Here is a 72089-nt window from a genome sequence, read left to right as displayed (position 1 = left end):
ATGTTCTTCAAGTAGTCCAGGTTGCGCCGGTACTTGAAGCGCGGCAGGTTCGCGCTGTAGCCCCAGTAGTCGGTCTTCAGGGGCAGCGGACCCAGGTAGTCGTCCTTGAAGATCACGCCTGTGGAGTAGCTCTCGTGGGGCGCTGCATCGGCTCCATGACCACTGTGGTATCCAAAGTGGCCTTCAAAGCACAAGAAAAAGCAAAGTTAGCGATCAATAATTAGTTTAAGGGGCGGAGCTTTCGAGTGGGAGGAGCTTATAGCGATTATAGACTACAATTTACTCTCGAATAGACGGGAACTGAGATCAATCCTCCGTGAATGAGCCTGTAGTGTGTCAATGTCAGATCAGCGATAAGTCGTGGTTGATCTACACTTTTATACACTTAAAATGTGGATCAGCCATATTCGTGGCTGAACTGGCTCTGTACACACTGAGGGGTTATTCTTCTTTGTCGACACTAGCGACACTGTGCGGTGTGTTCAGCTATCAGTTGATTTGCATACTTTAAAAGCGTGAAATTTTACGTTAAAATTGTGAAAATGGATGATTCGCAGAAGAATTTAATGATGTTAATAATCGAGGAAATCTTTCGCAAGAGATTCGCCATTTTGTCTTTCTTGAGTCGTGCAATATTTCGGCGCCGCACGAGCGCGCTACCGTCGGGAACCCCATAAATATCGAGTGAACCTTCGATATATCGAGGGATTATTCGCGTTTTATGGTAAGCGAACTGTCAGTCGTACACACTCGCGCTCTCGCTTATCCTCCCGTGGATAATCGGCTAGTCTGTAATCGCTCTTAGGGGAAGTTTCCACTCACCGGCATAGCCTCCGAGAGCGTGATCGTTGATGTGAACGTTGAAGTGCGTTGTCTTCGGCTCGTGATGGGTGAAGAAGTCTCCGTAGATGGGCTTCAGCTTCTGCGGGGGGTGGCCATAGAGGGCGGAAATGGATGCATCTGCGTTCACCTTGATTGTCGACGGGCTGTTGAGGTGAATGTGCTTCGTGACGCTGGGCTGGGCGATGGGATGGAGCACGGTGGAGGTGGCTGTGAGTGGCCAGCTTGGCTGGTGCTTCACGGGCAGATGCTCAAGATGGACGTGCTTGATTTGAGGTGTCTTGAAGAAGAACGGCTTGGCCTTGTAGTGGGCCACAGGTACAACTGCATGGCTGATGTATTTCGTGTGGTGGATGTGCTTGTTGATTGGCACAGGCACGGCGTAGGGATAGGGCACTTCCTTCTCCACATGCACGGGAATGTGCACGGGCACTTGGACAGGTACTTGAACAGGTACTTGGTAGGGTATGTGAACGGGAACATGCACGAGTTTCTCAACTGGATACGGTCGATCGATGATCTTCTCCACTTCAACAGGCACTGGACGATCGATAATCTTCTCAATGACCTTCTCCACAGCCACTGGCACTTGAACTTCCTTCTCCACGACCTTCTCCACCTCCACAGGTCGATCGATGATCTTCTCAACGACTTTCTCAACTGGATAGGGCACGTGAATGGGCTTCTCGACGATCTTCTCCACTGGATAGGGTCTGTCTATGTACTTCTTCACCTCGACCGGGTAGGGAACCTTGATTTGCTTCTCCACGATCTTCTCAACGGGAACAGGACGGTCAATGAACTTCTTCACCTCCACAGGATATGGCACAGGACGATCAATCAACTTCTCCACCACCTTCTCCACCGTCACTGGCTTCTCTACGATCTTCTCCACCGGCACGTGAATGTGTTTCTCCACCGGATACGGCCGATCGACAAACTGAGTGATGTGAACGGGCTTCTCCACAATCCGATCGACAGGATAGGGCACAGGCACCTTCTTCTCCACCACTCTGTCCACAGGATACGGCCGATCGATGATCTTCTGCACTTCCACTGGATACGGCACAGGTTTCTCGATCACCTTCGGCACCTCAACCTTCTTCTCCACCGTCACGTGCACGGGAACCGGCGTGGGAACCACGCGATTCACTACCACTGGGACAGGCTTCTCCACGATGACCTTCTGCTTGATGATCCGATCCACGGGCTTCTCAATAATGATCGGCGGCGGTGGCGGAGCGTCGCAATTCCCACTGCGACACTTTGTTCTCAGCCCGAAGATTGGTCGATCGGGATGCTTCTTCTCCGTGATCACGATGTTCTTCACATTGACGCTCTTCTGCACTTCCACAATGGTCTTCTGCGTGGTTCTCTCAGTGGATTTCTTGATGTCCTCAGCATCGTCGCAGTCTTCGTCGGAGTTTGAGAGTCTCAGGCCAGCTTGAATGGGCGCGAGGACATTATTTGACACTCTGTTGGTGGTGAGGAAGTGTCTGGTGGTGTCCACGGCGGGAGTGGTGCTTGTGGTGAAGGTGGTCTCCTTGAGGAATTGTCCATTGTTGTGATCATCGATTATCTGCACATTTATACTCTTGGGCGTGGCTTCCACGTCGAGCTGAGGAAGATATTCTCTCGTGGGGATGATTCTGACCTCTTTGGGCTCCTGATCGGGGAACGCCTTGGATCCCACCGTGTTCTCCTCATCGTCATCCACCACAATGGGCTCCTCAAACACACCCTGATCGCCGCGCACCGTCTGAAAGTGCTTCTCACTTCCGTCAGCCTCCTCCGTGTCACGCGTGCTGTTGCCAGACGCCTCGGCGGCCCCGTTGATATTCAGCACATCCTGATTCGACACCAGATTCTGCGTGCTCTCCACCAGCTTCTGGATGCCCACCTCCTCCAGCTGCGCCCTCGCCTCGGCGTCCTGCGCCACCTGATAGCTCACGCCGGGGCTGATGTTGACAAAGTCCACATCCGCCGGCTGGGCGGTGACGTAATTGTGATAAGGCGCGGCAATTGGGAAGAGAATAGTCCGTGGTGTGCCGTGGGAAGGTGATGATTGCACCACTTGTTGATCCGACAGGCTGAATTGCTGCGGTGACACAATCCCAACAATTTCAAGATTGCCCGGATGCTGAATTGGCAATTGTGACGGTGGTTCCGTGGATAAATTTGCCGTGTGGAGGGCGAAATGTTGACTCATCACACTATTTGTCCCCTTCGTGGTGTATCTGTGGAGTGGTGAGAAAGAGAAATCGATCTATCAATTGGCCTGAAAGTATTTAATTGATCCTCCGGCTCAGGTGGAGGGTTAAAAACTTCCTGTGCACTAATTGACATTCAATATGTTCCATTCACTCGTATTTGAAATAGAAAAGTTCTTCTTCTGATTGAGAATGTCCAGAATTAGTCACAATTATTGCACAACAACTCCATAAAAAAAACGCAAAAAATTCACGTTAAATAGCCATTGAGTCGAGATATTGGCCTTTTTCCTCTTTTCCTTTAACATCTAAGCATCATCATCCCTTAAATGAGTGTGAAGACAGCAAAATGTATCTTCAGCAGCATAAAAGAGCGAAACTTGTCGATGGAAAACCCTGTTTTCCGGCAGATAGAGAAGAAATATCACTTTAGTATGTATGGGGGAAATTCATCCCCTACAGTGATCTACACAAAGGAAAAATAATTTGATATAAAAGTTTTTTTCGTTTCGGAGATATTTAATATAATGTGGTTTAAAAGAAACCGACGATTTTTCTACCTAGTGGTTCACAAAAGATCATTTTTGACCAACAAGAAGTGATCTAAAATACCCACAATGTTTTACAAAGTAGTAGGTAATTTCAATAGCCATTTAGTGAGCCTAATTTGAGGAAAATCCGTGAAAAATTGGGCGAGATATGAGCACATAAGTGTGGCAAAGTGGCGGAAAAAGGCTCCAAAAGGAACACTTGAGAATCTAGGGGAAATGTGAGGTATCGTTGAAAAGCTGATGACTCAAGGTATGAAGAAAAATCACATTTCAAAAAAAGGAGAGGAAAACTTGCGATTTTTGTTTCCTAGTTTAATGCAAATTAATAGTGAAGAGTCACTTTAAAACACAGTTTCATCAATTCAAGCTCTTATCTTGAGCATTAATTTTCACACTCTTTCAGACGAAATGGAGGATTTTCACTTTCAACTCTTTATCAAATACAATTCGCACAGCCACTTTGCATTGGAAATGTCTCACCTGACAATCGGATGGTATCCAAAGGCGTCGGCGACGTAATCCACTGTGGCCTGCGACTGGCCGTTGGGCAGGTGAACGAAGAAGTTCCCCTTGACATTGTCTCCCGTCCTGAGGACCTGGTGTCCGTGGATCTTCTCGCCGCCATCCGCGGCGGCCACGGAGTAGCTGTACGCCACCCTGGCGGCGTCCTGGGGGCGGACAGAGGGGAAGGGTGGGTCAGTGAAATTGGGAGGAAGTAATTTTATTAACTGGAAGCAATTAACCTCGTCTCTCCGGCTCTGTTTATCAATGTCTTCCCGCGGCGGTCTTATAGCTATGACTTGTGCAGCTAGACAAATTATCAGCAAGCTCTGAATTCCACGGACGAGTGGGCGGTGGGTGGCAAATTGAAATGGAAGCGAGGAATTAAAATTTAATTAGAAAACTTGGTCGTAATGACACTGTATTGTGTTCCTCCGCGATGTTATTTATATGTTTCACTTACTTTTTTCACCATCATCTTTCCGGCTGATTTAGCGGGAAAAAGAATTGGGGAGAGATGCACTCGCTCCCTTTTTCCTTGGCAAACAGGAGAAGGACTCCTTTGGGGCGGAAGGGGGAGAATTAATGCGGAAAACACCCCAGATGGTTGCACTCAATTGTTCCAATCTTTCCACCTCAACGGTCACAATACAACTGATTCCATCAAGTTCATGGTCAACTTCACGATTTTCATCTCTTGAGTGCGTAGCGAATTCAGCAGCACAACCGCCAAGAAAACACTCTCCGGGTTCTCTTTCTCTCTCTCTTCGTCCGCGAGGCAATTTAATTTAATTTTATCTCGAATTAAACATTTACAATTTCTTCAATGGATAAAACTTTCATTTGAGCGCCGCTGATCGTTCCAGAGTCACTTTTTACGCCTTTCTTTTGACTTTTATGCATACAAGAGGCAAGAGAGCCAAAGTAAACACACAGCAACACAAGTGAACAAGGCAGGGACAAAAAAACCGACTCACAACACCTCAACAGCACAGTCACAATTGGTGAGAAACGGTGGCAAGAGGCGGAAAAGAGATGCAGATGTCTCAAATTCGCACAATTTGGCCACTCAAGCACGATCAGAGTAAATCCACACGAAATTCTGCACAATATTCGGAGCGAGGAAGTAATCCTGATGGGCGACAAGGAGATGGCGACTGAGAGTGTATGAAGTAATTGCTTATTGCTCCGCGTTGAGGCTGAATTCCAACTGATCCGGTTTCAAAGTGCTGCTCCATATTAAATAGTTCCCCCGCAAGAGCACAGCGCGCCAAAGACTGCGAAAGACTGCCATGGTGCCTCTGAAAGTGGTGTCTTTAGCGCGCCAAGACATCAGGTGGACTCGAGCCTTGATTGAGCGCTATTCTTCGCGCAAAGAAATTAAACTCTATTGTGATGCAGAAGATGGAAAAGTGCTGATGAATTCCATCATTCGCCCACAAAATCACAATCAAAATTTACTCTTCGGTACTTTTTGTTAACACTTGGAGGGCTTAGGAGATGAAAATTACACGAATTGCATGGAATATTACACAATTTCGAAAAATAGTGAGGTTATGTCGATATTTTTGCGGCGAAAACAAGTGAAAGATGTCCAGCTAACTTAAAAGGCAATCTGGACATTATTTTCATGCTCCAAAGTGCTTTTATGTCTAATCTTCTCTAGAAAACTCTTTAGAGAAGACTTGAGTTTGGTCCTTCGAACCGGATGACTTTGAGAATTAAAAACACAATTATTACAACGATGTTAAAATTTACAATTTCAGAGTGATTTTTACGTTTTCCGCCCCAAAAAAGCTGGCTTAATTCCCCACAAAGATACTTAAAGACTTTCATTGGCTTCGCAATGCATTCGATTTTGCTGAAATCGACTCTGAAATGGCTTAATTATGTAGGTTTTCTCAAACCTCTGAATATCCATTGAAGTTCAAATGCAATCAAAATTGCTAATTGAGTCTAATTAAGGCAAAGCTAATCCAGCATGTCTGTAATTAGAAGGCATCTCTCAATCCCTTATCCGTCAATCATTAGTGGGAAACACTTGCATTTTGGTAAGTGGCAATTTTCCCTGGCGAGAACACACACACACAAACACCGGCAAATGAGACATTTTAGTGAAATGTTCTCCGCAATAAGTGGCCAAGATTGATGGTCTCTCGCGCTTTGTGGCCGCGAGAAGGGCTTTCACTGCATACGAAAACACACTCGATTCATCTTCGTGATGTAGGATACAAACTTTGGAGGTGGTTCTCAAGGGGGAGATAATAGCGTCCAGAAGTGGTGTACAGATCAGCAGAAGAAGTGGAAGTGTTGAAAAACTCACTATCTTCCTTTCCTGCGTGCTTCTTTTACTGACTAATCATCCGGATTGTTTGGATTTCTTCTGAATTGTACGAAGAAACAATCATTTTCTAGGTTATGTAGCTTTATTTCTCGCATTCTAGCACATCAAATTTTTATGCTAAAGTCACCCAGATTGACAGTTTTTGGCAAAATTAAGCATTTTCATGCAATAAATATTGATTGTCTGAACCTTTGATGCCAAGAAACACTGAAAATTCTGTTGAAGTCGAACATAACTTCAAAAAAAGTCATTTTTTGACTTGGAAAATGCTTTTTTAGACCATTTTCTGTACGATTTTGACTCTGAATCAGCAAATTTTGAGTTTTTCGATGATTTTATTGTCTGAAAAGCATTCAATTTAAGTCTTTACGGATCTCTTAAACAATTTTTTTTGAGGTTATGTTGGGTAAAGACACTCTAAAGAGCGGTTTTAAGTGGATTTTTACTGAAATATCGCATGAAACCTTAAGATGTTTATTATGTTTTGCGAATTATCGTGGAAACAGTCTTGGTGTACAGATTAAGAGCACATATTCACCCCCTTTTGGATGGTTCTAGAGTTGTGCTTCCCGCAACAATTTGTAAGCTCAAGAGTCGATGGCAAATGGTGGGGCGCGCGCGTTTGGTGAGAGTGATTGAGAAAAAAAGCGCTCCCATATGAAAATGACTCAATTACTTTTACTCTCAATCACGTATCTTGAGAAATTAATTTGAGGCAATTAAGCGGCGCGCGGTTCCCTTTCGCGGCCGCGGAGGATGAAGAGGGAAAAATGCGATCTAATTGGTGAGACTGTGGCGGAATTTTGTGAATTAGATATGCACATAAGGAGACACAGCAGAAAAGTGTGTTACACTTTGTTGGCCTTTCTCTCTCACTCTCTCGACATTGGATGCGAATGAAATTCACCCATTATTGCTGGCACGCCAGCATTGACATCTTCAGGTGGGTCGCCAGCCCACGGTTGAGGATTTGTCGTTGATACGCACGTGTCGGCGACTCGATCTCTCAGCGTGACATGCACAAAACACGGCGCAATTGAAGCACAAGACGGCCTTGTCCGCGGTCGCGACGGCGCTTCTTCGGCATCGCCGGCAGTGCGTGGTCATCTGGAAAGGCTCACCGTGTTGATGCTGAGCGAAGAAATGCGCGCAATTCAGATAACGAATGATAGCCAAGCACATGAGTAAATTATTACCTGGCAAACACTCATTGAGATGCAACATTCTTCTGTAATTTATCACACGGCGATGGATGGGCAAGTAAGAAAAAAGAGGCGAAGAAGAATGTCTTCAAATGCAGCACACACTCTGCTGAACAATTAATTCAATTAAAAAGTGAAATGAGTCCTCTAGTGCCAAAGCACATTTCTACCTTTTGTCTCCACCACCGATTCTATGCGATGAAAAGGCCGGAGTGCAGAGGCAAAGGAACGAGAGAAAAAAAGCCCGCCCAGCACTCGAGTGCATTTTCCCCTTTTCACCTAATCGAGTCAATGTTCTACATTGCCAGCGACAGATGTAACGAGCTCGGCTGCAGCCCGATGAGTTACAATGGCACAGAGTGCTGCAATGATACATTCAATCAGCGAGAAGATTGAAAAGCGCTACATAGCGAGAGAGGTGTACATAGCACGCTGTCTGTCTCTTGTTTTACAAGGCGGCGAACAACATAATCAATGGATTCGCCGGAACTTCTGTCTTCGCTCCATTCACCGAGGAATCCATTATATTGAATTACTTCGGGTGGTAATTGGGAAAAAACACTTCTTATCACAATTAGAAGGAGACAAAAGTGAGTTTGAAATTAATCAGCTTGAAATGTAGGAGATTTTTAAGCATAGAAAATCACAAGAGATGATAAAATATGACTAAAATCCACTTCCTGACACTTCCAACACTTCTTAAACTCCTCTGATCATTACCTAAACAAGAACAACATTAAGAGATTTTAAGCAATTCTCTTTTAAGCTGAATATTGAAGATTTTAACTCAAAATTTGGTGAGAAGACCCAAAAAATTGATTTCATTCAAGAATGATTCCCATTTTTGTGGTTATATTTTTCTTTCCTACAATTTGAACACTTTTTTCATTAAGCCTGAAAACAAAATCGCGATATTTATTGCATAGAAATCCTTAAATATGTCAATAAATAAGATTATTTCCTTGCTTTAATTAGTCACATAACCTAGAAAATTACTTTGATGAACTCTTTCTTGATGCCAAATTGAAAGAAATGGAAGTTTTTGGGTTTCTAAACGTCTAGAAATATTGCAAATATGGAAACATTTGCATTTTCTCACTGGAAAATCATTTTGCACGGAGTTTCATATGTGAAAACACCAACGGAGCTTTTGAAAAAGATCACCCCAACAATTTGCCGAAGTGTCGCTGACTCTCGATGAAATTATAGAGAGTTGAGCGATGTAATTTATATTAACGACACTGCACAATGGACCAATCCATCAGCATCTCAGCTCGTAATAGCGCCAAGTGCAAAATTGCATCTCAGCGGATCGATATCGCCAGCAATTGTGAGATGAAAGTGAAAAAAATTCAAGACTCCGCAAAGCCACAATTTGATCCATTGTGGAGAGAATTTGGCAAGAAATTTTAATTATGTGCCACATTTGGACACTAAAAGCTGTCCTTGCGCGATTGCTGGCAACAAATAGACCACAAATCCGGCCTGACGAACGACCGCCGTCGAAGAAGGAGGAAGATTTGCGGCGGTTCGCGCCAATGATGGTGATTTGCCTGGGCTTGTCCTCGTTACTCAATCACAGGCCGAAACGTCGTTCCGGATGGCGCTGGAACAGCACTGCTAATCCCCAATGTGACTGATGATTCGCAGTGCATCTGGCCAAGGAGGGACTGATGGATGGCCGCGAGCCAGTTTACTTTCATTTAACTTCCATTTGCGAACAAGAATTGCGTCTGATTTCTCGATGTTGCGTCGCAACTGATTCGCCTGAACTTTCTGCTCTGCACTGATTTCATTTTCAAAACGTGTGTTAGGCCTTTTTTGCCTATTCCTACTTCTTGTATCACTATCTCACCTGCGCGTTTCACTGTCGACGCGCTGCCGAGATGTGTTGATAGATTGCAGTGTGAGCCAATTGGAGTGTTCGACAGCACTTTATCTCACTAAGTGCTGTGCAAAGATTGCTGTGACTTCTTTCCACCAGCCCTTCTTTAACCAAATTTTAGGGATTGATGATGATTTTCAACACTTCTTTGGGGTGTCAATAAAATTTCCACAGTCATTTTGTATGTAAAATCCACCCTTTGGTACGAATGGGCGGAGCTTGAGGCGGAGCATTCAGCTGGGCGGGAAGTGTGAACATTCTCCAAGGCTTTTTCACTTAGAATGTTTCGCTTTTTATTATTTAAATGTACATAAATGTGAATCTTTAGTATGTTTTGGTAGAAATATTTCGCAATGCACCACTAATTGTGTGCAGCTCAATTGCCACACAGTGTGCTGCGAAGCATGCAAAGAGAAGAGTGGTGGATAAAATTCAGCACGCGATTGTAGATAAACTTCCCCGTTTTCCATCATCGTCATGGCAAATATAATCAACAGAGATACTAAATGGACGACATTTTGCAATGAAGGAAAAATCAAGTGAACGTCATAGATTGATTTCCTCAAGTGTCCACACTTGAGGAGAAATGTCTCAATTGCCATATATGAAAGCAAATGGATGAAAAATGCGTATTTGATGAGGAAATGAATTAAGGCCTTATTTTTCCAACTCAATTGTCTTCGCAATGCTCGCGTCTCACCATCTTTCTATGGCCAGATTTGCTTCTTTTTTCCTCATTCCTCTGATCAACTTTCGTTTTTTCGCAAATATTCCTCGGCAAGATCGCACGAATGGTTTGTATTTGTTTGTTTTGAGAGAGAGAGAGAGAGAGAGAAATAAAATCTGCATTTTAATGGGAATCTGAAGAGTTTGTGGATGTAACAAAATTATGCACAGAGAATGACTAAATGCCGAAGGCAGTAAACTAATTTCAATGGCGAATGAGACACGAAACCTTCACTTTCTTTCTTATCTGCGCCGTGTCTAATTGGTGCTCTTGAAAAAAGCGCACTTTTTTCTTCGCAAATACCGATTATCTCATTTGCCCAGAGATTGAACTGCGCGATGAGAAGAGAGGTAAAAAGACGATGATTAAATTATTGAAATCAGAGGAAAAACATTCATCTGGGCGACTCACACACTTGTTAATTGATTAAGTATTAGGAGAATTGTGATTTTTGAGTCATTCTGGATGATGTTTGGCTATTTGTGAAATGAATTTCCTGGCTGGGATTCCGCAGGAAATTCAACTGTCAAAGTTGTCTGCACGAGATAAGAAGCAGATTGGTAAGAACATTGCTAGATTGCCAGATTTGTGACATTGAATGATTTTTCAACCACTGCGAATGCAATTCTTGAGCTCTTCCGCGACGCGGTCTGCTGCTGATAAGCACTGTGACTTTCAATCTCCTCTTGAGAGCCACCCAAGGAGCCAACCTGAAGATGGTGTGTGCGCCCGGAAAGTGACAAAGAGATGAGAAATAGCATGTTGGCAGGTGAGCAGAATGTCACTTCCTGGCGCTGCAGCGCAACAAAGCCACACACACACTCAAGACATGAGCGAAGAGGGCGAGAGATGTGATAGAAAAGGTGGTGGATTTGCTTTCTTTGGACCTCATTTCCGATCAATTGCTTCCTTCCGCTCGCTTTCCACCTTCTGTGCATGCCGATCAGATGCTGCACAGCTTCGGGCTGGTGGAATTAATTAAAATTTCATGAAGTGCCACCTTTTCGCTCGCCACCATCATGGAAAAATCGACTTTATACTTGGATGCATTCGTCACGTTTGACCAATTACTCGTTTTGTTTCATATTTTCCGCCTCGTTTGTGTCACACACCGAAACTCTCTCGCTCATGGCGCGCAAAACAGATAAATTGTACACCCATTTTCCTGATGATTTATGGCAGTTGCGATGAAAAATTCTGCGGGAAAACAACGTGCGTGCAGCGAATCCGCCACCGGACAATTGGCTGTTCTCGAGGAGATGTGCTTTTTAAAATTCCACATTAAATACATCGCATTTTTCTTAGATGAATTCCTTCTTTCACACATTCTTATCTCAAGACAATGAACACATGCGAATGTCTGTTGAAAATTAAGCCACTCAACTGGGAAATAGAACTTGACTGCGAGCGTGAAAAGGTGTGATGAGGAAAGAGAATGAAAGAAGAAAGACGTTGCTAGATTTGGACAGCATCAACACCTGATTGTCCAAGAGATGAATTCATAACAAGACGGAGATAAGATAGTCAGAAGTGGTGTACAACTCAGCAGAAGTGTTTATTTTACTGATTAATTACCTTAATTCTTTGGATTTCCTTCAATTTCTACGCAAAATCAATTTTAAACATCTTTTTCTAGGTTATGTAAGAAATCACGGACGGATTTAATGAATATTTTGCACTCTAGCAACATCATTTCTCATGCAAAAGTCACCAAGATTGATGGTCTTTGGCAGAATAAAGCATTTTCATGGCAAAAAAAACACTGCAAATTGTGTTGAGATCGAACATAACCTCAAAAATAGTCATTGGGACTTGCAAAAGTGTTTATTTAGATCACTTTCAGCACGATTTTGACTCTTAATCATCAATTTTAAGTTTAGTGACGATTTTATCATATAGAAAGCTTTTAATTTGAATATTTTAGGATCTCTTAGTTATATTTTTGAGGTTATGTTTGGTAAAAGCGCTCAAAAAATATTGATTTGAACTTGAAAAATGTTTATTTAGACCACTTTCATCACGATTTTGACTCTGAATAATCAATTTTGAGTTTAGTGACGATTTTATCATCTAAAAAGCTTTCAATTTGAGTCTTTTAAGATTTCTTAAACAAATTTTTTGAGGTTATGTTCGAAAAAGACGCTCAAAAAGGCGGTTTTAAGTGAATTCTTGCAGAAATATCACACGGAATCAGAAGATATTCATCACAATTTGGGGATTAATGTGGAAAAAGACTACTGAAAGTGGTGTACAGATTTAAGGCACTCAATCTCCCCTTTATAATTCAGTTTAGATACATATCAAGTAACCGAAATGCTCCAAATAATTCGTAAGATATTCTGAATTAGAACTGAATTTCGTGGATTTACTCATAGATTAATGAAATCTGACTTTTGAACAAGAAGTTTCATTTATTTCTTTGAATGTTAAGTGTTTGAGTTCCAGGATTTCTGGATATTTAAATCCACGCTCAAGCTTTTTGATTGCATAACATGAAATGCTGTGATGGAAGTGCATTAATTTCAGTGCACTGTTTTTATATTGATGTCAAATAATTAAAAAGTTTAATACACGAAAGTAATCAATTTGCGGATTTCATTTGAAAATGAAATTTCAAAGCACAGCCTGCGGAATTGCAACGTGAGTTACTTAATTAAAGGAATACGTCAAAGCCTCAAAGGTCATTGGCATGTGCGATATTTTCCTCATTTTCCTCATTAAATAAGCTGAATACACTATCATGTTCAGCACGAGGCTGAAAACACATCCTTTTGCGGGTCTTTTTTTGCAGAGTTACGCATAGAGAAAAGCGGAACTTCTCCTGGGAAATCATGCTCAATGCAATGAGTGGTTTTTCTCAACATGCAGCGCGCCTCATCCAAGTATTAATGTGAATAAAGCAGAGGGAAAATCACGGGAAAATGTATGCAATCACGGCGTATTTCTGGCGAAGCTTTCTGCACACTCGCGTGCTTGAATGCCTTCGAAAATGAATACAACAATAATTTTTCATTTACAACTGCCGTGCTTAAAGCTCCGGCGTTCGCATGAATATTAAATTCCTGGCATTGGGAGAGGAAAAATCTTAGCATTTCAACTTATACACTCACCATTCTCTTCATGGCTCCATTCAGAAGCTCCTTTTCTCTCGCTCGCTCTCTCTTGTTGTTTATTTTCTGTCTATAAATTTCGCTAAAATATCATCATCCAACCACCCTCTGGTTGTTTTTCACGATGCTCAGCACGCTTTTTCATCCGCGACAGCGTTTGGGGTAATCTTTTATCGTTTTCTTGCGCGCTCTTTCCTTTCGCCGCGGAAAGACATCGCGAGTATCCAAGCCAACGAGATGAAATTTGCGTGATAAAGAGACCCTCAGCATGTCTCATTTGTTTATATTTTTATTTTATATAATAAATTTACATTTTTTTTTGTTAAGGATATTACATTCAACATAAATCTCATTGATAAACTATATTTTTCCTCTTGTTCTCTTCTTTTCTTTTTGTTGTGTGTGTGTGTCATCTCTTATACAAGTTATAATCGTCTTTTTTTTGGTGGAATTTTTCCCTTCAATACATTTATTTTTTTTCTTCCTCATTTCTCATTTAATTAGTGGATGGTTTGATAAGATTCTTTAAGCTATACTCATCATATATATTTTTTTCCTTGGAAAAATTGAGTGACAATCTTCGGGGTGTGTCTTTTCCAAATATATATATATTTATATTTCATATACTCAATTAGCCAATTTTCGTCCTTAGACCTAAACATTCTCATAAGATTTACCAATTAAATCGTTTCTCCATGTGTTTTTCTTTTTCTTCTTTTCTCCTCGATTGAGAATGTTATCTTGTTCTCCATTTATTCCATTATTTGGTTACATTTAGCACCGTTTATTGTGTCGTCTTGTAAATTTGTCATAAATTTAATTTGGCCTTTTAATGTGATTTACCTACATGGGATATTGGAGTTGAGACAGAGACAGAGAGAGAGAGAGAGAGAGAGTTGAGAGGAAAGTTCAGGATGAAGTCTTCTCGGAGGTCCTTAATTTAGCCTAAAGCTCCAATATGTACAGAAGAATGCGGGTCACGACGAGTGCTAGGAAAGTTGTGAAATTAACAAGTGTCAGGATTTCCAGTTGCCTTTGCGCACATTTCGATTGGATCGAAGGACGAACTTCGTCTCTAAGTGTTTTCGATGGTTTTGCGTTGATAGAAAAACTTCTAAATAAATATCAAGGGAGAGATAATATGGTGAGAAGTGGTGTACAGATCAGTAGAAAAACTTAATAATTGGAAATGATTCAGTTTATGCAATATTTGGTTCATAACTTTGATTTTCTTTTGATTATTTTCCTCCCAGAAATTAATTTCTATCCAACTTCTGATTTTGTCATATTTTTCTAGGTTATGTGATTGATTCAAAACTAAGTGAAAATTTTTAAGTTGAAATTCCGGTGCTTGAACTGAAAGTGTGTCCAAGAATTGCATATTTTTACACAATGAAAATTAAGAAACGATGATAAAATCAAACATAACCTCAATTTTTTTTACCAAAAATCTGCAATTTTCAGTTAGAAAAATTCTAGTCAATATTTCTAAAGAATATTTGATCTAATTTTAAGGATTATGATCAAGAAAAATTCTCTGAAGTGACATTTTAGCTGAAGAAAATCATGAAATATTATATGAAAACGTTAGTTTTATAGTTTTCAGTTAGTAAATAGTTAGCAAATAGTAATTTTGTCAAAGAGTTCTGAGAAGTGTTAAGGATTCTTCATATGCAATTGTGAATCAATTCATTTCAATGCCATCATTTTGACATGTATTTTCTAGGTTATGTGACTTATTCGGGCGGAAATGAAGATTTAATTAGAAAATCTTGGACTGATAGTGAAATTATTTTTATTTCTTAGTAGAAATTGCAAAAAAGCTAAAGATTAAAGAACAGTGAAAAAAAAACATTAAACTTAGCCTTAAAATTTTACTTTATAATATCAAATTTGGTGCTAGAAAGATTCTAATTAAGAATATATTATTTAGAAGTGCAATTAAAAGCAGAAAATCATTAAAATTCTATGAAAATTGGCGAGAAATGTATGAAATTCAGAGGTTCAAAGTTGTCAGTTAGTTACTTGTTAGTCGTTGTGAAGTCGTTAGGAAGTTGTTTAGAGATTTCGGCCATATTATCTTCCCCTTGACTTATACAACCGATGCATTGCAGTGTAATGCGTGGCAACTGGATAGCGCGAATGTCAGGGTTGAAGAGAGATGTTTCGGAACATTTTCATCCGCAAAATTGTTGATTTCATTGGTAAGCAAGGGAAGATGTGCGATTCGCGGAAATCAATTTAACACTTCCAATATTCCTTCCCTGTGCTCGGATATTTGCTACAACAATGAGGTACAATATAGCAGAAATACAGCCTGACCTTAAAATGTCGCTCTCATTACAATTTCCATAGAACCTACTTTACTGTCTCTTCGTTCCCTTTAATTTTTCTTATCTTACAACGAATATTAATATTTACGTCTTTTTCACTTTGATAGATAAGTATTGAATGAAAATATAAGAAAAATTGGTTGTTATCGATCGTGTATTTTTCTTTTCTTCACTGTTTAAAAACAACTAGGCAACATTTTATCCCATTTTTTTTGACATAATCATCATCAATATACATTTACGAATACATGTTTTCTATTTCATAGTAAATTTTCTTAAACACTTTTTTCTTTCTTAATTCCTTACATTACGAGTTAATCCGTTTGATTTGTGGTTATGACGTTTGCTGCTTAATTACACAATGACTTTTGGTTGTTTTTTGATAGGCCAGTAAACAGAAGAGGAACCACACTTTTGTGACAATTCTTGTGACATCTTTTAAGATTAAGGTGAATATCGATTTACGGGACAATGAGAAATGTTAACGACTTCTTTCTTTTTCTAAAATCTCTCGGTTTTTTTTTGCCACCTATATTTATACACAAATTTCTATATATATATATATATAATATAATTCTCCACTTATTGTTTGGCATCTAAAGTCTTCCATTCTATACATAATTGTAATTTATTTTCACTGTCATTTACATATACAATTTCCTTATAAAAAACTGCTAAAAAATTATACGTCACATTTTAAATGTTACTTCTTCCTCTTTATGCCTTACTTTTTCTCTCTCTTAACTCTACTACAACGTTCAATTCTTCAATATACACATTGTTTCCACGGGTTTATTTTTCTGTGCTCTTATCATTTAGAAGAAAATTCGTAAGCATATTGAACACAAGAGGTTCTGTTGCAAATATTCTCTGGGAGTTGGCAACAAAGTGGGAAAATGTCGATGAAATCTCGAGTTCTGTGTGTGTGAAAACTTATATAGATTCGGCGACTGTGACGCAAAGTGAGGTGAATTTCGAGAAAACAAAAGAAAGGAAGAAAGTCTTTTCATAGAAAGTCAAGTCACTAAAATAAAGCTGAAATTCACCTTACAAAATTGTGCCAACCACAATTTTTCTCATATCTTTATGCATTCCAACCGACGTTGAGGGCGAAATGTGGAAAGAAGTATTTTGTTTGTGGAAATTCCTTATGCTTCAGAGGACAAATATAGTGTGTGAAAATTGAGCAAAGCATGGAATTCTTCATGGGTAAATTCTTCAAGGGCGAAAAACTCTCCCAAACATGTTAACAATTACTAATTCTTCACTTTGGAGTCACTGATATAGTTTCTGATAAGGGACAAATAATTGTGTCGATCACGGTTCGTGTAAATCAACGCTCTTAATTTAACTTAGGCGTCTTCAAGGGGCAGATATTTGCAATCGGAAGTGGTGTACAGCTTTTGAGGAAGTATTTGGAAATTAAATGTGGTAAATTATTTGGAATATTTCCATAATAGCTTCAATTTCAACAAATTCAGGCATTTTCTATGTAATTTTGTTGCTTTTCTAGGTTATGTGATTGATTTAAAACAGATTTTGTCGATTTAATAACTCTCAAAGTAATTAAATTTGAGGTTAAGCGAGGTTTGTTTCACTTTTTCCTTTTTCAAATTAAATTAAAAATGCCTCTAAAGACGTTCAGAAGTGTCTCTGAAGTGTTGAAGATTCTGTGCAGAGGAATTGTGGAAGTGTCAGGAAGTCTTGGTGTACAGTTTTCAGGCATATTATCTCCCCCTTGGGCGTGTCTTAATACTGGAAAATTGATAGTTGAAACCATCGTTTAAAGTATGTAAAAGTATCAAAAATGATGGAAGTAAATTGCAAATGTTTATGCAAGTGTCAATCATTAACCGCGAAAGACACTTATTTACCTCTCAATTTCCCACGTGTCGTGAGTGTGTCCTTAGTCGTCTTGTAGTAGATAAATAGTAGCGATAGTTAGTACATTATGGTAGATACAGGGATAGGTAGTAAGAGTATTAATGCATAATATATACGATTCCTTTTTTTTTTGCTTTCAAAGTAGACAGGGTAAATTTCCTATGTTTTTCCACTTCAGCGAATCTTTTTTTTTCTCTCTGTTTTCACTCTCGTTAAGCTCATGCCGTGGCATGAAATATACACAAAGTATCTTATATCTGTGCGAAGTGTGTGTGTGTGTCTAAGAAAACGGCGAGGGTTGGAATTTATATTGGCGCGGGAGTCTGTACAAGTTGCCAGGCGATGTAGGCCGGTAGCGCGAGGAGCACGGCGAACGGACGGGGGCAACAGTTGGCGGAACCAAAAACGGGAAAATGGATTTCTTCCGGCTCGCTGAGCTCCTCATCATCGCCGTCATCCACGGAGTTGGACATTGTTTTGTGCTTCAGCGTGAAATTCACGTTGAAAATCGCCTCCGCCACGCCACCTGGCGACGACACCACGAAGTAGAAGGTCCTGGGGACGCGCTCATGCATGTGCACGTACGTGAGCCTGGCCTCCTTGCAGAACGGCGTCGACACATCCTGCAATTGGGGGTGGCGAGAGATTTGGGGGGTTGTTGAGTTAGTGCCACTCACTTGAGCGCCAAAATCAATATCAATATAAGCAGGACGTCAGTGCATTTACACACGCCACATAATGTTTTCCGGCAATTCCATGCCAAACAAGCAACCGCATTTATCAATATGGGGATGATAAGGATGCTGTTGAGATGGGTAAACTTGCTAGGATAGCAGATAAGGAGCGTGTTAATTTGCTCAAACATTGGCTGAGGAGTTTTGAGGATAAACAAGACGAGGAGTGAAATACTCACGATAACGCCGTACGCAAGCACATCAATTCCGTATTGATTGCCTGGCGTGTAGACTCGGTCGCCGTGGAGCCATCTGGCGGCAAAAGCGGGTGGATTGGCACAGAATTCCACCGAAAGATGGAGCGGCGATCCGGGATAGGCCACAGGCGTTGCGTTCCGCGCCACTGCCGTTGGAGGACCTGCAAAGAGAGCGATTATTAGGGATTTCAATTAGAAATAGCGCCCCTGGCGGTGGTTACAGGAACGTCATAGTCATTCAGGAAAGTTGGAGCATTCCAAGTGAGAAATCCAAGTAACTCTATTGACTAGGAGTAAGTGTTGTTCCTGTGTTGAAAATGCCTTTCATTGGGTATTAAAACTCATGGCTTTTCATCAAAAGGAGATTGAAAATATGATGTAAACATTACAACTCTGCCCCACTGTGGGGCAGTGTTAGTATGCACTTTTATTTACCACAAATTACAGCGTGGAATTGTTGAATCGCAGGCAAATGTTCACTTCGGTGTCTTCTTTATACAATAAGACTGTTTAATCCCTTAAAAATCCTTGAAAAGCGAGTTTCCTGCCATGTTTCGCGTATTGCAACTCGAAATTTCTCTTCTAATCAGTGATTTTTATAGTTTTTCCTCCTTTTTTTTAACGTAGAAGTCGATAAACGTGCGATCAAACAATACAAGCGAAGCAAAAGTGAGATTATGTCAGACTGTCAAGTGGAAACTATGCCCCGTGGGCGATGTTTGTATATTTTCCACCACCCACTGAATAAGTCGTGTCCAGGAGGAAAAGCTCGTGCATATTTAGAATTTCTACTTAACCCTCAAAAGCCTGTAATAGTGAAAAAAATTACACTATCAATTCAGGAACAAAATTTTCGTTTTCGGCTTATTTGTGCAATTTTTCGTCAATTGTAGACTCTCAAACATATACTGTTATTCATGTGAAAATCCATGAGGATATTCCAAAAAAACAAAACTGCCCCATTTCCCCCTACAATCGTGAATTTTCTGGTACTTTGACTGCTACATTGGGAATTTTAATTGATGTTGTAAGGCATCCGTGATGCCAAGGATTAATTGCCATGACATTTCTGCAATAAATCAAAGTCCAGAGACTTTGTGCTGCAGACATCAATGTAACACACTCCCCTGGGTGATGGGAAAAAAAGGGACGACAGAGACCCTTAAAAAGTATTTTGTGCGGATTTTTGATGGGGTGGGCAATTTTGGGCGACAATCACTGTGTCACAAAACGTGTCACCAGTGCTAATAATCGTGCAGTCCTTTATGAAATTGCACAAGCGACAGTTGTTCTTTCATCAAACCCCCTTTTTAACCCACTTTAAATTGCTACAAAACACAAACACAGACACACACAGGCATAAATGCAATGAATGTACATATTTTTGTGAAAAACAGAACGCATTTAATTGTACATATTGAAGCATTGTTTATATTGATTGCACTCTGGAGTAAGAAAGTTTGCCAATATCAGTGGTAAACACAGTGCTGATAAATATTTCCCTTTTGGCGAAAGAATCCCCAATCCGAATGGCGATGGTGTCCTCACCCCCTTCTTTGCCAATAATATTTCCCAGACGGATTGAAAAGTTGCGAGAGATGAAGAAAGTTGTTTCGCCAGTGGAAAACTTTCGAATGCTGTTGAACAATATATTGGGAGAATTTAGAGAAAGGACAAACACTGGGCCATGAAATCGATATCGTCTCCTCACGCTGTCCTGCACAGTTTATTGTGATGTGTGTGATGCTTTCTGGAGAAAATTCACTTTGGCTCACCCATTTTCCCGCCCGTGATTGAATCCCCGCATGACATCATCCCTCTCGGTGGAGTCACTTGGGCGACATGCAATTGATATCGGTGCGCCTTCTCCCTGATGCAATTCTGTGGCTTTGGCGATTGTCAAATCACAAGCATCATATTTTGGGTGATGAAGAGAGAGACAATCCGATCGATGGTGAAGTTAACAATGGCGTCGTATACAGGATGATTACAAATAGGATAAAATAGAGGACAAAATCGGCCAATATAGTGCTCTTGATGATGTCCATCGTTATCGCTGCACCATATTTCATCCAGCACTATCGCCATTTATGCTGGGCAACATAGCACACTCTCTCTCTCTCGCTCTCTCTCTCTTCGTCCAGGAGATAAATCATTGAACGGCATCTGGCGCCGACGACACGTGTTGTTATCAGTTCTTTTGATATTTTTCATTGTTCACCGCGTCCCGACAAGGAGGGAGACTTCATTATTAATCGCTTGCCATCTGTAAAATCCATACGGTCACGTGTTACACTGGGAGATCCTAAGCTGATTACCATCTTCACTCCTGCGACCGAAATCTCTTCCTGGCGACGCCGCAAATTTCACACCGACAATTTGCTTATAGCAAAATCTCCCAGCAATTAATTACACAATGTAGCAAAATACATCTCAGTGACTATTTTATAAGATTATCGATCGTTTTAGGAGAATTTTGAATTTATTTTGTGACTTTATGGACATTTTGCCGAACAAAACCTAAAAATCAACACTAAAAAGCGGGTAAGAATTACTCAAAAGATTTAAAACTATACAAATTCTACATTTTCAACAGTCTAAATGAAAGATTTATACTCAAAAATTTGATGAAAAGATTCTTAAAATTGACATTATTTAAACTTGAACATTATTTTTTCAGGTTATGTTTGATTTTCGTTCAATTTGGACCATTTCTTATTAGCAAAAAATCAAGATTGTGATTTTTACTGGATGTTCTTGGAGGTTATCCACTTCTTAAGTATACTTTTTCTTAATCGTACACCACTTTTGACTATTATATTTCCATCTTTGTGCTGAAAAATCACTTTTTGAGCTCAATAGTCAGCAAATAATGACGAAAAACCATTAAAAATGTCCTGAAATGGATAGAAATTCACTTTCTTTTATCATCTACCGAATAAACTCGATTCACACAATGACAAACCCTCATAAAGTGCATCATGTCAACTCAATGCACACCTAATTGGTCCTATATTATGCCGTCCGTGCATAGATAAATCACTAGTAATCCGTAATCAATTGCTTTCCAGCGAGCGCAACATAACTGGAAACATGATAGCGCTGACAGATGAAAAGCGCGACTTTAGCCTGAAACCCAGCTTTGCGGTATCTTTTGAGCGATGCAATTATAGTGTCGCGATTCGCTGCACCCCTTTGATGAACTCCACTTGTTCGCGACACGCGACGCCATTGAATACCACAGCACAATATTGTAATCTATCAGATTATGCCCGTCGCAAACAAATATTGCACTATATATCGTGCGATATATCGCCATCATCGGCGTTTCATTAGGGGTTGCCGTCATTTTTGCCGCAACCCCCGCGGTCATACTGTAATTATGATAATCCACACGAATGCCAAGGGTGGACGCATTAAATGAGCATAATTTGTTGTAAATTGCAAAGTCATTTGACAACGAGCAATTTTATATACTGGAACAAAATCATTCCGCTGGGATTAGATTATATTAAAATGGGCCTAAAATGTAGGCGATTTCATGTAATTCTGATACAGTTTATGCTGGACATGATTAGTGAGTTGATTTAAGCGCCAAAAATCCATAATTAAGCAATCATTCAACACTATCAAAAGAGTGATTTGGAAATTGACCAAATTGTGGGAATAATTTTGATGTTGGAATTGATTTTATAATCCATTTCAAGCACTAACACAACGAGTTAAAGATCCTTTCAAAGGAGATTTATTTTCACATCTTTGTTCTTGCATTTCTTGGAAAATTCACAAGGATTTTTTCTCATCAAAAATTATGGAATAAAACCATAACACAAGCGAGCAATGATAAAGGAATAAATAATCAATGAAATACAAATTCATCGTCTGTTCTGAATTTGATGAAATGCTTGTTGATGATTCAAATCAAAGGTGAATTTATAATTCAAATTATGATTGGCTATTTGATTTTGCTCACTTTGTATTCAATTTTCCTGTGATTTCTCGTTTTATGTGCACGAATATCATGAATAATTGTGAGAAATGATTGCAAATTGTCAAGTCAGTGATCAATCGATGGTGTTTTGTATTGAATCTCGAGGGAAATTTGAAGCAATTTCTGGGAAATTCGTGAAAATGCTTGCATGACAGTGAGTGGTGAAGAATATAAAACGCGATGAAGGAGTAATTTGTGAAGAAAACCGAACTTTCTGCCCTTAATAATAATTCAAAAGTGGAAAATGCAGTAGAAATTGACAAGACAATTGACGTTTCACGATGGAAAATCGTGTAAATAATGCAAAACAGAGGAAAGTGTAAAGTTATCCACAATTTGTTCATCAATTCTGCCAGTCAATATGCCTCGAAGGGACACCAAATTGACCACAAATAAAATTTTATTGCTGATCCTGTGTTGACTGAATGCATCATATACAATGTATGTGATTTCAATAAATTCAGTAAGTAAAAAAAAAACCAATAATTGACACTCAAACTGCTCAATTATTTGCCTTCCGGGAATGAATTTCAATTAATGTTGTTTCATTTTCCCCCAATTAATGTGAGGCGGAATGGGAAAAGTTTGCAATCCATCACGGGTGAATTTCCATTCACTCCGCATCGGGATTTACTTATGCGCCGGCGAGAAGGATGGATTCGGACCACCTGAGCGACCATTCATGGATGCAGAATGGTGTTTACGGAACTCATGCTTGATTAATGCTTAACCTCGACAGCTTCACCGCCGAGCAAATGGATTTGCCACGTCGGGAATGGGAATTGTCGCTGTCCCCAGATGATGCTTTGATTTTACACGAAAGCCCGGAAGCTTAATACGTCCCTCAGGATTCATTATCACACGTCGCTCTCGAGTGGTCAGCGCTCGACCAGTTGAGCGCCGCGAAGCAGGATTGATTGAAGTGTCCTTTGATTTTTCGCACATCACAGAGCGTGATAAAAGCGTATTTTAGCTGGATGACAGAGCCAAGGGGGAGATATTATGGCTTCTAAGGGGCATTTTATGAGTTATTTTGCTTAGAAATCCTCAAAATTATCAAATTTGTGATTAATCTGGGAGTTTTTCACATTTTCTTCACAAAGTTGAGTATTAATCTTTGAAAAAAAAACTCTAAACTAATTCATAAATAGCTTAAAAGTCAATCATAACCTTAAAAATGTGATTTCAGTAAAAAAGAATGTGCTTTAAAGGTAAATTCTAGCTAATTATCTAGTTGAAACATTGCATTTACTATATTTACTCATTTCAGAGCTTGAAAGGATTGAATTGAGTTTTAAAAAATGCCTTTAAAAGCGTCCATAAGTGTATGTGAAGTGTTGAAGATTCTGCACAGACAATGAGAAAGCGTCAGCAAGCGATATATACATTATTCTACTCTCAGAAGTTAACAATAAATTGTTGCGATTTTGAATTATAAATAAGAAAAACTTAATTTAAGAATTATGATCAAGAAAAATACGCAAAAATGCAATTTTACCGGAAGAAAATCATAAAATATTGTATTAAAACGTGAGTTTTAAAGTTTTCGGTTAGATTTGAGTTAGTTTTTGGTTAGATTTTGGTCACATTCCAATTAACATTTAATTATAGCCTTGTTCTATATAATTCTTGCTGTCTTAAGTCCTGGGAAGTGTTTAGGATTCTCCATACAAATTGTGGAAGTGATGTTCACTGTTTAGCCGTATTATCTCCCCCTTGCTTCGCATTTCAAAATTAAAAATAAAAAAAAGTCATTCAGCTGGAATTTGTGAAAAAATACTGTTCTGTAATCAATTTGTCCCCTTTCTTGCTTCCCTTTGGCGTCACTTTTGCCCCTGCAATGCCTATCAGGGATGAAATTTACACTAAACATCGTGTATCGAGCCTCCCTCATTGAGTGCTGTATCTCCTGAATAATTATGTTTACCCTAGAATGGCTTAATGTTTGTCTTGCATGAAAATGTTTGCATAAATTGTTGTCGCCGGCTTCCTCACGGACCGGAAGAGCCACCCGCAGAGATGACATGGCAGACAAGAGTGTAGATTACAGGCTGTGTCGCTTTTGATTACCCTCGGGCTCTTCCGTGAGGTGATTTTTGAATTTTTGCCCTCTCCTCGTCGCGCGCAATTCCCATTCATCTCCACGTGGTTCTTTGATGTCGCGCTCCACCCTTGGGCGCAAGCCAGACACACACACACACAATTTTCCTCTATTAACCGCACGGGAAAATGCGCGATATGTACATGATATAATGTCGAGAGGGAGCGGTTAACCTGCACTCGATGCAAATGTTGTACTTCAAAGATTGCCATCAATGGAAGGGACCACGAAGCTCATCTCCTCTCAATTGAGGCGAATTGTACATTTAATGAAAAAAGGGCGCCTTTTCACATATGTTGCTAGCAATTTGCCAGGCTCGAAGGACAATTGTCCCCTCCATGGCGATGCGTTGTCTGAATACAAGTGAGTTAGTTGCCATCCCGAAGTCTGTGGACGAAGCCAGAGAAAACTCCAGCCCAGATATTGTTATGGTTACCAATTTGGGGGCCCAAATTTGCCACAACTTCTCTGGTCGCTCGTTGCCAGGAATGCCAGGGGATGTAATTGTCAAGAAAAATAATTAGACAACTTTCGATTTGTCCCCGAGACTTCAATCTCGTGGGATTTCTCAGATTTTTTCCACCCTTCTTGAGAAGTTTCTCTAAGAAGCTGGTGTTTATGAGTGAATTGACGGTCAGTTGAGATGATTTTCTACCTAGATTACAGATGCTTTTCATGGAATAGAAGAGAAAATTGGCGTGAAAAACAAGTCAAGATTAATAAAACTACGCCAAGTGTTTTTTTTTCTCCTCTTGAACAATCTCAAAGGATATTTAATTGAAATATATTGCGAATGATGCGCTGCAGTTTCTAAAGGCAAAGTGGCGTTTCAAAGCCAAATGCAAAGTTCTCTTCAGACTTTAATCCTCATCTCTGTGGCCACTGTGATCATATTTAAATCTCGGCTTTTGCTGTGAACTCTGTGTTATGTTTACTCGGACTTGTGCTTCGAGAGGGTAAAAGTTAAGCATAGAATAAGGCAAATATTATCCGACAGAGCGAGAAAACTCGATTTCTTGTAACTTAGCTTGATTTTCACTTGCTAGCGCCACTCAAATAAATAATTCTGGCAAATTTTGAGATATTTTTAGATGTTTAAGAAGTAGAAGTGTTTGAATTTATGCAATATTTGGCTCACAACTTTGATTTTCTATTGATTTTTTTACTCTCACAAAATTATTTGAGGTTATGTGATTGATTTAAAACTAAATAACATCTTAAACTAGAAATTATTGTGCCTAAATTGAAAGAATTTTGTACTTTTACTCGATGAAAATCGTAATTTTGGAAGTTGGAATAACAAAGAAATAATGCCAAAGTCAAACATAACCTCAATTTTCACAAAACAGTAGAGATTTCGAGTTTAAAAGCTTCTTTTCAATATCTTTAGAGGAATATTTTATCTTAATTTAAGGAATATGATCAAGAAAAATACGAAAAGTACAATTTTAACGTTCTTCGAAGAGTTCTGACAAGTGTTAAGGATTCTTCATGCAAACTGTGGAAGTGTCAGGAAGTGGTGTAAAGGATTCAATGCATAATATCTTCCCCTTGATTTGTCGAATACAAATGAGAGAATATTCCGCCAAGGGCTTAAACAAAACTGCTTCACTCCATGAGTTTAATGAAGCAAAAGAACAAAGACTTTTGGCAAATGCACTGCAATTGTGGTTTGTAATTAATCAGTAATGATGTCCTGGAGTTCAAGTCCTCCAACGGATTGTCATGAATGGCACACAAAAGCCCGAATTCGGGGCCACAAGTTGGGCCGGACTTGAAAGTTGCGCGCGTGGTGACAAAAGTGGTGAATCCCAGAGAAAGTGTTGTAAATGAAATTGCAATTTTCAGTTTTAAACTATCTCTGGGGAGTTGAGCACGAGGATAGAACATACCCCACGTTCCTAAGCACTTCCATAACGATGTGGAGATGACAACCCTCCACCCCTCCCCCATCCTCTGTCATCCCCAGTCATAACACATGTTATATTAGCAGGAGTTTTCGGCGCTTCGCTGCAGATGGAAAATGCGAATGCTCCGAGAAACCACCCCGAAAATATCCCAAAGGACTCCTGCTAAGTGATGATACCATGTCACATGAATAAACACCGAGTTGCTGGAAAGTCTGTCTTGCTGCCAGAGACTGAGCAGCGAAATTTCCTGCACAATTTTACTTCCTCCGCAAGTCTCCTGGAAGTCCTGTTCATTTTGTCCTCCGCACACACGCTTTTTGGGTACTTTGGCGCCCCAGAATTCAAATACACATCAGTGAAAGACATGACGAGAACTTGTGTGTGTGAGAATCACTTCGTTATCAGCATGCAAAAGAGATGGGCGTGCATTTAGAGGGTGAAGGACGAAATCTCCTTCAGCCAGGATTGAATACTTCTTTCTGGTGTGGCAAAGGAATGCCAGTAGCACAAGAGTTCATTTGCGAAAAGCGTTTGTGAATGCAGGAAAAACCGTGAATCTCATAAATTTGATTGTCGTCACTGGTAATCCTTCGCTGGGGAAGATTCATTTTAGTTCCTACGAAGGGATTAGTTTCGCTCATCAAGCGTGCACTTTTCTTCCTCGCTCAGGACAGCAAAATGCCCGCTCGCAGGGAAAGCCTTACAATATAATCCTGATGGGATTGTTGTGTGGGGCGAAAGGAAGGAGCGCGTCACATTTAAAATTCATTACATAGAGTAGTTTTTCCTGTTCGCTGAAGGATTTTTTTCTCCTACGTGCGCGTCCTCGGTTATAATATTCCCGCGCCATTGATTATCCTGCCTTTCAATGGCTCTTCAGACGACAGAAATCTCCCGCTCTTTCTTTCTTTCTCCTGTTGTATGTTAATTTATTAAATTGATGCATCTCGAAGAGTTCTGTGCCGGGACGGGGGGAGGGAAAAATGGGGAGCAGAGTGCGTTGGAAAAGCGAGCGGGGGTGATTAAATCACATTGAATTGAACTGCCACATGCCTGAAGGCGATAATTTATTAGTTAGATCAATCATTTTAACGAAAACATGTATTTGACACTCTGTGGAGTGATAAAATATGAGAAAAATCAATTATTTAGAGTACGAATTGCCCTGCGCCGTCGAGAGACTTTCTCTGGGCTTTCACACAGTCCTAGATGACGCCACAAGCGCTACAATCGCAAAATGTGAAAATTTCCAGCATTGTTTGAAATAAATGAAGCACAGCATTTTGTTTGGACTGAAGACAACACAAACAAGAGCATTTAAATATCAAAAGAAAATGTTGTTATTCTAATATGTTCGCCAACGGCTTTTTCCAATGTGCGCCTGAGGAAAATCCCACCGTTTCGGGCGAGGAAAAAAAATCGATTATCCCTTTCCACGAAATACGAACGCATAAAGAAGCTCATCCACATAATGAATTTCAATTGAGATTCACCAAAGAACTTCACAAGACGGCAAGAAAATTTACTGCATTCTTCATTTTGTGTTTTTCTTTCATCTCAAGGAAAACCATCGAGACCAATTGAATATTTGCATTCAATTTAATAACCTTTTCGTCTCTTCATCAGTCAAGATTGTGTGTTTCGATCCTATTTTGGGGGGGGGGTGAAGAAGCATGAGAAAGGAGCGCGAGAAAGGGATGAAGAATGGCGCAGATGAAATGCAAATTTGGGGATTCGAAAAACAATAAATTCAATTGGTAGAAATTGTATTAAAACACAAAAAACTATAAATTATGCATTAAATCTCAATAAAGATAAATCAAGTCCCGCAGGGCGGCAGCATATTGGACCAGAATAAGCAGTGAAATAGGAGAAAATATTAACGTATACATAAAATAGATTTTCTTGTGTGAGTGTGTGTGTCTCGTGGCGATAAAGGGAGAAAAAAGGAGGCGAGTGAGAAGGACTCAAGAGAAGAGAAATGGAGAGTGACTACAGAACATAAAGTTTAATTGAAGTGGTTTTTTTTCTGCCCGCTTCGTTGGGAAATATAAATAAATCTCAACAGTTTTCTCTGTCTGAAAGCTCGTCTTAAGTGAGCTGAAGGATGGAAGGCGAAAGCTTAAAGAGACTCAAGCTCCCAATGCAACGCATAAAATCTTCTCATGCTACGCCTCTTGAGCAACATTTCAATTAGAATGACAGCAAATAACAGGGTGAGTTTATTGCAATAACTGAGTGGATATGAAATGGGATTTTACTTAAAGGAAGCCAGCTTAGACTTGAGCGTAATAACTTGAGATTGCTATTATTGGCATAATTGCTGAAGGCGTTTGATAATGAAGTCTTTAATCACAGAGTATTTATGTGTTGTATTAAATGTGCGGACGAGCATCGAGTAAGAGAGTGTCACATGACAAGTGCACAAATTGCAGAGCACATCACATTATCAAATCAATTTCGGTGAAATCAGCAGCAGATATTCTGGGAATTGTCTTAAAATTACATCTTAATTATACACGTCCATTGTATTGATGAATTAATAATGTTGAATTCATCAATACGTCAAGCACATCGTTACTTGTATCTCTCATTTTATCTTTGTTGAAGACAGTGAATTGACATGGATTGATGAATTCCGAAACACACATTGCATTTCATGTGTCTGAAATGTCCGAAATCAAACTGAAATGATGCCTTTGGCAGTGGGAAAAAAAGTCTGCACATTGCGTGAATGCACTTGAAAGAATTTTCGAATGCATCGAAGCTCAATTGCTGTGCCATTTTCATTGTCCCAATTAACTCTTGGGCACATTCTGTGGCGTGTTCTTTTTGGGGTGAATTTTCCGCATTGGCGCCCACGTCAAATTGCATGAGCGTTGCATTGACTTTGCGAGCAATCAACCGACCCATTTGGATTTTTATTGAAATCCCAGGCCGACCAGGGACTGCTTCAGTTGCCGGCACACCTCTCGACCGCCTTCGCTGCACTTTAATTTACAGCACCGCCGATGGACGCGGATGGCCTGGCCTCGTGCAATTGGCGGCCGGGCGCCTGGTTGCATGGTCAGCATCGCAATTTATGATCGGGAATTCCGCCACATATAAATTAACCCAAAATTTATTACGTGGAAATGAATTTTCACCCGCATTCGCGCCGCTTTTTCTCTCTCTTTCTCACACACCCCTTATTCCTCTCTCCACTGCCATGCATGCACACATTAATGGCATGGGTGAATGGTAAAAATGGGCCGCTCGAGAAATGGAGACAAACAACAAATTCCTGGGCATTATACCAGCAATTAGATTGGATTTTTCACACACACCGAAAAGCGTTTGATCACTTTAGTCGACGAGAGCGTCTTTGGCAGCTAAGAGACCATCATTTGTCGTGCATTTGTACAAAGGAAGCGCAAAAACACGCACTTTAGCAGAGCTGAAGACAGCACAGATCTGATAATTACACGAGACGCATGACTGATATTTCGCAGTCATCTGCCCACCAAATTTTTGACCACGCCGCGACTCGAAAATGTACTAACAGTCACATTTTCCGGTCTGGTCATCTGGTGTCACTTGGGGAGTGTGTGTTCTTAAGCAAATGCAGAATCTGTCATCTGCTGAACAGTCTCACCAACTCTGCTGTGTTGAGGGACACTTTTGGGTGAGACAGCGAACAAAAGTGCGATTTGCGGGGACAGAAAATGGTGTTGGATGAGAGTAAAGAAGAGGAGAAAAAAAAGCTGGGCTTCTCTCCAGATCCTCGAATTAAACTCAAAGCATTGTCACAATTCCACATACCCAGTTTAGAGTGCTCCACACATTTCATTTCGGCATTCAAGTGTATTTAGGGTGGGTGTGCAGACTCGTCGTGATGATTTAACATAAATTGTGGAGGGTGTTACTTTCTTTTATGACAGACGAGGATTTACGGCTTCAATTTTTGTAAGAAATTGTTGTGAAAATGAAATTTCACCTCACTTCTTCTGTGCCACCTTTCTTGGGTCCTTGTTTTTCACGTGCCGCGCGATTTTCTTCACCTCCCTCAAAAGCATTGTGTGAATGTGTCTCTCTCCCGGAATGCTTCGAATGAATTTTTAATCCCACATGCAAAAAGTGGAGGGAAAACGAATTGTCGCACGAAAGTCAAGGGAAAGCTGAGTGTCTTAAGAATTTCAATTAACATCGCTGGTAAGAGACTTTCTCAGCACTCTTGCGCTTTTGGGGGTGGCGGAGTCCCCCCTCCCCTCCCCTCTCTAAGTGGGTGCAATTTTTCATGATGGCCCAGAGCAGCAGTTCTTCTTGGGGGAGTTTTCGCACTTGCAGAGAAAATTACCCCAGCAATCTCGAACAGAGTGCTGGCGCGAGATAGGATGCATTTTGGGGAAAATGCTCGTCAGTTGAGTTGACATGACAGTGAAGCGTCGCAGCCATAATTCATACAAGATAACCGGATATTCGCGATTTTAACTGTAATCTCTGCACTTCTTCACCAACACTCCCCAGGCCAAGGATGTGAAGCACAAGAGGGAAAATCTGTGCTTCACATCCTGTTATTACTTTCAATTTGCATGCAAAAGCTCTCACACTTCTTCAACATCGACATTTTCCGACAATTTCTCCACTTACTTCTTAAAGATTTTACCAACATTTTCATATTTTCAACACTTCAGACATTTCTGGACGTTTTTAATGACTTTTTTCATCGCTTTTTAAGACTCATTCAACTGTTTCACACACTTAATTCTGACTTATCACAATATAATCGATCTTCCAGATTGTAAGAACGTAAGAACTGATCTTAATGAACAAGAATTCTTTCCATGATAAATTTCTGTCGTAATTTCCTAATTTTGTCGTCGAGAAGTGCTTAGAAAAATTCTAACTTAATCCTTTTTCGTCCAATTTTAATCGTTTAAAATCGGGAAATTTGAAAATATCATCAATATTTCAATGTTTCTACTAGAAAATGAGGTTAAAATTGACAGTTTAAAGCACAAAGAACGGGAATATTTAAGCAAAGAGATTTTTTTTAAGGTTATTTATAAATTTATTTTGAACGTAAATGCACAATTTTGCTGGGAAAAAGAGAAATATTACCAGATTTAGCACAATTATGGTGATTTTGAGGATTACTTCAACACCCAGAATCTGTTGAATTCTTCCAATTCCTAAGACTTTCTCCATGATTTTCACTTGTCACAGCGTAAAGTATTAAATTGGAGAGTGTGCTTATTATGTTGGTGGCTAGAATCTAATAAATTCATCCCCTAATATGGCAGAACATGGCAACTCTCGTGTAATGTCTCAACTTAAGATGATATGACGGCTTCCATGGCATCGCAATATCCATTCTCAGATTGTGGTACAATGTTGAGAAAAGCTACAAACTCAGGTACTAAATAACAATGTATTACTCCTTTTTATCGCCACAATAAAACTGTCGAATGGTGTGTCATATAAATATGGCCCTGAGTTAACTGCTATAGTGCTCCTGTATCACTGGTGGTCATTACTTTCAGTTACGTGTGGCTGAATTTCCACACCCACAATGTTGCGGAGAGACAAACGGAGAAACATCCTGGGCTGATAACGGAGAAAAATGTACTTTTAGACTTCACAGACGATTAATTTTTCACTCCAACCAGAGGAAAACCTATGATGAAGGTGGTGCAATTCAACCTTTTCAACCCGTGGGGAAAAAGTTGAATGGAATGTTGGCTTGTTTGTACAAATCGTCCAATATTGAAACTTTAACCAAATCAGAAGCAATGAAGGCATATTCAGCTGGGTGAATTGATGAAGTTTGGCAAAAGGCAAATACTACACATGAGAAAACCACAAAATTCAGCATGATATTCATGCCTTGTGCAGATTATTCACAGCTCTCTTTGTTCAGACAACAAGACATGCGAAATTAAAGACGAAGTCACATGAGAATTGAGTTCTTGTTCTTGTCATTTCATTTCTTGGGATTATATGCGAAGTCCTGATGAGTTTGACTCACCGGAAATGAGTGGAGAAAATCACTTGGGGATTGTGGTAAAGTTGCCATAATAAGAAAATGCTTGACATGGGCGAAGAGTGTGCACAAGAGGAAAATGGTAAACCAATTAATTTTACGATTGTGGTGAGTATTAAATGAGATGTTTTATTATATGAAATTCATGTCACATTTGTAATTTAAGACACACACACACACACAAATCCCCCGGCAAATCTCTTTGCTTTTCCCCGCGCGCGCGCGCGCGCCCGAAAAAGGATTTGCAGCTAATAATTCTCAAGCTCATTGAACCATAAAAATCAAACAACTGACCCCGAAAGAGCGAAGCTGTAAAAACTCTGGGAATTTATTGCACTAGGAAGCGCTATTTTTATGACTTTATAGTATACAAAACAGGCGCGGGTGGCGCTCATTCGCAGCGGCTGCATGTAAATTTATTCCCTCGCGAGTTATTATCATTTGTTCTGTGCCGGAGGCGATCGCCATAAAATAGCCGATAAGCAGTTTATTTGTCTCTTTTTATATCTTTCCCATTTTCCAATAAAATAATTACACTCTCGCCTCTGCTTCATCCGCAATTTGTGGGGCGAGTGGAAAAGGGTTTGTCGAACTTTGCCCTCGAGAGGTGGAATGATTTCCACCCAGGAAGTTAATTTAGAAGTGGCCACACTTTAAAATCCCCCACAAAATCATTACACCGGTAATTGAAAATGCTTAACCGCAAACATTCAACTCTCAAATGTCACTTTAAATGCACTTTTGACATCGATTTTTAGTGAATTTCCACTTTCAAAAGCCCAAATTCCCATTAATTTCCCGGCGCATTTAATGCACACACACACACACACCACAGTTGGAAAAGGAGTCAGCAAACAGTGGGAAAACTTAAAATATGCTCAATATATGGGATAAGATAAATTTTGAAACATTTGACTTGCGGCTATTGAAGTTGTAATCTCCAATGTATTTACATTTCATCTGCAATACAGAATTATTGGGACTGTATTTGAGGCATAATGGAAATGCCGCGGGGCTTTTGTCGTTTAGCAGAATCATTTTCGACAAATGGCAATTGCTACTCATCCTCTTGATGCTTGTTAGGGGACCTTGAAGCAGATCTTTATTTAATATGTCCTCTTTTTTTGAGAGGGAAACTAGCATATCGCTCAGTGAATATTTAAGCATCAATGCTTGACTTTTGGCATTCGTCACAGCATTGAGAATAGTTTCTCGTCTCTAAATTAACTCAGAAAGTACAGAATTCACAAGAAAATTAAAGAATTCTTGATGTTGACGATCCCACTTCTGAAATGTAGGCATGTGAAATTAAATATCCGCCAGTGCAAATGCATGAAAACGAATATTTAGGTATTCTTGCTTGACTCTTTGGCATTCATGACAGCATTGAGTATAGTTTCTACTCAGAAAGTCCAGAATTCACGAGAAAATTAAAGAATTCTTGATGTTGGCGATCCCACTTCTGAAATGTAGGCATGTCAAATTAAATATCCACTATTGCAAATGCTTGAAAACGAGGGGAATTGTCTTCAAACTTCTCTCAATCTTCTCTATATGCAAAGAAATTGCGAATGTGACAGAGATTCTTTCCGGGGTGTCACAAAATCTTGAGCACACAGAGAGATTGTATTACAAAATGAGTGTAACTTGTAATTCACCCCATTCCGACAGACAAACAATTCAAATCGGGCTCCTTTGGAAAAGAAATAAAGAGCAAATAGATTCTAGTTAAACTTGCACATATATCGCTGTGGAGAGGAAAATGCTCTAAAGTCAAGAGACCGGAAAGCGTCTGTTTGCATTGTTGGCAATCTCGTTGGTCGGGAAAACACTTTGAAGTTGGGGAAAATGGCTGAGTCAGGCAACAGCCCATGATTGAATTAGCTTCTCAAACTAATGGTGTTTGGGACGATTTCTTTTTACCATGCGATATTCCAACATGGTGCAGTCTTATCTCATTTATTTATCTCTGTTTGGCAATGGAAAAAGTTGAGACGCGCGGAAAAGTGATGAGATGATCGTATCGGAATCGAATTAAATTTAATCTGGAAATTCCTTTATATCTCTTGCATGGCATTTGCAAAGGGGCGCCAAGATATGGCACACCCGCCCGCCCGCCCGCATCGCACATCGACCAAAGAATCAGCTAGAGAATGTGCCATTTCCCTTGAACTACATAGAATCTCCACACCATCTGTGTGTGTAAATTTTCTCACTCGCACCCGAAAGCGAGATGGCTTTAATGTGGAATTTTTATGCATGGCGAAATCTGATGGGGGTGGAGGGTGGCGGGCAGGGAGATTTAAGGGTGGCACCATAAAAAATTCCATTCGATTCGAAAGTGGGAACATATTGATGACCGGAAGGTAAACGTTTTATTTGGTTTCGCGTCATGGGAAATGGCATTTTCTCGAATAATCGGCTCCCATTTTATATTCGGCCTCAGCCATCTCTTTGGCTATGGCAGATCCGCAAGAGAGAGAGAAAAGGCAAGTGGAGAGCCAAACCCTCGACATATCGTTTCTTATTTCCCACCCCCGCCTCAGCTCACCCACAACTGTCGTATATTTCCCGACATTCGATATTAGGGGGTGGTTTTCTCATTTTCAGCTCTCACACTCTCCGTGAGGCTGCGGAGAATGTGGTGACAAACCCTCAATTCACGTTTTGGAAATGCTTTCTGGGGAAGTTTCGATTAAAATTCAAATATGGTGAATAAGAATGTATGCCACCCTCAGCCCAGGAGTTGAATGACCCACTTGGGAGTGCTCACGGGATTGCGTGAATGGGGTTGAGATTGATGATGTACGATTGCGAACTCACCCTTCACGGCAACAGCCACTGTGTGGAGCACTTCGAGCTTCTTCTTCGTCGACGGACTCTGGCCGATGCACTTGTACACGCCGGCATCTTGGTACACCACATCCTTGAGAATGGACTGACCTGTGGGCGTGGATAGGCCGGCACCTAGGCCCTTCAGTCGCGCAGTCACGGGGTCCAACTGAGACCAGCACCCAAGGGAACCTGCGATAGAGAAAAATTTACCCATGTTGAGAGCGTCTTTCCTTCGATTTACGTTGACGTTTTTCCTGGAGTGAATGCAGCACGTCTCAAGGAGTTTGTGAACACTTGACAAAGTGCTCAATTCAGGGGTGTAAATGCGATAAACGCAGCTCAGTTTGATTAGATTATGGCTCTTATGGGGGATGTTTGAGGATATAAAATTCAATCATACCTTGCGGGCACTGCAGAGTAACGGCGCCGCCTAATTGAACCTCCAATTGGGCGGGCTTGTAAGGGTTGTGGGAGGCAGCTATCGCCATCTCCTGCTCAATGGGCTCAGACGTTACATCCACCGAGTCGTCTGTGGCGGTGAGAAGAATGGAAATTGCCTTTAATACAAATTACTGCGGAATTTCCTTTGCTCAACTCTCAATTGCAATTATGGATTGCATGCAAATGAACTTTGGGGGGGGGGGGATGATGGAAATCAGTTCATCTGACGCCTTTCTTTTCCCCATGCATGGTGAAAATCAATTACAAATATTGCTTTGAGCCTTTGATAGGAAGGTTTTCAGCGACGATTTGCAATTTAAGCGAGTATCGCAAGAGTGAATTGAGAATAAACTCACATCGAACGCTGAGATAGTATCCAATGCTGGAGTATTGGAAGTTAAGATGTCTCGAAGTGCATTTGTACCATCCAGAGTGTTCTCGTCGGATGGATGTAAAATTGAGGAAACCATCACCAGGTTGGGGAACCTGCAAGAGAGAGAGGGAGCTTTTATGAAATCATACATGGTGAATTGTAACATTTCCACCCTCAAACACTCAAGTGTCCCTTAATTTACCATTTGCAGAGCACGATTGAGTGTGCTGCTGAATTGTGATTGAAGGACTCACGAAGTTGTCAATTGCACAGCAACATATTCACTTTCACATCATCAACACATCTCGTGCAAATGTAATTTTCTGCACGACATTTAAATACATGCCACCCACCACCCAAAGGGTGCATTTAACAGCCACTTACCGGTGTGTCTCCGTCGTCCTTCTGCCACACGGGCGTGCTCGGTGGATTGGAGTCGACGTCGCACTTCAGTGACACTTCAATTCCTTCCCTCAGCGGATACCCAAAGCCCGGTGTTCGGGAAATTGCAAATGATGGCGTATCTGGTGGAGTGACACAAGATAGCGCTCGTATTACTTATATTTGGCCACTTGGAATGGAGTTGGCGAAGTGTTTGTCACTATGGAATTATAGAGTCTTGAACTATAGCCTTCTTGAGATTCCCATCTTGAGATGAGATGAGATGGGAAAACTTGCATATAATTTGCTGGATATAAAATATTTGGGAGATCTTGTGGGAAAGTGTCTCCAATGATTTAAGACATGAATGCAGCTAATAAAACTCACTTCACTCCTTCTGCCAAGGGGCAAATCACTCGCGATTTCAACAAAATTTCAATCATTTCTTGATTTTTTCGGGAGTTTTAATAAAATTGTGATTATTTTATAAAAATTTCAATAACTTCATTGTTTCGTGATTTTTATTCAAATTTTTGAATATTTCATACAAATTTTTATTTTCATTTTTATTATTTTATTCAAAATTTGATTATTTTATACAAATTTCCAAATTTTCTTGATTTTTTCGTTGGTTTTTATTCAAATTTTGTGTATTTCATACAAAATCTAATTATTTTTTGATTATTTTATTCCAAATTTTATTATTTTGCAATTTTACTTGGAAAGCAATCATTTTCTGAATATTTTTTCTCAGATATTTGATTATTTGATTTTTCCCATACAAATAAATATTCAATAGTTCAATATTTGATTGAGACAATTAAGTTTCCTCAAAAATCGCCTTGTGACTTGCCCCTTGCCTTTTTTCTTTCCTCTTCTTTGTTGTCTGCAAAGATGCAAATGCTGACTTTGACCAGCTTTTCATCCCTGATGCGAAGAAGGAGAAATTCTTCAATGGAAAGTCATGATGAAAATGAAAAAGTAAAGACGTTTCATTGCTCTTATCTCGGTCTTAAGTCATTTATAGTAATCGTTGGTTGTTCAGAGAGAGATAGAGAAAATAAGCAGGAAAATCCAGCGTAAATGAGCATAATATGTATAAAGCCCAGTTTTCTTGTACTTGAGATGAAAATCTAGAGGAATTTCTCGGCAAATATTGCAGAATGCAGTTCCTAAGATCCTATTATAATAAGCTTCTCCAGCACTTCAAGTCTCCAATTCCATTCGCCTTGCACAAAGTCTTGCACAAAGTGCATCCATACTCACATTGCACATCAAGGAGGAGCGAGGCGTTCTGGCGGATCTTCAAGGTGGGATGTTCCATGACGCAAAGGATGCGTGCATTGTGATGTGCCCGATAAACTGTCGGCAATTTGGCCTCCGAAATGGCACCGCTGTTAATTCTGTACGGTTCCCTATCCTGCATTTGGAGGGATTGAAGGGTGTGTGTGTTATTAAAGGATAAGCAGAGACATTCGAGGACTCAGTGTTTTAATTTATGCCGAAACAGTTATGCAAATCTGTGCTGAGGATTTCCATGGAAATCTCATCTGTGCGCGACTCCCATTCTTCCCATATACTTTGGCCGACGCAGCGACGATACTTTTGGGGGTGGCAAAGTGAGGGAAAATCGTCTTTTGCGGTTGAAAAGTCTCATGAAAATTAAATGAGGTCACATTGTGCACATTTCCCACCAAACATCTTAGTCGGAGAAATGCTCCTTTTTCCCCACCCCCAAAGAGTGTTTTGGGGTGAGCGAACCACGTGAATGGCCCGTGATTTGTGCGCCACACACCAGAGAAAGCCAACAATGGCCATTCACAGCCAAGCACTGTCGTCAATTGAGATCCCAATTTGGGAATTGAGAACTCAAGAATCGGACAATTGCGGAAATGAACAAAGAGCCGCAAATATTTATGCTCTCTCTCTCTGGCTTTCCTTCGCCACAATCATCTCCGTGGGGATGGCATTATAGATAAGAAAAGTGTGACTTCAAAGTTTCGCATTTGCTTTGTGTTGTCTCTTTCTAAAGTGTATTAAGCTCTCTCTCGGAAAGTGTTTTAGTTTTAATTGCCCAACATCTAAAAGAGATGGGCTCTTTTGGGCCAACATGACGTGTAGGCATTTAGATAAGGAAGTGTTTTTGGCAAAAGTCATAAATTTCACCACTGCATTAACCACATGATTTGTGTCAGTGCCTGAAATTTGAATTATGCTATCAGAAGTCTGTGCACAGACAGAGAGATTTTATCTGGCGGTGGCAAATAGCATTAAATACACATATTTCAATACAAAATTTGCCTCATAAATTCTCAATGATAAACTTTATTATAATTGCAAGTTACTTAACAAACCTCCCCACAAAGAGGGGGTTGGGAAAGCTCTCAAGTCTTCGCTGCGTGGCGAGAGAGCTTTTGTCGTCTCGGGAGCTCAATGAATTTTGTGTGTGTGTGTGTGTGTGTTGTTTCCTTTTGCCTTTCAGCCCACACTTAAGCTAATTATTCAAAACGAGTTGTGAATTGTACCAACTTTCAATTCATTCAAGAACATCCCTTCCTTGTCCCCACCACGCGTGAGTCTTCTGTTTTCTCTCGCAATACACAGTGTTTTTCCTCATCTGCTTATCGCGCTGCGGAATTTCTCTGTGTGTGTGTGTTTGAGAGCCTTTTGCCACCCCTGGAAAAGTTGCACGCGGAAGTGAAACTTTCCCATTTTGCCAATTCATCGCGAAAAGCCAAGGGGATAGTCACTCGCGATTTGAGACCAATAACTTTGTGATTATTACTGAAATTTTGATTATTTCATACAAATTCTGATTATTTTGTGATTTAAATTCAAATTGTGATCATTTTTTGATTATTTTCAGAATATTTGATTAAAACTTGATTATTTCATATAAATTCTAATTATTTGTTGAATTTTTTTATGTGAATATTAAATCAACATTTGAATATAATTGAATAATTGTTAATATTCGGAATATTCTGATTCATTGACTGAAAATAATCTTTTTTTTATTATTATTATTCAATTCAGAATTTCATTATTTTGATTATTTTGTCATTTTACTTGGGAAAATAATCATTTTTTTTAATTATTTTACTCAAATAATTGATTGTTTGATGAACATAAAGTTTCCTCAAAAATCGCCTCGTGACCTGCCCCTTGGGAAAAGCCTTTCCCATCTTTTCTTTTGTCTCGGTGGGCAATGCTGAGTGAAAATCTTGGGACTCACTTTGTCATTCTTGACTTCCTGCAGTTGTGTCAATTCGGCTGTGACTTTCTGGGCGTGACGATCCACGCCGGGACTCAGGAGGATCTCCCACGTGAGCACGGGCTTGGGGTTGCCACCCTCGCTGATGCACGCCAGGCTCAGCTCGGAATTCTCCTTGACAGGTACAAAAATGTTTCCGGCGTCGAGACGACGGGAGTCAATCAATAAATATGGTGGTTTTGGACGGTCTGCAATTAAGGCGAGGCGGGAAAAGGGGTGAGTTAAAATCGATAAATTATATGGGAAAATTCTGCAAATACAATCATGGTTTTCTGCTTATATTTTATTCACATCCATTTGGGATTTTCGCTTATTGATTTTGGCTTGCATTCACCCAGTGTTTATAATTTTTATTTTACAGCTTTTTCGACAAATACTCAATTTCACCACTGGCTTTCAGATTGACGTGTGAAAAGCTTTCCGGGAAATATCCTGAAATACAATATTTCCCTAACAATTTCGCTATGAAACCTTGTATAAAACTCGTGAAATCACAAAAAAATACCTTTTAGAGTATAATTTTAAATACAATTTCAATCGATTTGCGTAAGATAAAAAATTAAATTAATCCTTTTTCACGCAGATTTAACGCTCTTTGCAACTTTACGTTTTCATAGCTTATTTTGGCAGCACTTGTGGCAAAATAAGATTAAAATACGAACGAAAAGGCGATGAAAGGCGAAATTTGGAGTTTATTTAATACGAATTTCAGGTGATGGAAAATCAATTATTTTCCTTGGAAACGATCGAAAGATGTCCGGAAACACTAAACCTCAATCTGGTGCTTTGAAATGTGCACAAATGGTCAGAAAAATTCAATAAATATGTGATTATTTACATTCAAACACAATTACTGTCTATTTCCTTGGTTTTCACGTCAATTTTCAGACTTTTCTTGTCTTTATTGGCTTCAGACGTCAACTTTTGATATGTTTCAGGCTCCACAGAAGATAAATTAACCACATTCATATAATATACACACCGTAATTATTAGTAGTTTATTAAAAATGTTATGAACTGAAAGTTGCAACGACCGGATTTTCTGTTGTTGTTATAAAATAATGAACATAAACCTCATTTGAAGATACAAGAGGTGAAGAATGTTGTGCATGAAAATGTCAAGAAACGATGTTCAGTTTTCTCTTTTTCCATATTATCTTTTCCTTTTGGCAGAAGTGGAAAGAGTGTGACTATCGACACAAGAGAAATATTAGCACTGTGTCAAGCACAAAGTGTCGACAGAGTTGAAAATGTCTTGAATTGGAATTTCCTGTGGAATTCGCATTCAAAAATTTTCCAATATAAATTCTGAGCAGCTTCACAATTGTGTGTCTTCTGAAGGAATATTGCAATGCAAGGTAGACTGAAGTGTGTACGAATATCCTCTCATGAGAGGTTTAAAATGGAGTTTAATTTGGAAGGTTGAAGCTGTGAAATGCAGCTGAAAATGAGGGGGTTTTTCATGGGGGGGTGAAAACATGTAGGATTTCTGGGAAAATAAACTCCGAATACGAGATGTGAATTTCCTCATTCATGGCTTGCATGGAAAGGGTTTCGAGGTTAGGAAATTTATGCAGCCAAGAGGAAATATTACACATTTCCCACTCACTATTGTGCCAATGTCTTCGCTTCACACTCCGACCATCAGACACTTTAAGTTCTTCCCCAACAATGGAAGGGTGAATTTCACCGCAAAAAAAAGCAGGTGGAAAAGAGAGAGAGAGGCAAAAAAGACATGCATGAATCACAATGAAGAAGTTCACCTCACAGAGATTTTTCCAGTTCTTTCTCAACAAGACTTTGTGTTTTAAATTATTGAGTATATAATATGTATTCCTCACAGGCAAATATTGTGCTCCAATTTAACTTCCTGGGATTTCTTCACTCGGTTCACAGACTGACTTTACAATATTTCTCACAGAAATTCCTCCAGTGTTGGGCAGGATGACCGAAAAGTTTCCCTCTTTCGGTGTGTGTGTGTGAAGAAAAAGAAAGTTAATTTAATTCTTTAACTTTCCACCCCAGCGAGAATGATCCGCGCACCGGTGTGGGAAAACAGGAAAAGTCCTCCAGCTTCAGTTTTATCAATGTTGACAAGTGAGTTGGAAAGGCGAACGTGTTCCATCCGTGGCCAATACCTTCGGGGCGGTGAAAACTCTGGGATTTGCCTCGAAAATATACTTCAGCCATTTTATCGCTCATTTAACCTGGGCGAGAGTTTTCTCGCCACCCACCAATTAAGCCGGACAGAATGAGGAGCGTCTAATTCCGCCGCAATGTCTCTGCCCTTGGACTGTTTTTTTTTTTTAATGATCCTCCGCGTAATCTTCATGGTTATTGGAAGAAATTCTCCTCAAGACATTCATAAGAGTTTCCAGGGCCAGAACACACCTAATTGCTGCGCCTCAGCTCAAGTCTTGGCTCGAGTAGAGAATAAGAAAGGGCTTTGAGATACATTATCTCATTTTGAATTAAGTCACTTAAGAGCTGAACACTATAAACACAGGAAGGCAGCAAAAGGATCATTTGGAAGGACAGAAAATTATATTTTAACGCTTTCCTTTTCCCTTTAGTGATCTAAAATGCATGAAAATTTGTTGTGATAGGAATTTATACAGTGGAAATAGATTTAGTCTTTTGCTTCTCAATTAAACACGAGCTTAATAGCTTAAAATACTGATTTTAATAAATGATTGCGCCCACAGGCATTTTTCCTCATATGACCAATAAATGTTATTTGTATTTCTCAGAAAAATAGCAGAAATGATTGCGATATTAAAAACGAAACACACTGGAACATAAAAAAAATTCAACTGGTTTAATAAAATATTCAAATTTATTAATCGCAATCGAAATTATTATTATATTGGAAAACACATCTTTGCACTTTTGCCTCAAGTGAAATATTTTGGTCTAATTTACTATTTATTCCCATGTATTCTGATTAAGGGGAACTTAACTTTGTGATTATTCAATTATTTTTTGATTTTATCATACAAATTTCCAATATTTCTGTAATAAAATATTTATATATTTCATAATTTTTTTCAATTTATTGATTATTTTCCGAATATTTAATTCAAATTTAAATATTTGATTATTTGCTCCACAATTTGCCACAAGAGGGCAGCAGATTAACTTCTAAAGGCGCTTTTAAACCACTCAAATTTGCCATTTGTTTAAATCACAGAATGAGCAAATGTTAATTAATTAATATTTATTTAAATATTTTGCTGAAAATATTAATTTTATTGATTATTTTCCAATTAAACGTGGAAAATAATCATTTATTGATTTTTTTTCTTCAAATTTTGATTATTTGACTGTTTCCATACAAAGTGAATAATCAATATTAAAATGTTTCCCCTTAATTTTGGTGATATTTTTGGGAAATGTATTTATTTATTTGTTGAAACGAGCATTTTATGTGCAATAAAATGATTGAATCACTCTTCTTTTATCTCTGTTAAAAATAAGCTTTCAAACTTGCAACGATTCCGGAATTCTCGGTCATTTGGATGCTTTCAAGACTCTTCGCAAGTTCTCCAAAAAAAATTTCCCGCTGACGTGTAATTTTCCCTTCAGTCAGAAATCGAATGTCTGAAATATTTGCCGAAGAACACTGACGACGTCTGAAATTGCGAAATTTTGCTGTGGGTGCCAATTTATGACGGGGAATGCGTGGGCGGGGAGGCAGCTTGACAAAGAAATGAAGTGGAATTTCATAGCGCGAAGACGGAAGAGAATTATTCAACGCGAAATTAAATTCGTATTTCGGAAGAGAGACACGCGGAAATCAATTTGGCGGGACGCAAAGCTGAGAGAATGAGCAAAAAAGTGTCCTAATTGGGCTTCTCAAGGGGGAAATTATATGTCTAAAATCTTTACACCACTTCCAAATACTTCCAAATTTGCCTAACACTGAATGACTATATTTGAGGTTATGTTTGAGTTCAATACACTTTACAGTGTTTTTTGGCATCAAATGCGCAGAGATTAGCGATCTCTCCGACTTAAGCATAAGAATTGATGCACAAATAATAAATTGAATGCGAATTATTCACTAAATCTTTCCGTGGTTCATTACATAACCTAGAAAATGATTTTTCTTTATCTATACTGCATGAAAACCGAATGAAATCCCAATAATTGGTGTAATTTGTCAGGAAAATAAGCACTCATAAAAGGAATTTTGTAAGCTTTTCAACACTTCCACTTCTTAAGCACTTCTGCTGAGTTGTACACCACTTCTGGACTGTATTATCTCCCCCTTGGGGCTTCCCTGAGATGCCTTTTTTTCCTTCGGGGCGGAAGTGTGCGAAGGCCTGGAAGTTCGGTGGTTTGATTAGCTCTGCCACCTTCGAGTGTGAATTTCGTCTGTCGTCCGAGGAAATTCCCAAGTGGGGACACTTGACAAATAGAAAGCAACTCAGAGCAATCAATCACGGACTCTCGGGCCAGGATGCACGAGGGCGTGGATGATGAGGAAAAAATGAGCAGAGTCAGTCGCATCCTTGCGGCAAAGGTGAGAGGAAATATTTGTGGGTGGCAGTGATAAATGCCAACGTCCCAAATGGGGACACCCAAGTGTTGTTAACACCACTTTATTCATTAAAATACTGACACGACAACTCACCACCGGAGCCAGTAAATTAGGCTAATTGAAGTGAATTGTGTCTCGAACACGTAACAGGGGAATGTCTCATTAATTACTTTATTTACACTCACTGCCTCTCTCTCTCTCACCCTCCCGAGGCACCGATTTATGCATGGGAATTTATATCACTCCATCCCTCTCGGCACTTTCCTGCATCCCCCGAAGGGTGGCAATCCCGGTGAAAAATCATCGCCGCCCCCGGAGACTTTATGATGTCAATCAGCGCCTTCTTCCACCCAAGACATTCCCAAGAACACTCTCAAGACATGTGACCCCGTCGCCGGAAGGAGGAAAAGTCAAATTATAAATTGGAGATTCGAATTGTCAACTTCGCTGCCAATGATATATTTGGAATGCATAATCCCGCTTTATCATTCGCTCCTTCTTATCTCGAGGGAGCAGATTTTTCTCTCTCTCCCCCCAGCAGAATCACATTTCATCCATTTTTCACGAAAATGACAGCGATTCCCGAACTTCGATTGCGCCACCCACAATGCCTCGCGATTCTCTAACACACCCCCCATTCCACGGGGGAGGAAATATCATAGGGGTGGAAATGGTGTGAAGAATGTAAAATTAATTAATTCATAGGATCTTAAGATGTTTTTCATAAAGTTTCTTTCAGTTTAAAGTAGAAATTCTGAGCTGTAAAAATCCTATGTAAATTGAGTTATATTTTAAGTTGATGGTTTAAAAGAAAAACTGCATTTTCGCGCTCTCAAGGCGAAGATAATATGCCCTTAATCTGTACACCAATTTCGAGTACATGAAATTCTTGGTCTGTTTCCACAATATTTCCCAAAATTAGAATTAATTTCCTAAGTCTACATTCAATATTTCTCTAAGAAATCACTTAAAATCGCTTTTTTGAACACCTTCTTGGACCATAACCTCAAAATATCACTAAGAAATCTTCAAAGATTCCGCTTGGAAGCTTTCTAGATCACATAATGATCTAAAAATTGCTGTTTCAGAATCAAAATCGTCCAGAAAGTTTTCTAAAAAGACATTTTTCAAGTTCAAGTCGAAATTTTTGAGGTTATTTTTGATTTCAGCACAATTTGCAGGGTTTTTTGGCATGAAAATGGATCATTTTGTGAAAGATTAGCGATTTCTTTGACTTGAGCATAAGAATTGACGTCCTAGAAAGCGAAAAATTCAGTAAATTTATCCCTAGATTCGTTACATAACCTCAAAAAGGAATAATTTGATTGTTTCTGCATAAAATGCAAGAATAAATCTAAAGAAATTGGATCATTTTCAAGTATAAGAAGCACGCAGGAAAGGAATATTGTGAGTTTTTCAATGCTTCCACTTCTTAAGCACTTCCGCTGAGTTGTACACCACTTCTGGACTGTATTATCTCCCCCTTGACTCTTCCCTCTATCCTGCCGAGAGGGTTGAGGGAGAGCGAATTCCGGGGAATGGCCAATTGGTGGGAAATTTATCGGGAGTCTATTGGGGCGCTGGAGCGGATCTCATCCACGAGAGATGATTAAATTTGGCCCCTCGTGTGAGATTCTTTCTGCCACACAATCATGGAGAACAAAGCACTATCTTGGCTGTTATTTAGTGGCGTTGCGGGAGCCCGATAATGTCTCAAGACAGCGCGAAGGGAGCTGCGAAGTCACCGGAAGGGAAAGTTGCGCTGATGATAAATCTCATTACTTATTCACACGACATTTTTTTTATCCTATATGATACAAGACATGAAAGCATTGCGCGATTAGTTATTGCTTCTTGGTGAATATTATAAAAATGTTGCGCAGAATTGCAAAATAAACTGTTGAAATTTTGTCTGATTTCTGCGTCACTACAAATAGTTTTTGTTGCAATTGAATGTTTACAACAAAGTCCAATTTTAAAATGGTTGAAGTGAAACCAAAAAAGGATTTCTCTATTTGCTGTGTCTCGGGACCAAAGCTGATCAAATAACGTGCGGTTTAGCTTGGATGGTCATTAGTTGGGAGCACAGTTCCGCAGAATTGGATTCATGAATGCAACAAAGTGGATTTATACGCTGAAAGACGATTTAAAATTTAACGCTCTGCCCTCGGGATATTTGCTGATAGTCTGTCTATGCATTTCAACATCAATTGAGTCGCAATGTGTGACAAACAAACCACCAGGAGAGAAAAGAGGGAAATATTTTCAATTAATTGAAATGAAATATTGCATTTCGTCTGAATGATAAATTCGTAATGTCATCTGTTTTTTCCCCATTTGACCAATCAATAAAAGTTTCACCGAAAAGTCATGTGAAGCTTCTTCTAATTCATAAGTTGTGTGAGGAAAATTTGCTATTCTGTGTTTTTTTTTTTTCAAAGAAGAAAATTGCATGGCTTTCTTGTGTCAATTTATTTATTTTAATTTGAAATTTCCTTTCAGAGAGAGAGAGAAAAAAAAAATTGAAAATTATGTCCCTCAAAAGCTTTCAATTTCCTCCAGAGTGAAATTCACTTAAATTACAAAGAAAAAGAGAGAGAAATTCTATCAGTGAAATTGATGTGAATGGCAAACTTTTGACGGCCAAACTGAATTACGGCTCCGTGAGAAGTTTTGCCTGCGACTTTAAAAATTATTTAGACAAGCTTTGTTTAACACTTGTGGCAATATAAAAGGCGAAACACGGCAAGTCAAATGAGCTTCTGTGGCGTGATTTCCCCTTCGCGCCCGCCGTGGAAGTTTTATTTGTCGAGCACTTCTCGGTTTTTATCCATAAGGGGAAAGTTCGAGACTTGATGAAATTATATTGTGTGCAATAAAAGCATCGTGAAACACCAAGGGGGAGATAATATGCTATAAATCTGTACACCACTTTCAAACACTTCTAGATAACATGAAATTTGTAGTCTGTATTCCACATTAATCCCGACATTCAATTTAATCTCTTAAATTTGCATTCGATAATTCTGTAAAAATCGACTTTAAATCATTTGTTTTGGGTATTTTTCCTACTATAACCTCAAAATATCACTGAAAGATCTCTAAAAACTCCGTTTGGAAGCTTTCTAGATCACCTGGAATCCGTTTGGCAGTTTTTAGTATCAAAATTGTCCAAAAAAGATGACAATTTTTGAGGTTATGTTTGATTTTGGCACAATTTGAGATATTTCCTGGCATTAAAGGAGTCCAATCAAAGCAAAAGATTATGTCGTATTATGTTTTCATCTGATATTTCTCTAAGAATTCACTTCAAACCGTTTTTTTTTACCTTTTCGGACCATAACCTCAAAATATCACTAAGATATCTTCAAAATTTGCCAATAATTTTGCCAAAATTACTGATTCTCAGTTAAAATTGTCCAGAAAGGTATCTAAATGAACATTTTTCAAGTCTAAATGAGTATTTTTGAGGTTATGTTCAATCTTAGCACAATTTGCAGTGTTTCTTGGCATCAAAAGATCGACAAAATCACGGTGAATTGCTTGCAAATGCTCAATTCTGCCAAGAACTGGCAGAATTTCTTGTTCTACAATGCGAAGTATTTCCTAAATCGGTTCTTAATTCGTTACATAACCTAAGAAAAAATTTATGCGTTTGTTTCTGCGTGAAAATCGAAGGAAATTCAGAGAATCTGAATGATTAGTCAGTAAAAGAAGCACGCAGGAAAGGAAATATTGTAGCTTTTTCAACACTTTTACTTCTTAAGTACTTCTGCTGAGCCGTACACCACTTCTCACTGCATTATCTCCCCCTTGTGAAACACCCAAACCATCAGAATGGAGCGACGGTGTAGTGAAAACTTTAAAGCACACGCTTTCCATATCAAAATTTATGATTGTGCCAAACGCCATTCGCACAAAATTCCGCAATAATTTAATAGTTTCACACAGAAAATGTCACGAGGCGCAGAGAATGTGTTCTTTTTGTGCAGCAGACAGAAAGGTTGTCATGCGGAAAATGATGGAAAGTCTTCGTGTCTTGTTTTGTTAGCGAGGCTCACAAGAACTTTATATATACACACACACTTTCCATACTTGAAGAGAGCTTTTCACTTAACAAACTTTGAGACATTCCCAACGAATTTCAAACACATGAATTAATTACTTTTATTACTGCGGCGCATTCTCGAGAGTGTTTTTCACAACTTCAACAAAGACTGTGCGCTTAATCTCATTCCGTCAAAGTGCGGAAATAGTTTAGTAATATTGAAAGCTTCGTGGGGTTTCTGTGGCAGACATGATTATCTACAGCTAAAAGCTCTGCTTCTCAGGCCAAATTAATGAGCATGCAAGAGTGTCCGATGGAATTAAAAAGTTCAGCAGCGCCGCCCTCCCAATAAATCAGCATCTCGCCAGTCAATTTGGCAATGGCGTAATTGGCGATGTGCATGGAAAAGTGCACTTGATTCAATTAAGAGGTTCATCTGACTGAGAAGAAGCGGAGCTAATTAAAACCGGTGAGAAAAATAGACTGACGCGGCTGATATTTAATTAAATAAAATAGGTGGTGAAGAGGTAAAAGTGCGAAATAACCGTAATACGCTTATAATATTCATGGTGTCCGCATCATAACCATGACCATGAAAAATTTAATTTAGTCACTCTCTCTCTCTCTCTCGTCGCCTGAAGAATGCCCCATTCGGCCGGGGGGTGGAAAAAGGGCTGCAGAGCACTCAGTCCGAAATTGGCCATTTGCCGCCTCTCGTCGACGCCTCGAAATGCGGATACGGTGAAAATGAAAATAGCATAAACTACCCTCACACCCTTCGGATGGTCTGAGAAAAACAATGGCCAGGCTTCGGGGTGGACACAGCGACACCCGGTGTGCAGCTTAAACCACGGCGAATTATCTCAAAGTGTGAAACAGAGAGTGAAATGCGGAGCCTTAGAGCCTTGTATATAGCTATCAACACTCGTCTGCAGAGGGAGGCTCTCTCTCTCTCTGTCTTGTAATTACACAGCAGAGCTGAAGCGTGTGTAGTTGCGATTTGTGCGAGTATTTTACCGAGCGGCGTCTGCCGCCGACATTCAATGCAGCCTCAGTGGGATAAACGACACATTATTGTACATAAGCTGACATAGCTATATATACAGAAAATATATAGATCAGGAAGGCAAGGGGGTGGAGGAATAATTGGCGACGTATTGAGATAGTTTAAATAATCAAGTGCAGAAAAACAGACGCACGAGCTGAAGAATCGTACACAATCCAAAAAATAAATAAAGAAACACATCAAAAATAGACAGAAAGGGAGCGGGAAGACAGTGAAGAAGCTAAAGAAAGACGAAACAGAAACGGAAGAGCACAGAAAACCGGGCCAAGGACACAAGGGGCTCGAGAAGAAAGGAAAGGAAACCATGCAGGAGAGCATTATCCAATAACGTGAGCCCTGGAGCAGACGAATTGTATTAAGCTCCGCCCATTCAGAAGCACCGCCCACTCCGAAAAGAAATGAATGAAATTACACAACAGAAGAGGAAAAAATGATATTATATAAATTTCTAGCACTCAAAGTTAATTGAAGAGTATTAGGATCGACGTTATGTTTTTATCTTCGTTAATCTTTTACCTCTCAAATCTTATTTGTCACTTTTGATCGCATCTCTTTGACATTCAGTTAAGCATGGAAGAAGATTGTGCATTTCATCTCTAAAGGATTTGTGTCTTCCTATCTTTCTAAGTACGTATTCACTGTCTTCGTTCAATCCTGGAACTCATTCTTCGAACACAGTGAAGTCCTTTCTTTCCTTTGTACACTCAATCAATTTCTCCATCAAATAATCTGCATTCATGATTAAATGAAGCACTGCATCTGATTGGACAGTTGCAATAAGAAACCTCTTCACAACAGTTGATTTGATTGCATCTTATGGAGCATCTTTTCTAAATAAGCGATCCCCCAACTCTGGGGATGTATGCACTCCCGATTGAGTTTCCAATCATCTCTCGAGCTGTGTGGCACTTACCTAAAACGACCAGCTTAACTGGTCGGGCGTTCTCCACGTATCCTCTGGCATTTTTAGCCTCACACTGCCACTTGCCATCATCTTCCAGCATAACATTGGTAATTGTTAATCCGCCTCTGGGCTCTCTTATGAAACGATAATCGTTCGTCGGCCGAGAATTTCTGTCCATTGTGTGCACTATCTGTTGGAGAGACGGAAAGATACGTTAGACTACGGTCTGAGGGCGGCAAGGATTCGAAGAGTGGCTGGGGGAGCATCAAGTTTTCAGATTATGAGGCGTTTGTATCCATGCACACCCTCACAATTGCACTCTTCTGTGAATGAGGGGAGAAAGATGGTTTCTATGTCAAGCTTCATCAATGATAAATGAATCGCTTCATGTCGCATATCTAAGATTTTAACCTCTTCGTCGCTTCATTGGAAAATCCTGATCAATTGCACATTTCTCACCCTCTGCAAGTCCTCATGTTTGCAACCCAGATTTGACGTTGTAATATTTGATGCTACCCATTATTGGTTAATGGGATTTCATAGAGTGAAAATAACTGCGCTCAGCGAGTGATTCACTGGGGGAAATATTTATGAAAATTGGCACAATTTGGAGATAATGCGAGAATATTGACTAAATTAACTATCATTTGACAAGCGGTAATATTTCAAATTGTTGATGAAAACGATAACAAGCACTCAATATAGCATTTTTTTTCTCTCCTCCACCCCGGAAAATACTGATAATCAACATTAACACCAAAAATGTGTTAATTTGATTTATCGATGAGTGAAATAATGAGAACAATTCATATGAATTTATCCACATCGCTATCTGATGGCATTCAAAATCACAGCTCAATGTCGTGAATAAATCAGTTCTCGTCGTGTCACAGAGTTGAATTGAATGTGTTTCACTTGACGGCGAAATGGCGCTCTGGGAGATTCTGCTCGTGTCAATATGTCTTGGAATTTCAAGTGGTAATTTGGGCGCCTTCACTTCACGGCCATTCCCTGATTGCCAACCATTCCAGTGACTTCCTTGAGGTGCTTCGTCTGCAGCGGCGACGAGTCGCACCCCTGCTCAGATGTGGGCCAACTCAGGCGCACCCACTCCCTCGATTGCGAGTTCGCCTTCGGCGAGCTGTACAAGGATGTCTGCTACACGGCCACCCAGACAAGTATATAATAAATGAGCAATCAATCGCCTCTGTACCTCCAAATCAGCCCCAATTGTTCCCCCGCCTTTGCAGTCGGCGACAGAAATGTGACGGTGCGAAGCTGCGGAGGATTCAACTACTGCGAATCCGACATTGCCAAGTTCACCGTCTACTTGTCCTGCGAGACCTGCCACACGGACCTGTGCAATAAATCCAGCAAATCGACCTGGGATCTGCTGCTCTACATCCTGTCAATTGCCGCTGCAATCATTGCAATTGAGGCACTTTGCTGAGATTTCCAATTCAAAGCTCTATACTTCTAGTGTCATTACTGAGATGCTCCGCCCATTACAGTGCCCCGCCCCCTTTTTTTTGAAATATATATGAAGCAATTCTGAGTCACACACTAAAATGTTAAACTATGTGTTAGAGTTTTAAGCGCCACCACAATGAGTGAGAGAGGAAAAATGGTGAAATTTGGCAAGATTACTAAAATTCAAGTTCATAACTAGTAAATCAATAATAAAAAGGATTTACTGTAAACATAATTCATGTTCAAGCTTGAAAATTAGAGCTAAAATCACAGATTTATCCATCTTTGCAAGATATTTGGAGATTTACGTCTGTCAATCTGCTTTGGACACATTTCGCATTCTTTAAAACAACCTCTGGAGGTTGTGTTAAAATTACACATTCTGGCGATACAAAATGGCTTAACACATGTTGGCCAGAATAGCAAATAACACAAGTGGTGAATATTTTTACACAAGCGCCATTTTAAGCCTTTCACATGTGACTCAGAATAACAAAGACGTGTGTTAAAACAATATAACACACTTTTTACATATTTTGTGTGACTGAGAATTGCTCCAAAATTCAGCAAATCCCTGACAAATGTGTAAAAAGCTCTGTTTCTCAGCGGAAAATTAGTAAGTGAAATACGATGGAAAGCCCAGGAAGTAGAGAGAGAGAGAGTATAATTTGAACAATCGGCGGTTAATTGAAGTGTGAACAATGTCCATTGGAATGGAAAGCATGTCGGATTCTTTCTCACTAGCCAAATATTCAAATTCTCTCCTTTCGTGGCTTTTCCTCTCCCTCTCTCTCTCACACCCAAAAGGACTCTCCGTTTCACTGACTCGTCACTCTTTTCCGGGGGGTTTTTTTCAGGTTGAACGGATAAAAAGTCAAAGTGGATTCGTTTACTCTCCCATTAACGATATTTTTTCTTCTCCCTACAACTGATGGTTTTCATGCATTATGCAAATAAAAGTCCCTCAGCAAATTGCAACACGACGGCAAAATGTTATTCGAAATGCTTTAAGCGTACAATTGTGTGCGGAGGAGGAAAAAGTTACCGATTTGTGGTCTTGTCTTCCGCCATGTTATCCTTCCCAGTTTTGCGAGAACTTTTGCAAAAGTGGATGGAGGCAAACTGGACGAAAATTACTTTCATTTAACCCTTCGAGCTCATGTGTTTTTCCACAGACTTTCTTCCTTCGTTTTCTCTGTGGTGGAGTTTTTTTTTCTCTTCTTCTCCTCCCTTGCACAGGACGACTGTGGAAGTTGTGGCGCAGTTTTCGGGGATGTGTTGAAGCGATCATCTGCTGTGGCATTTCAAGGGTGGTTCTGTATTGCGTACGCATTTGTTGCAAGGGGAGGTGGAAAAGGGAAATCCTCCTGCCGTGGCAATTACGTGAGCGGACGGGAAAAGTTGCAAGACTTCCGTTCATCACGTGTATGCGGAAACTATTTGAGAATTATATGTGATTAAAATGCTTCTCATTTGTTCGCTTGACTTTGAGCACGAGAAGTTGTTGCGAAGAAATTTATTCCTCAGTTGTCAATTTGAATGTTGACTTGCTTTCTTAAACCGTCATTCGAGGGAACTCAAAGAAATTGGTTGCTTTTTGTGAGAAATCACTCGAAAAGCGCCAAAGAAACGGATACGAAAGTCTATCAAATAATGGAAAGTCACGAGGAGAATAGGGAGAATTGTACATTTCATTGCTATAAGGAGATGCGCGATGTCCTCTTGGAAATCACATTACATAATTCAATGTGAAATTTGGCGTGAAAGTTGCCCAAGGATGAAAGTGGAAGCGAACAGCGCGCGTCCATCGAATATATCACAAAAGAAACCTCTCATTCTCCCCTAATGAGAACTTTTCTTCCTCCTCGCGAATTGTACTTTAAAAGCTCATTTTGTCCCCAACACACACCCCCTTTTCCACCCACCCCCACCTCAACATCCCCAGCATCACGGCCAGACAGAAAGCTATTTTAAGTTTTTTAACTTTTTCACCATGGCGAACAAGTTGGAGGAACTTTTTGGGTTTTATGACTAAAAATTTGATTTCCACTCGCAAGAATAAATGATACTAACAGTCAAATGCAATAAATAGAAGGGCGTGTGTGTGGGGAAACTTTTTAAATTTAACATGCGGACAACTTTTCCCTTGAGAAATGATAACATTAAACACCTTAAATGTCAGCTGCAGAGACAGCTTTATTGCTTTTAAAACACTCCCAACAAAACATCTTCGAAATTGGCGTTCCGTGAGATGGAAATTATATATGCGAAAATGTCTATTTCTGTATAACTTTGAGTCGTTTTTCAACTTCGAATTGTGGCAATTGTTGAACTCAAGGGGGAGATAATATACCTGAAATATGTATATCACTTCTGAACGTCTTAAAAGGCATTTTCCATTGCTTTTTTTGACTGCTTCAACTGTTTCTCACAGCTTTTTCTGTGTTCTTTTGCTTCGGAAAATGCTTAGAAAAATCCTGAGCAAACTTTGAGGTTATGAATTCAAACCCTTCATGAACAAATTTTAATCTTTTCTTATTTGAAAATGAGTTAATATAACGAATATCTCAATGATTCTACAAGAAAATTAGGTTAAATTATTCACTTTTAAGCAAAAACCGAGAAAATAACTAAGAAAATAAACATTTTTCTCGACTAATATGAGTTTTTTGAGGTTATGATTGACTTTAGGCATTTTTCTCAATCAATATGAAGTTTTTCGAACACAAAATCCTCAATTATGTTAAGAAAAACAGAAATATTCCCAGATAAAACAGAAAGTGAATAATTTTAAGGGGTTTTTAACCACTAAAATCTCTTTAAAATCAATTACATAACCTATAAAAGCAATAAAATCGATTTTATTAAAAAAAAAATCTTGGAAAATGCCCTAAATTCGTTGAAAAAGAAGCTTTTGCAATGTCATTTTACCACTTCCAATTCCTTAACACTTCCTCCAAAAGCTGTACACCACTTCTGACCATAATATCTGCCCCTTGGTTAAAATTAATGTGCTCAAATATCTGTTTAAATGGCTTTGAAGAAGTTATATAATTAATTTGAAAGATCTGAAATGCTTGCTTTGCCAACTTGAATTCATATATAATTTCAAAACCACCGCCAAGAAAGCTTTAAAAATACAATTCTTTTGATCTCTCTTGCAAGAAACAATTGTGAAAAATAAACATCCACTTAGGCGAATGATAAGCGAAGAGTTTGTTTTTATCCCATTCGCATTTTCCCACTCAGTAAATTACTCTCGGCGGGAATGATAAAGTCAGTAAATCTGTGGGACTTTCATTTGATGGCTGTTGGCAATTATTCCCTCATTTCCCCAAGAATGTCAAGATAGAAATCACTTTGGCAGTTTATGCTATAGGGTTGCTGTGCAATAAAACAGCACAAGAACAAGAACAATAAAATGTGCTCAGGGTGTGACTGGGAGAGTTGACTTTTGTTGGTGGACCAACAATAGTTTCTTGGGTGCAAAACTTTCCCTCGGATTGCGATTCATAAACAAAGATGGAGAGCGACAAGAAGTTTGCATCTTGTGCTTGAGCGTGGGTCACATTGACTTACCTGGTCGTCGCGCGACCACACGCTGCTCACGATATCCATGTCCACCTCGCAGTTCACCTTCACCTCAGAGTGCTGCTCGGCGTACACGATGGACACCTCGCCCTGGTGCTCGTCGTCGAAGGGGCCGCGGATGATGGGCCGCAGCGGCATCGCCTTGGGCTCGTCGCTCAGGAAGGCGTCGTCGTTGCGGTGCTGCATCTTCTCCTTCAGCTCGTCCGCCACCACGACCTCCTCCTCGCCGTCGCCGGCGATGATGATGATCTGCTCGCCCTCGTCGATCACGCCGCCGCCGGCTATGCTCACGTCGGCCGGCGGCGGGCGGCCGTGCGTGGCGTTGTGCACGCCCGGCGTGGCGGAAATGGTGGCGGTGGTGGTCGTGGTCGTGGTGGCGGAAGAGACGGAAGAGTAAATGGCGCTTGTGCTAATTCTTTCCTTATCACTACTATCACGTTTGTTATCACCGGACGGAGCAGGTGCAGCTGCAAAATCGGATTATCGCTCAGTCTTCCACCCCAAGGCAAATCCACATCGAAACACTACAATATACTCTTAGCCTAGACCAACTCTACAAACTCACACAATGCAATGACTTATGTAATTACAATATTTAGTGAGAAACTTTGAAAGAATAATAATCATTCAACTTCATCATGTTGAGTTGTGCTGAGTTTAATCTCACAGTTCCACAGCAGAATAACGTAGAATGTCTTGCTTGAGAAAAAACCACCCCTTTGTCTCTGCAGACATTCGAGACATTCTTTCAATTATTCATAAGTGAGAATTGTGAAAACATTCGGTTATAAATAACTCAAAATATCACATTTATGACAGGAAATTCATATATTCTCAGCACAACAAGTTCACAATTATGTCTGTTGTTTTATAGATTTGTGAGTAGATTTTTCTTTACTAGTCATGGGACATTCGTATGTTTGTCAGAGGACAATTGTGCGAAAATTTCTTATTGTGCAAAACATCAAAGAATATCAAAAAAGCACTTTATCAGCAACATTAAGTATGAATGTATTGTGAATTTCGGTAAATATGATTTCAGAATGTCATGAGATTTTTTTACGACTGTCCTACAAAGTGTCGTATGAGCTTTCCTCTAATAGCGTGTTTTTCTAATTATATGACGAGATGATAATTTGAGAAAAGTATTCAGTTTCTTGCACTTTGTTTCATGACAACACAAATATTGTCTTGTGACATTCAGATGGATTGTCGCAAGACACTCATTCATTTGTTGATTGTGCAATTCCCGCAATTGCAAATGGGATTGTAGCTAATCTCCACTTACCGTCCGATGAGGGTGGGTGGACGTCGTCCACTCTCGTGGGCTTCTTCACACTGGGCGGCCGCGTGACCGCGTCCAGTGGCGGCGACGCCATCTGCAGATGCGGCGCCAAAGTCTCATTGAATGCCACTTGGCGCTCGAAGCGCCTCAGCATGGCGGCGGCGCGCTGATGATGAGCGCGGCGATGGAAGTCCACCGCGGGCCGAGCCTCAGCCCGACCCGGCGCCGCGTCAGCTCCTATGTCCGTCTGTCCGTTGTCGTGTCGTTGTGAGTTGAGGCTCTCGCCGCGAATGCCTGCGAAAATGGAGGCGAAATGCGAAATGATGCAGGATCGTAATGACTCTGTTTACTTTAACGAGCGACGAAGGGTGGGAAAATCAAATAAAGACGCCCGAATAGTGGTTGTTTTCATGCGAAAAAGTATATACGCAAGGAGGGTTCCACAGACCCGTCGACTTTAATGATGCCCTCCTATTAAAGCCAAAGGAAGCCATTCAATTACTCACTGTGTGGATGTCCCTAATTCAGATCTCACACCCTCCGCGCCGCCGGTCTATAGTTTTATGGGCTCCACATGATTTAATCAAGTTGCCATTGTATGTAATACAACCCCTAATTTAATTCCACCCCATCAGCAGCGCCGAGAAATTTATAGTTGATGATGAAACTTGGTCCACTGCCATGAGGAGAGACCGACTAATTAATAATGGTGTATAGCATTTTTGAGTGAGTCATTCACCCTCGAATGCGATGGTGGTGAATCGTGAAGGGTGCACAAATTGGCGCTCAATTGGCAAATTAGCGCACAAACTATCGCAGTGGATCTGAGATTGCGAAGTGATCTCAAATGTCTCTTGGCGAATCTTCGAGAACTGCTGTTAATTCCACCGCCGACGCCCACATTTCGTCACATGGCGACTCAAGTCACTTCCAGTGGACAACACTTTGAGGGGATTTGGAGGGAAAAGCCCTTGGGAAATCTACCGCAAATGGGCAGGAAATGCCCACATGATGTTTGGGTGGGCTTTTGTTCTCTGATATCTCCTCGAGTTGACTTTGTTTATCTCCGACGGTCGCCTGAGGGGGTGAAATTGGTCATTAAGCAAAACTAGAGGCGGTCAATATCACTCACTCTGCCCAGCAATTCTTTCGGCCTCTCATTCGCACAGGGTGAAAATCACACCCTGGGAATTGTATTTAATTGGAGCCACAAATTTATTTCATCTATGCAGTGTGTGTGCGCGCCCTGTGCCATCCAGCTTTAATAGATAGTGATTTATGAGGATATATTTCGGCTGCGCAGCGACAGCACAGACATGTCTGGCTGAATTCCTTCTCCCCGTTCGCCATATATATATGGCATTTGAATATGCGGCGCTGAAGTGATAAACCACATGCATCACACTCTTTGCCTGCACATACATAATTTTGATGAAACATGAAGTCTAACATAAGCAGTCCCAACCCCCCAAACCACCCCCACTGGCAGCACTCTCGGGACTGCCGCTCTCGCTTGCTCTCTTAACCGTTTTCCATGTTATGCAAATAAATCGGAGCCGTGGTAAAATGGTGGTTGTAAAAATTTGCATATGAATGATGACTTTATTTATTCGCCACACACCCTGAAATATAACATTGGGCCGCACACGAGGAGGTCTTTTTTTCCACCACCACTACCACCCCCAAACACACAGCCCGACAAATTGGGGCGTGTGCAGAGTGGGTGGAATGTTTACTGGGCGCCTCGTGCTCGTGGTTTTGTCCTCAACATGTAAAAATTGCATTTGATTGATTTGACGGAAGGAAGATTTGGTAGTCATTTTGGCTGACAACAATTGTTGTCTATTTTGCATGAGAAAAGCAAAACATGCGACGCCAACATTCATAGTAATTATGCCATATTGAGAAAAAGTTCTGATGATTTCGTGGCTAAAATATGGTAATGGACATTCTTCTATGCCAGAATTATGATATGAATATTCAGTGAAACCATAGAAAGTTGTTCACTGCAAACCACAATAATTGGCCCATTTGTCTTCAGGACTCCATCTCGCAAAGCACAAAGTATATCCTTTCCTGCGTCATCATCATACATTCTGAATGACCTCTTAATAGTCTTCTCCGAAAGTTATTCCACGTTGACGTCGATTGATTAAAAATTCCAGGTCATATCGCAATAACAATTGATTGGGGAGGCATTTTGAGTGCTTCCACGTACAAGAAGTTGAGTAATTTCGCCCCCCCCCCCCACAGAGAATTGGGTCACAACGATTTGTGCGGGTTGTTGTAGAATGAAAATTGGAGTCCACCTTTCTCAGCGCTTAATTAATTGCCAGAGACCATAAAAGGGGGGACCTTCTTTTCACACCCACGCGCCCCACAGCACCCTTCCAGCTGAGACTCTGTCAGTAAACAAAATTAAAATTAAGTGATATTATAGGTAGTTGATAAAGTGACTTAATCATCATTTCAAGCCCTCGTGCAGATACAGTTGACGCGAGTGGAATGCTGACTAATCAACTGATGACTCAAATATAACCGAAAACTATAACTGACAAGTTCAAAAGTAACGTTTTTATGCAATATTTTATTATTTTCTTCCTCCAAAATTACACAATTTCGTTTCTTTTCTTGATCAAAATCATAAAATTATGATAAAATGTGCCTTAAACTTATTGATTATTAACTCTAAATCTGTACTCTTTAGTGAAAAATTGAGGTTATGTTTGACTTTAGCATTATTTCTATTATTTCAATTGGGAAATATAAGTAATTTTACCAATAAAATGAAAATACTTTGAATTTAGGCACAAGAATTTCGACTTTAAGGTGTTATTTAATCATAAAATCAGTCACATAACCTAGAAAAATATGTCAAAATGCGAACTTGGAGAAAAATCAATCAACATCACTTCTCATCATATTATTTTCCCCTTGTCGAGTGGAGATTTTGAAAGTAGATTTTCTTGTGAGCATAGAATTCACTATTTCAATAGAAGCATGAAATTAATTTACATTCTGACGCTCCCTTTCATAGTTTACATTTCTACGCTTGGCTTTGCAAATGTGTGACTTTTCCAACATTAGTTTAACCATGTGAGAATTGAGAATTTCATGAGAAGAAGAAAGCACTGGAGAAGTGTTCCTAACACACCGTCAGCCACTGTGCCAACACACGCGTTCAACAGTGGCATCATGGCTCTGAGGGTGGCTTGTTGGTGTGAAAAAGACTCTCTTGCTGTTGGCGCTGAGATATGGAAAGCGAAATGCTAATTGGTGAAAATTTCTCACTCTGCACCCCGGAAATTTCTCACATACAGCCGCCCCATGTATTTCACCCCTGCGGGGGTGGTGAGACGAAGATGCCAACACTGGGAGCGACCCATCGAAAAAGACGAAATTGCTAATTTCTGTATTCAAATGAGTTGCGCCGAGAAATTCCGAAACTCAATTAAAATACTTCATCGGTAATCAACGAGGAAAGTTTCCATCCACCCTCTTAGGGTGAGTGAGTGGGTGGAAAAGGGTCACCCTTCGGACGCGCGCTCTTCCTTTTTCGGACATACTTTGCATTCACACACAGTCACACACTTTGACTCGTAGCCCAGAAAATTTTTCCCATTTCCACCGCTGTATAATTTTTATCACTCCCAGCACGAAAAGTTTTCACGTGACCTGATAGGGAGCGCTCACCTCAGCGACCCCTTTTCACGGCCGCGCTGTTCTCATTCAGAAACTTCCCATGCAATTAAGATAATTCTAATTTCCCAGCATGTCGGCGAAACTTTTGCCGCTGGCGGAGAGGTAAAATCTTATCACAGGGACTCCGATGGCTCGACCACCGAAAGGACACTCATTGTTGGGTCCAAATGCAGTGACGCACAAAAAGAACCTCACCCAAAAAAAGGGAGCGCGAAAACAATTTCACTATCAGCGATGGCAAACAAATCAATGTTTTGTTGTTTTTGCACACAGAAGAAAATTTTCCATTTTCACATCTCCACCCTGTTTCTCTCCCACCATTCCCTCCCCCCCCCCACCCTTCCCCAAAAGCATTCTCGTGCGTCGACGAAAAGGACGCGTCCCACCCTTGAGGAATTTAACGAGCCTCATTCTCACCAGCGATATTTCAGCACTGTTTGCGAGTTATTCATAGTATTTTTTTTTCCTTTCCTTCTTGCCATGGAAAATGGGGCGAAAGCTCGAGAGTTGGAAAACATGTGAAGAATTTTTTGGGGAGATAAAAAAGGACCAACGGAGGAGAGTCTTTGTAGATTTTATTTGTGTTTATTGCACTGACATAAAATGGGTCTAAATAACATCTAAAAAAAAAAAGCGTGGGGAAAAATTTAAGGGGTGTTATATTATTTTACGTAATCTCTTTTGCGAAAAAATTCATATTATCACATACAGTGATGACAAGCATAATATGGCAATCAAAAATCATGAGGTTTTTGAAGGAATTTCGCAAAGAATCGTCAAAGTATTGCACATTAAAGAGAAGTTTTACATCTTTGCCTGCATTTTCTGTTTCATATCCATTCCTTAGAACGATTACAGACTTGCTGATAATCCACGGGAGGGTAAGCGAGAGCCTGAGTGTGAAAGAAAGCTGGTTGAGCCACAAAACGCACGTAATTCCTTGATATATCGAAGGTTAAACCGGTATTTATGGGGTTCCCGATGACAGCGCGCTCTGACGGAAATTCGCCGAATCATTTGACAGTTCAAAACGCACAATTCAAAACGCACAATTCAAAACGCGAATGATTTCCTTGGCTCTTAAAATCATTCAATTCTTCTGTGAATCTTCCAATTTTCGTAATTTTATCGCAAGATTTCACGGTTTCTGATAAAAAAAAAACATCAATTGACAGCTGAGAGCGGAACACGTAGCAAAAGTGGCGCTAGTGTCGACAAAGAGGAATAACTCCTGATTGTGTTTAGCGCCAATTCAGCCTCGAATTATGGCTGATCTGGGCTTTACACACTCCAAGCTCATCCACGTAGGATTGATCCCCATTCCCGTCGATTCGAGAGTAAATCGCAAGTCTGTAATCGCTCTTAGATGCAACATTCTTCCCTTTTTCCTAGTTGCTTTTCAAATTTATTTGAACTTCTTCTTGAACACATCGCTTTAGTCGATTTATTCCACCACAAACCAACCCGAATTGCCTTTATCTAAATGACTTTTTCTTGGTCATTCATCGCTTCTTACGTTCTTCCTTGACTTCGATAAACTTTCTCCACTTTGTGCTATTTAAATACTTTGTTCTTCATGCAATTTTTAACTGAAAGATCTCACAATTTGCCAATGATGGACAAATCTGAGCGAATCGCACAGATAATTCCCTTAACTTGTGCGATAATCAATACGAGAACAATTCAGTGCGGAAATTTCACACCATCCACCAGCCCCTGGAGGGTGCTGGGTCTCACTCCCCCCAGAGTGGGTGGGGATGAAATGATGATGGCGCTGCCAGAGAAAGATGCAATAAAATATAATGAAATTTTCGGTTCCTGCACTTATCTAATCTGAAAAGCTATAAACAAACAAAAGCTTCTGCGGCAGCATTTCTCCATCTCACCCTCGCGCCTGCACTTTCTCGCTCTGCCAAGTGCGCCCTGCCGCGCCCCACTTCACGGCCAGAAACCACCCCTGAGATTTTTTTCACACCGCCGCCACTGTCTTTCTCCTCCCCGCCAAATGGTGGCACTTTTCTTTTCGCGCTGGTTAATTATCTCTTTAATGTTGTGGAAATTTTACAGTTGATGTATCGCTTTGCAGATAGTTTCCTCTTGGCCGCTTCGGCTGCCAAGTGAGAGAGAGGCTGACGAGGGGTTGGCTTTAGCCGCAAGATTATAATTTCTGCAAAAACCCACGGAAGAGCAAGTCCCAGCAATTTGGGCATTAAGGTAATTTCTTTCGCCACCCTCTCGAGTGGCGACGATATTGCGGGGCTGGTCGGGACTTCCGGGCAAAGAGGGACTTTTGGGGGGGGGGGGGGTTATTTTTAGAAGCCGCACACACTCAATTACCGCCGGCAAAACAATAACAATTTCAGACACACTCACACGCACGTTGGCGCAAAAAACAACGAATTAACCCTATTGCGTTCGAAATTTCGGGTGGAGAGCCCGAAAATTAAATTCTCGCCGCATCCGGAAAATCCATTTTGGATGCTCGAAGGGAAGCCGGAGAAAATACAGAAATTGATGAGGCAATGCGGCGTGGGTGGAAAAATTGGGGGGGCGAGTGAAGACTTTATCCGCACACATCAATTTGCGCCATCTGCACCAGAATACACAGAACACACAGACTCTCAGGGAAATAAATAAATTTTCGAATATTATTTTATACTCTGTTTTCTCCTTTTTTTTTCACCACATCGTGTGGGACACCAAAGGGGAAATTATTCCACTTTGCCAGTCACTTCTGCGTGCAATTCCTCATTATCACCATCCAGTGTGATTAATCTCTCCTGATGAATATTCATATTCACTGCAATTACCGCGTAGAGGTGATGTGGAAAGAAATCCTCTCAGTTGTGGTGATTAATAACGCAATAATTGCATAAATAATGCCTCACCCCGAAGCTGTGCAAAGTTTTCAGGACACTCCCGAGAGGATTAAAAACACTGGTTAGGATTTAAAATAAAATATCATAATGACACCCATTAAATATTCCATTCCACCTGGTTAAAAGCGAAATATTGCAAATTCACTACCAGCTAATCCTCGTAATTAACTTAGTGCGTTATTTAGAACACTCCCGAAGCGTGGATTTGCGCTGCAACGGAATTTGTTCGGCATTAATAATCGGTGGATTTATGCTGGAATTTGAGCCATTTCGGATTTCGCCCTGAAGACATTTTCGCATTGGCGGCGGAAAAAAAATACATCGATATTGAGCAATAAGGGCTGAACTGAGTTGGATCACCAGGGGATGCAAATGGGTGTTGGGAAGGGGGCTTGTTTACGCCATGGCTTCTACCACCAGAGCTGCCACAGCACAAGATTTATATGATGTGGTGGGAAAGCTGAGAAAAGCAAAAATTGTGGTCTATCGCGATAAGACGATAAAATTCCATTTGAATGTGTGATGCTGGCTCCACAAACCGCCCTTTTCCGCTCGAGGTGAATCGCGTGGAGAAGAGATTGCGCTAATCCCTCCAAGGCACGTTCATATTCGTTGACTTTAAGATTCCTCGTCTGTTTGTACTTCTTGCATTCCAGCATCTTCCAGCAAGAAGATAGAGAGAGAGAGAGAGAGAGTATGCAAAAATTCGTTGCATTTTAATGATGTAACATCACTCTAACTTGCGAGCTTCTGATAAATGCCACCGTGGCGCTATGTGTGTTCCTTCTGCAACGATTGCTGAGTATTTGGGAAGAAAATCTAATCCAAATCATTCAAATCTTCAGCAGCAAATGAAGAAAACAGCTTCGCTAGAACTTCAATGCCCCGCCCATTCTTATGCTCCGCCCACAAACTATTCTCTCATCTATAGATGGTGGGTTTTCAGCAGATTTTTGCCATCTGCAGCGTACAACCATCGTCAATTCGCACCACCTTGACGTCTGAGAACAAAGAAAGGGCGTTTCAGTGCCTTTTCTGGCTCGAATCTTGGCGGATGCGGAACACTGTGAGGAGATCTAGCTTGGGGATTTATCGGTGATAAGCGGTCAGAGATTTATAGTGGGTGTCTGGTCTGGGATTCCTTTTGTTTGCGTCGCAAATGAAAGTCGGCAGAGATTTGAAATTCATCCCTTTGATGGACACTCCATAGCCAATGGGGCTCGCCAACCCCCGAGAGCTGGGAATATTTCTGCCAGAGGGCCGAATATTGGACCATTTCGCACAAAAAAGGGTGGCGAGAAGAAGACGGGATGAAAAAGCAATTTAATGAAATGAACGTAGTACTTGCAGCAATTCTCTCCATCTCGACGTTTGTGCGCCATAAATCCATCTTGGGGTGCTTTTCATGGTAATTCGCAGAGCGCGGAGTATGGAAAAATTTATTGCGACTTGCCAGTGAGATTATTCAAAATATACATCCCCTTTCGTACACCAAAACAGATTAAATGTGGGGCGTCTGAGGAGAGGATCTATTATGGGGCGAGTCTCTCCTTCGGCAACCTCTCATCATCTCATAATCACCAGAGCCATTGTTGGAATTTCATCTGGACCCATGGACGGAGTTCAAATTGCGAGCGTTTCACCTCCGGGCAAGCGTTGCTTGTTCCCCAAGTGAGCCGCCTTAATTCCCCCTTGATCATCGCCGTCCCCCCCCCGTTCAGGCGCTCTCTAATGAAGGATGATGATGAATTCCAAATTGAGATCCGCATGAGACCGCCAATTGGACCAAGATACATTCGGAGACACAAAAGGCATTTTGCCTTCGGGTTGATTTTGCGGAAAGTGACACACTCGAAAGGGAGTCATTACAGGAGTAATTTGGGAAAGCTCGTGTACTATTTTGAGGGAAATGTCTGTATATACACACACACACATCGCTGCCATTGGAAGGTTTTGTGGCATCCACAACACAATATAGCTAACCTAAATTGTGTATAAAATTCACTACATATTTTCCACAAGTGCGCAGAAAACCTTAAAGTGCATTTCCTTTGCTATAATTGATTTTTTTTCTGAGTTAAATTGCTTCTTTTTAAAGACACACATGAAAGAAAACTGTTAAACCCGTTGAAGATACAGAAAATAGAGTATGAAAATACTACACAACCGAGTAAATTAATTAAAATAGAGTTAAGACTAAACTAGAGACACTGGAAAGTCTTCATATTTGTCTCAACTAAACGCAAGGGGCAGATGTTACGGTCGAAAGTGGTGTACAACTTCACGGAAGTGTTAAGAATTGGAATTGCATTGCCAAATGCTTCGGTTTCATTAAATTGACGCATTTTCTAAATTATTTCATTGCTTTTCTATGTTATGTAGACCTGAAAATCCTAAAAATTGTGGTTAAATTGAGAATATTTCTCTTTTTTCTTGGCGCTGATGAGCTTTCGTGTTCGAAAAACTTTAGATTGGTTAAATTTCAGAAGATAAAAACAGATTTCTAGTCAAACATAACGTCAAAAATGTCAATTTAGGTTAAAAATTATGTCTGTTTGTTCAGTTATTTCCACTGTTTGTGCTTTATTATTTGCTATATTTACTTATTTTCAGGTTTGAAAGAAATTAAAATTAGTTTAAGAAGATTTTATAGCCGGTTTTCATAACCTCACAATTTGGCCCGAAGTTTTTCAGGCATTTTCCAGAGACAAAACTCAAGAAATCGGAAATCAAGACGGAAAATCGTTCATGAACAAATGAGCTTAAGCTTCTTAAGGCAGAAAAACCCCAGATTAGATTCTGATAAGTCAAAAATGAGTGTTAAAAACAATAAAAATAGTCTAAAACTGCCTTTAAAGACGTTCAGGAATATCTGAAGATTTATATCTAAACTGAAGTATGAGAATTAGACAGTCTTTTTCTCAGCCTCTGCAAGAGGATATTTTGCCGTTGATAAGGAGCTTAAATGTGCATAAAGTGTGCGGCAAGACAGCCGTAAATACGGAATGATCTGTGCATAAACTTTAAGTTAGTGGCGATTCTTTTCAGATATTTCCATGCATTGCAAGACGCTTTATTGTCTGCTGACAAGCTTAGATTAGTCATTGTTCAGTGACCTTGTCTCACACCACAAGACATTGAGGAGTGGAGAGATGACTTGTCCGAATGGCAGGACAAATCATTGGCTGTCTTGCCAATCAGCATTGGGGATTCTTGGAATAGTTGAAATCCTCAGTGATGGAGCACGGATCATTTGATTGAGGAGAGAGAGAGACTCCAATTCTGTTGGATGAGTCTTAAAAACGTAACGAGGAGATTGAGCATGATTCAACTTTGCGACTAGCCCGACAACGGCGCAGAATTCAATGGGGAAGGGATTCTTAATCAAGTGAAATTGGTGACTTCATCACTTTTCTCCCGGGGGGTGGGAAAGAATATAGGATTGTGTTCCAATGGAATCTGATCAGGACACATTGAAAATCAATGGAAGGAATTTTCTCACACGCTCTTTTGCTCTCTCATCCTTTTGCCCCATATGATGGGGTTTCGTGGCCATGAGGAGTTGTGGAATAAGGAAAAAGGAATACAAGAGGATTTCCAATGATGGGTTGCGAATGGAGAGGAAAGTCTTGAGTACACACATTCGAGGGGAGGAAAATGAAAAGCCAAAAACTCAATTTGAGAAACCATCGGAATAATAAATAAGGATGTCCTCCTGCAACGGTGTCAAGCTCACATCCTCGTCGCCATGAGTTTTTAATTTAAAATCCTGCCGCATTCGGAAAAAGGATGAAATAATCATCCAGGAGTGGGAATGAAATTTTCTCTCACTCTCTCTCTCTCTCTCTTTGCGGAAGGAGAGAGGAAGAATACTCTGGGAAATGCGATCCTGCGCTCCCAACGAGGCTCCCGAGTGAGGACGGGAGGAGGACATGTCCTCCGCCTCCTTGGGCGAGAGATGTGCGGCTTCTGATATGACACCCAGAGCTTTTGCCACACGATATAAGAGGACGTGATGCGAATTCCGCATTTGCTTACATCTCTCATTTGATGTCACCTCCGCCATCGGCCAGATCCATTTCCAATATAATGATTGAACTTTTGCTGGGGAAAATTCACAATTTCCATGCGGTGGGAATTTTGTCGCGCCACTCCTTCTAATCCATTTAAAGTATATCCGCACCAGAGGAGATAAGAGGATGGGAATGGTGAAGATTGGAGTGCCATCGAGGCGGAAGGAGAGAAAGAGAAAAGCCAAAGTCAAACAATCTGCATTTGACTGCAACATCGAATAAAGCTGCTTAATTAGAATTTCCATCCGAGAGTGACGCCGCGGAAATTGCTTTTCTTTCTCACCCAGCTTTAAGTTGCATGAAAGACGTCGAGCCACTATTCAACCCACTTTACAGAGTATGAGGAAAACTATAAAGTACCATAATGGTCTCTCGAGGGTGTTTTTTTTTCGCTGAAAGAAAAAAAAAAAACTTTTCACCCCCAACAATGAGAATCATTGATGGAGAAATTTTTCTTACAACACCCCAGAAAAGAGAGGAGAGAAAAAATCTTGAAAAGTCTATTAAATTTCTATTAAACAGCTCTGAAAAGAAAAGGCGCGTTTTTTTCCTCCTCCTTCAACCACCAGTCAAGGCAGAAGTCGAAGATGTCCTTCAATTACTCTGCTCGGGGATATTTATACAAACTCTTTAAACCTGTTTCTTGCGGTAATTAAAAGGATCAGAGGGACCTTAAGGAACAAAATTAATCTTAGAAGCAAAATCGAACTGTTTACGCGGTCAATCGCACTCTAAACTCTCTTGTTGGGATAAGAGGTCCTTCTGGTTATTTCCTTGATTAAATGTTCTGTCTTGTGCAGTCAATAAATCTCCGTACCATCCTTTGAAGTCGCGTTTTTCGCGCTTCAAAACTTAATATTTACTTATTCAAATTTTAATATCGAACAGGTAAAAACTCGAGATAAATTATGAAAATCGACAGGACATTTGTCCTGAAGACATCTTGGATTAATTTAAACCACTTTAAGAACCCAGAACAAATTAACTGGAAAAATAATCAAAGGCTTTTTTGTCTTGAAACTTGGCATGGTTATTGCTTGTTAATGTGGGAAGATTGGTGGAAAATTTCAGACTTCTAGCTTCACGTGGAAATTCGCGACACATCAAAACGTCTCAGAGTCGCGGAGGGCGCTACTTAAAATCTCGTCACTGTGAGCTAATCTTGAAGCTAATTGAAATAAAACATGATCTGCTGCAGTCATAAAACATCTCTTTCGCTGAGTGCATCACGTGAATAATTGCATCCCAGGATGAGGAGTGTTTATGAGTCTTAAAAAGCACATGTTACTGCTGCTCTCAGTCAGGCCACACTGCAGTGATGTGCAGAGCGTGCAGATTGATATCTGGGCTCCAATCTGTCTTACACTCAACTTCTCATTAGCAAGTATTGCTCGCACTGTCGCAGTTTGATTTCAGCCAGTTAATCTTAATCAGCGCCAATTTGCACAGCGACCCACGGCTGGCATCCATCCGGGGGGCGCCCAGATGCGCCACCGGAAGCTGGGGTGTCGTCGTCACGTGTGCATCAACCCCCCATTCAACAGCCGTGCCACCGAAACCAAATCCTATCACTCAAGCAGCGGTGAAATCAGGAGTGCGAGTGGGAACATTTGCACCTAGGCCACCACCACCCAAAGAGTGCCAGTGCATAATGTAATGTGTAATACCATGGGTGACATTGTTGTGATGCCTCGGTGGTGACTCAGTTGTGTATTTATGGTTGTTCATGCAAGAAAATTGCAGGTGTAAATAGGAACGTGTTACTCGGAATTTTAATCCTCTCATATTGCTCCGTACATGTTGAATGTACACACATTCACCATCTCCATATCTGATGCTCATGCTGTCTCGCTGCCGGAGACTCTCCACCCCCCAATTTCAGGGGATGACAAAATGCTTTTCATTTTCTGTCATCCGGGAAGCCAAAAGGCGAAGAGACATTTTGAGGCGCACACACAGATGAAATGCTACAGCAATGGAATAAATTAAGCATTGGGATGGGTGACTAAGTGACTCCTCAAGTATCTCCACAGCACGCTGACCCAACTTATTGTTCACGAGAGCATTAGAACGCGGGTGAATATAGAATTCTCTTCTTTTTTGCCGCCGTCTTTTGTTGCCGCGCGCGCGCGCGCCTCAGAGAGAAAAATGCATAAATTCCGGCGGAGGGAAACGTGACAATATCAACCATCTACATCATTATGTCACATTAATACTGAAAAGCACATCCGGTTCTGTCTGTGCATAAATTTCACTCCGCATTCGGGCAAACCATGGGCAGAGGATTCCCGCCACTTGTGAATATCCAATGTGGGGAAATTGTACAACTGACTATTGAATTGCATAAATTCCGGCGTCATCTTGCGCTCTGCATTTCATACGGCGCTAAAACACTGGGGCTCCCACAATTCCTGACCATTTTCCCACCCACGGTCGTGCACTTTGAATACACATATATATTGTCAGAAATTTGCAAGCACACACACACATTCTCGCCCAAAATCCGCCCCGCAATAAGCATATTAATAACTGACAAATATTCCCAATGCATGGATTTGCAAATCAATTGAGTAGATTTGGGGAAATATGACGCCCGGACGGCTGGCAAGATAGCGTAAATCTTCTTGGTTGCTGCTTTGTCTGAAGTCACTCGCACTTTTATGCTCTGCACGTTCCCATAAAGATGTCCAAAAATCTCTTTCACCCACACACACACACACGCGATACTGTGAAAAAGAGGAGTTATCCCATGAAAATTCACCTCCGTGACGTGTGACAAACGATCCACGGACATGCCAAAAGGGGAGCATCACTGCTTTCTCGCTCACGCTCAAATCCGTGTGTGATTTCCAGAGGCTCTTCACTACTCACGCAGCGTCGCTGGCAGATTGATGCCGTTTGTATTCCTGTGGAGAAGCTCCGCCTCTTCCAATGCTCCGCCCACTTTTGCAGTTGTTTAGGCTCTTCTACTGTCCACTACACGTTCCAGTGCAGCTTCTGTGGTAGTTTTCAGCCCCTGAGTCACTGAGTTACGATAAAGAGCGCCTTATGCAGAGTTCCACCCCTCGTGGCGGAAGTCAGAGAGAGATTTTCACTGTTTTGGTATAAATAAGAATTTAGCCTGGCACACAGTGGGGGACAGGGTGGGCCATAAAAAGTCTCTCTCTCTCTCTCTTTCGTCCACTCGGCGCGTCTCTCGCCAAGAACACAGCAATAATATAAAGTTCATGTCATATAATCTTCATCAACCCCCCGCGGTGGGGCGTTTGGGTTTAGGAGCTGGCGAATTTGCATACATAAAGCAAAAGGATTCGGGGGTGTGTGTGTGTGTCAACGTGGCGGGGGTTGGGGGAGGATCTTGCGGGTCAGGTGCTGCATGATGGGTTTATGATGGTGCCAAGTGCAAGGATCCCCTCGGGGGAAATTTATTATTCGCCTGTGTGGTTGGAAGGAAGAAGAAAAAAAAGGAGTATCCTCTGATCTACTCTCAAGTGGTGGCTTTGCCATTTTCACCCGCAAATTGATCGATATGGGGAAGATTTTTCGGTTGGTTGAGCTTTTGTGCAGAAGGAAAATAAAAAATGGGTGTGAAAAGAGAGATGGAAATTTACGGCTAAATTGTGTCGTCAAATGGAAGATCTGCTCCTGCAATAAATATTGCTCGTCCTTTTGATGTCGGACTCACCCTGTCATTGGGGCAGCTCCTTTTCTCCACTGCCACAAGAAATCGCTCCCCGAAATTGCGACAATAATTTACGCATTATTAAATATGCTCCCATTTCCGTGCATTGTCCTCTCCATCTTCCCATATCCTTGTGCCCATTTCGCCATTACCGCTCCTCTCTCTCTCTCTCTGCCGCTGGCGGGAAAAGTCTATCCACGAGCGCACAGGACGCATAATGAGACTGAAATGACGGAACCCCAAACCATTCAGCAAATTCAGCCAATTCAGTCACAGAAAGTTGGTGGAAAAAAAACACTCTCGGATTTTCATCCCCTCTCGAATGCTTCAGCTTTGTCTCATTTGATAAATAATTTATGCTTACGTTTCATCGAAGAGATGTGCAAAATGATGATGTGAAGGAAGAAGAGCAGAGAGAAAGACTTGAGAATCAACCACAGACGAGTATTTTCAAGAGGAATTCTTATTTTTTGCATTTCATATCTTTGCATTTCCCAAAGATGTTGCTCAACTCCCACTCAGATCGCGATGCTCTTTGTGAGCAAATATGTTTTATGCGAGGGAGGGAGAGAGAGAGAGAGTGAGAATGTTGCATCAAACTTGAACGATCAATATTAGGGAAATTTTCGGAATATAACACCATAAAAATTCACAATTTCTCCCTGTCATTCTGGGAACGATAATCGACCAATAAATAAAATGTCTTCGACCTCTTCTCTCTGCCATATTCCAAGGGTGGCGAAAGGGTGTGCAGAATTGTCGGTGTTGGCAGTAAAAAGAGCAGCAGCAGCACACAGTTCAGGACACATGGCGTGCTCAATGACGATCCAGTCGTGCGTGATGGACAGAAGATGCAAAGCAGCGCCAGAGCGTGAGTGAGGTGAGTGTGAGGAATTCACTGCGAAACCGCAGAAGAGCTTGTCATCTTCGGGGGCTGGAGGGTGTGGGGTTGCGGCCCCAGACAGAGTGTGGCATCCCCATCTCGTCGGTTGCTAGGATA

At 40.5% G+C, this 72089-nt stretch overlaps 2 protein-coding genes across 2 annotated transcripts in view; both read right to left on the bottom strand.

Annotated features, from left to right (window-relative positions):
* The window catches only part of LOC132266083 (probable serine/threonine-protein kinase kinX), a 2914-nt gene extending 94 nt beyond the window's left edge, over positions 1-2820 (bottom strand). Inside the window, exons 1-3 of the mRNA XM_059766920.1 lie at positions 2794-2820; positions 823-2725; positions 1-181 (exon numbers count right to left, since the gene is read on the bottom strand). The exon at positions 1-181 is cut by the window's left edge and continues 94 nt beyond it. Of these exons, the coding sequence (XP_059622903.1) occupies positions 1-181; positions 823-2725; positions 2794-2820 (2111 nt within the window). The remainder of the gene's footprint in view (positions 182-822; positions 2726-2793) is intronic.
* A 14487-nt stretch (positions 2821-17307) lies between these two features.
* LOC132266076 (uncharacterized) lies at positions 17308-67400 on the bottom strand. The gene is made up of 13 exons (XM_059766911.1): positions 67166-67400; positions 56757-57047; positions 55457-55935; positions 50417-50597; positions 39808-40034; positions 39098-39100; positions 37839-37992; positions 36576-36715; positions 36175-36304; positions 35778-35906; positions 35366-35566; positions 18501-18679; positions 17308-18210 (listed from the first exon to the last, which is right to left on the bottom strand). The coding sequence occupies exons 1-13, from the start codon at positions 67398-67400 to the stop codon at positions 17893-17895; spliced, it is 2667 nt and encodes an 888-aa protein (XP_059622894.1). The 3' UTR covers positions 17308-17892.
* Between the last annotated feature and the right edge of the window lie 4689 nt (positions 67401-72089).

The sequence above is a fragment of the Phlebotomus argentipes genome, unplaced genomic scaffold (genome assembly GCF_947086385.1).
Source record: "Phlebotomus argentipes unplaced genomic scaffold, Phlebotomus argentipes genome assembly contig_5, whole genome shotgun sequence".
NCBI lineage: Eukaryota > Metazoa > Arthropoda > Insecta > Diptera > Psychodidae > Phlebotomus > Phlebotomus argentipes.
This window is presented reverse-complemented; position numbering and strand designations above follow the sequence as displayed.

Bases quoted from the DNA above. Each gene is read 5' to 3' on its own strand.
- LOC132266076 (XM_059766911.1), bottom strand. From the start codon at position 67,400: ATGGCGGAGGTGACATCAAATGAGAGATGTAAGCAAATGCGGAATTCG. The intron at 57,048-67,165 runs GTGAGAGAAAAT...CCATTTTCGCAG, and splicing joins CAAAGAGAGAGAGAGAGAGA to GCATTCGCGGCGAGAGCCTC. The intron at 40,035-50,416 runs GTAAGTGCCACA...CCTTAATTGCAG, and splicing joins AGTTAAGCTGGTCGTTTTAG to ACCGTCCAAAACCACCATAT.